Below are 72089 nucleotides of genomic sequence, written 5' to 3' on the forward strand. Positions count from 1 at the left end.
GAGCGGAGAGCTCGCAGCGTGGACCGTGGAGAATCCCTCTGAGGAGTTGTGACCGGCTCCTTGTAATCGCAACCACATTTCAGTGCATGTGAGGCTGGAGTGGTAGAAATGCCCGTAGAAAATGTTCTGGGGTCAGTTGAGCGTCTTCGCCGCTGCTAGCCCTCCCAGGAAACATCAGGTTTTAGTCGCATCACACACAAGAATACGTCTCCCGTCGAACGCTTGTTGACTTTGTGCGAATGCTTGCGACTGGACTGCACATGCAGGCAACGGTTGAAGCTACAGTCGCAAACGTGTTACAGTACCAGTTGTTCATAATTCTGCCAGAGTGTATTTAGGTAATGCTTTTGGATTATATTGTTGGTAGATAGTTTTGGTTTTCACATTCTGATGTTTTTTTTTTTTTTGTTTTTTTTTTTTGGCGAAGTCGTAATCGTTCGACATATAGCGCCTGTTCAGGGCTATATGCGCTTGACAGAACTCTTAAAAGGTTGCGTTTACGCACACGGGCAAAAAAGTGGCAGTTGTGAGAAAATGTGTTGAAAAGCCTGTTAATGTTTTGGTCAAGCGGACATCTGTTTCTCAAAGGACCGTTGTTTCCGTAGGATTTGGTGTAATAATCTTCTACTGTATACCAAAATATTATCTATTGTAATACAATAAAGATTAGCGTTGGAAGACATACTGTATATACACTGATTAGCCACGGCATTAACACTGCCGGCATAATATGGTGTAGGTCCCACTTGAGCCGCCGAAACAACTCTGACCTGCCGAGGCACAAGACCTCTGTAAGTGTACTGTGGTATCTGGCACCAAGAGTCCTTAAGTCCTGTAAGAAGAGCGTTGGGGCCGCCATGGATCAGGCTTGTTGTTCCAGCACATTCCGCAGATGCACGATTGGACTGAGATCTGGGGACTTTTGGAGGCCAAGTCAACACCTTGAACTCTGGTCATGTTCCTCAAACCATTCCTTAACAGTTTTTGTGCAGTGTGGCAGGGCGCTTTATCCCGGTGAAAGAGGCTACCACCACCAGGGAATAACGTTGCCATGAAGGGGTGAACTTAGTCTGCGACAATGTTTAGGTCGGTGCTGTGTGTCAAAGTAACATCCACATGAATGCCAGGACCCAAGTTTTCCCAGAAGAACATTGCCCGGAGCATCACACTGCCTCCACCGGCTTGCCTTCTTCCCATAGCGCATCCTGGTGCCATCTCTTCCGCAGGTAAACAACGCACTTGCACCCGGTCATCCACATGATGTACAAGGAAACGTGATTCATCAGACCAGGCCACCTTCTTCCATTGCTGCACAGTCCAGTCAAAGTCGCTCGGATCCTGACGTTTTTCCTGCTGCCAACACATCAACTTCAGGAGCTGACTGTTCACTTGCTGCCTCATCTATCCCACCCCTTGAGAGGCGCCATTGGAACCAGATGATTAATGTTATTCACTTCACCTGTTAGTGGTTTTAATGTTGTGGCTGATCGGCGTATGTTCTCTGGCAATGAGTGCAACAAGTTTAAATTTGGTCAGGAATTCAGTGGGATTACATTCCACTCTATTCTGAGATTGGGCATACCCGACGTTACACAGTGAGGTCACTATCGGTCCCTTGCGGCCAAGTGTGCGTGTGTCGCAGTGCACCGCGATTCGCCGGGCTGCTCTTGACATGTATGAGAGTATTGCGCTGATCAATACTAATACACCTTCCCACTAAGCTCTGGCTCTGGAGCCAAACCATCAATCGACTGTCCTCCAGCATGCCTCTCTCTGCCTCCCAATAACGTTCGGGGTCAGTGCTGCCGAGGTCTTATCTTGTTCTAAAATCGCATTAGGATGCTGTTTGGTGCCTCTGATCAATAATCCACCCAGCGTCCGGCCATTGTCAAGCAGATCATCGGCAAGAGTGAGAGTACCCATTTGTTCACAGATCAACTTCAGGTTGTCAGATAAACTATCCCTTTTCTGCGCTGTTGCACAGCTTAAGGAATCACATGTTTTTGGTGTCATCCGCATATGCAACCAACGACTGGAATGTGTATGTTTAATTACATATCTCATACTCATACGGGGTATTCAGATTTAAAAAAAAAAATAATAATAATAAGTTCCACCTATGAATCTTAAACAAAGGCAGATGTCCAGATCAATTCCAGCTAAATGCAATGATGCTAAAGTCCATAACAGTGCAGTGTGATGGAGACATAGTACTGTTTGGCACATAAAACCAATGCTTTGAACCTATGGACAAAACCAACTGGAGGGGGGGGACAACAACCCAAAAACAACATTAAATTATTATGTAATTTGACATGGGTCCAACTGATTTGCTTTTCAGCCACCTGACACTGGTCAGTCCCTTGTTAGAATGCCACGGCCCTTTCTTAATGTGAATGTAACAGAGGAAGCTTCTAGGTCTAGTGTGGTGAGTGTCTGCCGATTTGCTATGCTGTTGTGCAGGGATGGGGAAATCAGCTTTGAATTGAGCACCAAGAAGTCGTAGGTCGTCATTTCAACCAATCTCTGCATCTGTCTGAGTTTCCGTTATAACAGATTGGTGCCGGTCGGCATGTCCTGGAAGATTTCAGTGTCCCAGATTGGGAGTGATTCCGGTCAAATATTATCTGGGTTTATTGAGCTTCAAAACAATTGATAAGCAGGCTTTATAAAGAATGAATTCATGAAGGCATGTAGATGAATATATATATTTTTTATTTGATGTTTAAAATAAATCCCGTCAGTTAACGCAATTTTGAAAATAAATAAATAAATATTACGCATATTACTACTCAATACTAAAGGGCAGATGCTTTAATTAACATTTCACTCTAATACAATTTTATTAAAATGGAAAAACAACACAATGGATATTTACCGTCTGCTTTGGGTCGGAACTTACATATCCCAAGAAACGGCGAACTATTGATGTACGTATGTGTCCCCGTTGTCACATTACATCATCTTTCTGCTTCTCCTCCGTGTGAGTGTGTGTCTACTGTGTTTACAAGCGCAACCTGTCCACGAGGAAGGGGCGGGGCTTATTTCTATGTCGCCAAACGTGATTGGTTTGAGCTGAAAGGTCGGCTTTGGATCGTTCCAAATTGATTGGCTTTCTGTTGCAACTTGCCGAACGCCGAAACGAACAGATCTGCGGATGTGTTTTGTTTTTCTTAACGAAACGATGGAGTCCATTTTTCCATAATTATGTAGAAAATAGTTTGAATTAAAAGTTGCGTGCTCTTGGTCCTCGGTGGCACAGGATTACCCCATCCCTTCGCTTATTGTGTGAAAATCGGCAGTTTGCAGATGTGTCTCATCCATCCCGTAATAACCTTGGGACAAAGTGCAAATGAGATCACAAAATGTATGTCACGGTTCTATATATAGATGACGAGTCTCCACCGTGCATTTTTCAGCTAGATACAGGAGACGGCAAACGCACGCCCACGCACATGCACACACACACTTAATTGCATTCATTGTTACCATTTACCAGTGCTCTGTATAAGTGTGTATTGGAGTATATGAAAACTCTCCCCGCCTCCCGAATTGGAGCTCCCCTTTCGCAACAATCCTGTCTTTCTTTTCCTTACATCATCGTCACCCCTGCTGGCTCAGTGCCCTGCCCTTCCCACTTCCTCCCCCTTACAGGAAATGAGCTGCCTCACAGGATTGTGGCTAATGGAGGAAGTGTGGGCGGAGAAGGACACACCTGTGTCCCAGGGAGAAGGGCCTACACACGGAGCCTGTGTTTCCTGTGATCTGTTGTCGAGATGGGCAGCGAACGGCAAACTGGGGAATTATTTTGTGAGATGGAAGGCAACTTGGAGGTTGTTGCTCGGAAGGGCCCCGTGGTCAGTTCAAGCCAACTTTACACTGAATCCGACAAACGGCAACAATGCATTGGATGTCTCATTAGTGTCTATGGAGAGTCGGAATCCGTATGCAAAACACTCTGACACTCTGTGGCGCAGACTTTTATGTCTGGGAACGATTTTCAAACCAGAGGCCGCTGTTGCCGCATATGACAGTCTAGAGTTATTGGAACTGGTCTTAAAATGAAGTAAATAAGTTACGTAGGTCAAATGATGACTTGATTAACTTTGGGTCTCACCATGTCCGTTATCAATATCTCTTTTTATATGAATAAATAATGTGTTTCTTAATTTGTGCACACTTTGCCAGCTCTATATAAAGACGTTGTAAAGTCTCATTCACTGAAAATGGTAAATGTCCAGATGAGCAAGCTACTCGCTGTTGCACTATAGAAGACTAGTGGGGGGTGGGTGGGTGGTCCGTCCAACAGACTTATTTGTTTTTCGGAGTCGGTGTAAACGCCGGCTTCGATGGTGTTGTTGCACAATATCCCTTTGTCACACCAAGTCCCTGTTATTTAAAGCGGGGTACGTAGTTTGTTGGCGGGCCTCGTAGGAAAGACGCATCCGCTGTTGTGTTGTAATCGTCGAAGGCTGAAAGACCCCCGACCACCTACTGCTCGAGACTTGTCTTTTGTTTCGTTGACTGTTGTTCTTTGAACAGTAAAATATTCCAAAAATGATAATATATACTGTGTGTGTGTGTGTGTGTGTGTGTGTGTGTGTGTGTGTGTGTGTGTGTGTGTGTGTGTGTGTGTGTGTGTGTGTGTGTGTGTGTGTGTGTGTGTGTGTGTGTGTGTGTGTGTGTGTGTGTGTGGCCGGCCACCTGCCGGCCCCTTGTGTTGTTGTGGCTGTAGCATCGCCGCTTCCTGCAGCTGCGGCGACGCATGTGTCACCACCACACCTGCTCAATGGCCTTGTGTTGACTGAATGATATCACACATTAGCCGTGTGCAAATTACACCGGTTGGGGGGGAAAAGGGGTTTGAAGGTGGTGGGGGGGGCGAGCTGAAAAGGAGCGATTGTGCCCGAAACTTCCACCACGCAATTAAATGTCAACAAGGTGGTCATTCTAACTCGACTCCGCTGTCACAAGACGGCAATTTGTTGTGAAAGCGCACACATGCTTTTCCTCAGGGCGAGGAACACATGATGCGCTGTTGACAACTGCTGGTGTGTAGAAAAAGAAGAAGAAGACTAAGAAGGGGGGAAATATAGAGACAGCTGATGCCAGGAGGAGTAGCTAACAGTCAGCCATAACACCAGCTGCTTCGCCGAGGTCCACACACACACACTCAGACGAAAAGTAAATATACACCGCGTCACCGACTCCCATGGCTGATGTTTACACAGCCACTCAGCAGGTTTCCACCGTGTGATGCACCGCTTTTGCCTTTCGATGACCAGGAGCAGAGTCAACATTCCGACACTTTGGAGGCGGGGGGGATATAATTGGGTTAGCCGGACGTGAGTCAGCGTTAAATTTCGAGGTCATAGACTCATCCTAAAAGGTTGGACGGCGGTAGGCTTTTGGTCGGGCCGGGCGGAGACAGGAGTTCTGAGCTCGCAGCCCTGCCGTGAAATGTGAAGCCGTCCCCATCGAGTGCACGCGTCGGCAAAGAGGACGAAAAATATCACGCTATTAATCTCTTGATGAGAACAAACTTTTCCTCTGCTCTGTGACGCCGCCACTTGATTGCCTCCGCAGCTCGGCGATAATTGTCGCTCGCTGTGCGCGCGCGTCATCTCAACGCTGCTCCGCGGCGGCGCTGATCCTCCGCACTCCTGTGACGGTGAATGACATCTGTCTGCTCTCCTCTCTGCAAGCTGCTCCCGGACGTCTTCCCTCTGCTGTAGCGCTCGTGGCGAACGAGCGCCATCGACAGGAGTTTCCGCGGTTCCTTAAAAAGTCGATTAAAACGTCTTCAATATGATTTGGACAGGTCTTAAAATTGATTGGATTATGGAGTTCAGGGGGGAGCAAACAGCTGGCTTTTCGGTTAATTTTTTCACGTCAGATTTGAGTGACTTGTGCGGCGTCCCATTTATTATTATTTTTTTTTAATCCATCAGAACTAGTGGGCTCGTTCTCCGGTATTACGTTGAAAGACGGGGACAGGGCTCTCTGGTTGAAAGCGCTTCAAGGCGGGAAGTGATGCTGCCTTCACGGGAACTCGGAAAATTGTAATTTGCGTCGGTAGTGATGCTGCGTTCACAGGAACTCGGGAAAACTGTAATTTGCGTCGGTAGTGATGCTGCATTCACAGGAACTCGGAAAACTCTAAGTCGTGTCGGTAGTGATGCTGCGTTCACAGGAACCCGGAAAACTGTAATTCGTGTCGGTTTTCTTTTATTTATTTATTTTTTCGAGAATGTTCATCTGTATTGACAGTTTACTGACCACACCTAGCAACACTTGTTTAACTTATTGCGCATGCACGATCAGTGCGTTCTTACCAGGAAAGACTAGCCTGACGTCGCCAGACCAATTCGCAAATGTGTATTAGTCTTGAAGCTTTCCGTTCATTTTGGATGGACTACAATTGAATTGGATGGACCTACAACCAATCAGAGCAACGAAACGTCTGACGTAGTGCTGAGCAAGTGAGTTGGTAAATTAAACGTTTACCAAATCCTGTCGGAAGTACGGCAAACATTTCTTATGAACAAATGCTTTTTAGAGGAAAATATACCGCCCTGTTCCTTTAATACTATTCGGATAGCAGATTCAGCAGACATTCCACGTCAGCGGCTGCCATCTTGGTAAGGTGTGTCAACGGCTTTGCTCTGCATCGTCATCGTATCAAACCCGCCCCGTATTAGATAAACTGTTGTGATTGGCCCGACCCTGGCAAGGTCGAGTGGAAATCTGCTTGAATGGGAGGCTGGCCAGACGTATTCTGCAGAGCAAATGAAACATGAGCTGCAGATTCAGGCTGGTGAAAGGCACCACCAACACTGGAAACGGCACATAGACAAATTTGGGTTTCTCAAAGAGTGTCGGCTAAAAAAAAGTATCAAATGTGATTTATTTAATTTTTTTGGTAATGTTATGTGTTTAAATGTGGGGAAATTCTAAAATTATATCTGATTTTGGTAAGTAAACATCTCTCTTTACTTACCTTTTTTTTTTTTTTTTTCTTTCCCAGGGGTCGAAAAGCGCAGTCTGCTGAGCGGCACGGCGGCTTAATTTGACCTTTAACCTAGGAACGAGGGATCGGCAAAGAGCCACTTAGGAGGTAAGACAGCTTGTTGACATATTAAGCAAATGACTCCAAAGCTGCTTTGTGCGGGGGATGAACAGCCATAAGAGTAAAGGGAAAACAACACTCACACCCGTGAACCTTGCTTTCAGTGAGCTTTACAAATCCTTCAGGCCTCAATTTATCAAAGGCGTTCATGCGTCACAGATAGCCATGCGTTCACGCAATCTGTAAGCTTTATCAACTAAAGTTTTTAAGTGTCTTTTTTTATGTTTAGTTACAGTGGAAAACACAAATGTTCATTCTATATATACTGTGTATATATCTTGCATATTCATATCCACTGTTCATACTGTTTTTGCTGTTTGTACTGTTCTTACTACACAAATCTAGCATACCCTCTCTGTTATCTATTTATTCTATTTATTCTATTCTCTCTGTTATCTATTTATACTACTTATTATATTCATCACTTTGCACCTTACTGCTCTTGCAATCTGGTTAGATGCAAAACTGGATTTCGTTATCTCAGTACTTGTGCCGAGACAACGTCATGCGGTGTTGTTGAATCTAATCTAAAACTCCCTGTGGGTGTACTGTGAGACGCACATGAGCGGTGGTTCACAGTCTTCTGGCAGCTGACACACCCCTGCCACTCTCCGATAGTGGATCTCCTGATCGACTGGGGTGGCATTACCGCTTTTGTTGCTCGGCATTATGAGAAGGCATCGAATCCAGAGGCTTCTGTTGGTAGAGCGAATTGTTGATCCTGACCAGGGGTTGAATTGGTGGTGGATGTCGACCCACCTTGAGTTAAATTAATAACTAAGGCTACGTTCACAAGGCGAGCCTTAGCGCTCGATTTATTGCTCCGTTTGTTTGGCTCTTCACATTCTTTTTTAAAATCTGGCCGATATAAGATTCCAGTGTCACCCGCATGCGCAGAAGCAACAAAGACTTCACAGACAAAACGCTGTCGTAGGCTAATGCACCCGGTGGTTGTAGGGCGGCGTGGGACCATGTACCTTGGCTCAAGGTCGCAGATTAAATCTTTAAATCCAGACAGAGGCACGGTGCTTTTTTCTTTGTTTTGTTTTGTTCAATAAGGACATTTTGTAAAATAAATAAGATTTAAGATAAAAACACAATATGCGCTATTTTTAGATCCGGTGCTATTCATAAAACACGGCGAGCGTGGGTGCCCCTTTGACGCGTCGGCGTATTTATCTTTTTTTATTGTCTATTATGCGCGTGCGGGTGGCCGGTGCAGGTGCCTCGGTGGGTTGCTGCCGCGGTGCACCTCTCTCTGCCCGCTGGTCCCCAAGTCGGGGGCAGAATTCAGAGTTTATTCTGAAAACACAGGGGTACTTATTTTATGTATTTATTTATTTATTTAGTTATTTGTCCAATTCCGAATCGAAAAGATCAGATTCCATGTAATTTGTACTGTTTAAAATGTCATAGAAAGAAAATCAGATCTGAGTCACATAAGAGCAAAATAATCTGATTTGTGCCACTTTAGCTGGCAGTGCAAACGTAGCCTAAGGAAGTCTAGAAACAATTAAGAAGGTGATTGAAGGGACATCTATCTATACAGGCCTTCCGGAGGGAATCACACTCGCTGGTTGACTTTAAAGACTCCCACCAAATTTCCATTGTCCATTTCTGTACTGTGGTCATAGTTTGAGTGACCTAAACTCCACCAGTCCCCTTTTTAATTTCTGATGGGAGTGAGTCCTCCTCTCCGAGGGAGATGTTTCCTGTGTAAAGTGGAACTATGAGGAGCCGAGCAGCAACTGTGGTCAGCCCCCCTCGCCCTCCACTTTGTTGTGACTGCTCATGTTCCCCCCTCTTACTCCTTGAGCTGGGCCATGACTCACGTTTTGAGGCAGTTTGTGCATTTGTTTCTACTTGAATAGTGGAGGAGTTAGGGGGGAGTAAAATTGACAATAGTAAGGCACATGTTTCAATGTGGGCGCCGCTATTATGCGGCCGTTCGATCTGTTGATAAAGACGCAGTTGGTTTTGTTTGTCACGTTACCTAGGAGCTTCCAGTCCAGCTGATCAGTGTGTGTGGGACCAGAAAGAAATAATGTAAAATTATCTAAGTTAATAATGCAACTCTGTAAATAGTATATACACATAATGCTACTGCTGCCATCACTGGATTGACACTTCCTGTAATACCGGTGTGATGCCATGCACATTATTGCTGCCATTACCTGTACTTACTTTAGCCTAGCTGCCATTTGCCCACATTGAGCTCAATACTACTATGTATTCTTCTCGTGCTTCTCCATGTTAACTCTGTGGATAGATGTGTACACATGTTACTTTTAGTTTTATTTTATATACATTTTTTTTTATCTCCATCTGTTTCTTACTTCTTATCCCTTTCTTGACTTGCGCTGTTTTTGTTTTTTTTTCATGCTGTGACATCTGCATTTCCGCTCAGGGATTAATACAGTTTAAAGGAGTCATGAGCATAAAAAATGGTTTGTTACAGACTAATGTTCGAAGTTGCAGAACGTTCATGCACCACCCATATAACAATGTTTTATGACTTCCATTTGGGTGGTTGAGCGAGGTGAACATGTGTTGCGGGGCCCTTTGTGATATCATCATCCAATTGTATCCAGTTATATATGTACAATGGACGTAGCATGCGATATGCCTATGAAATAAATCATGAAATAAATAAACAAGGCTATAAATATATAAATTTGTAAATCTGCGCATGACAGACTGGGCAGAGGTGCGGGTGGTGCAACAACCAAACCCAACCCAATGTATTAAATCAGTGTGATTTTTCCACCTGTCCTACTGTCTCTGCCTCCGGCCAAGGAACGTTCTCCACCTGTTCTACCTCTCCCTGTCCGCTCGCTTTATGCAGAATGAGGTCATCAGACCTTCCCGGGCGTAAAAGACACGTCTAGTGTCCGAGTTGCATTGTGATTTCGAAAAAACGAAAATTTAAGTAAATACAATTTAAGAATATAAAACCCTGTCTCCATAGATTCTACTGTATGTGTTTCATTCACTCATCTTTGCAGCCAAGCTCCAGTGTTCGGATTGGACTCGCCGTTTTTCAGTTTTTTTTTTTTTTCTTCTTGAAAATAATTTTATTTTTTTCAATATTTGTAGGACATAAATATTTGTAAAATCCCACTATTTGTGTTTTGCCGATACAATATTCAGATTTAGCTCTACCCCTACTTCACGTGCAACACAACTGTACAGCTATTTTTCTGGAAATGATACTAGGTCTTGAGGTGGAAAATTGCCGGAATGAATTTCCCGGAATATACATCCCTACTCCCATTCACACATGACCCCATGCAGGAACGATCTTGGAACATTGCTGGAAAAGACTGCATGTGTGAAAGGTGCTTTATTCTCCTCTGCATTTTTCTGGCTAAAGTGTCTGGAACATGACAACCGCCGCACCCACAGACATGGTTCAGGTCTCGTTAGAACCAGGGCATTTCAGACATCCCGTGGTGCAAGTTTTATCCCCATCGATCTACATTCGTAGCAGGAATTAGTGAAAATCTGTTGCAAATCTACGGGAAGTTGAAAAATGATGGCGTACCTTGATTAGTTTGTGGAGCGGGGCGCTTTGTGACAGTGAACCGATCTTGTTGAAGTCCGGTTTCAGTCTCTGGGTGGTCATTCGCATTCCGAGAATTGCGCTATGTAGACTGCATAGTGGTTGCTCCGCGAGACGAGCAACCAGAAAACATACTTGAGGAGCCGATGCGGCATTGAAAGTAAACTCTGAAAATTGTTACTCGTGCTGCGTTTTAGAGAACCCAGACAACTGTAATACGTGCCGAACATGACTAAACTGGACCCCATGAATTGATGCCTTCAGGTATATTCATTATTTATTATTATTATTTTTATTTTTTTATTCCTTACAAGTTAATGACACTCGCATGAACCACAAAAAAGACATTACAACACGGTGAGAGCCGGTGCCACCCAGAGAGCGGTTAGAGAGCAATTAGTTATACAGAGCTCATCCCAGAATCTAGCGAACGCACGCAGACACATGTAGCCGCATGTTTGACATGTGCACGCTGTCCGTGCCAACTCGCGGTATTGACTGCTTCAGACAGTCAGCTGTCAATCTCACGAACACAGGTTTCGTACTACGGTTACTGCCTGATATGGATACCATCAAAGCAGAAGCTTCGATCAGGCGTCCCATACTAAGTCATGTCCTTGAAACACTACCCCTATAGTTGACAACCGTGTGTGTGTGTGTGTGTGTGTGTGTGTGTGTGTGTGTGTGTGTGTGTGTGTGTGTGTGTGTGTGTGTGTGTGTGTGTGTGTGTGTGTGTGTGTGTGTGTGTGTGTGTGTGTGTGTGTGTGTGTGCTCGCAAAAGGGATGGAAGAGATGGCTGAGATGATGTCTTTCACCTGTGATGCTGTTGATCTCTTCTTCAGGTGAAGCAGCAAACTCACCAAGGGAAGGACGCCATCATCGAGCACTAAGCTATTGGCCTTGTTAGAGTTGACGCAATTATTACATAATCATCTGATTGTGATCATTTTGTAAATGCATTAGTCTATAATCATATGTTGGTCTCAAATTTCAGGGAAATTTTAAAAGAAAAAAATAAATGCAAATTAGATGTGTTTATCTGTCAAGTTGAGACACTGTCTACTCAAGGGTTTTTTGGAAAGTAACTACCCAATGTTGAATGTTAATAAATGGCTCTTCTTCATAAGGTGGAAGTGTGTCATACCATTACAGGCCTGTGCTATGATGGTGGCAAATGAACAGTTTTCCAAAGACAATTTTGTTTTCATTTGAACCAAGTCAAAGAACCAATCCTTAGGTGTTATATTATCGTATAGATTCAGGTATTAAATGATCCTAAAATGTTGATTCAGCCACAGCAGTTGTATGAGAGTTTTTACAAAGGATATCAGAGGAATTATTAGAGCAAACCTCAAAGGAGTTTTGAATGACTTCCTGTTTCTGCTAGGACATGAGATTTGTTTTTGTTATCCTATGATGTAGATACAAACATAGACCGTCCGTCTAAGTGGATCATTCAAAGACTGTTGCTGGGCTGTAAGCTCGGTATGTACAGTAAGCTTTGGCCGGTCTCGCTCAGGATACAACCGCCCTGTTTAACTACAGTACAACAACGTTTGCAGGTGGTTGTGTCAGTGCCACCTCCTGTTGAGTGGGGAATGTGCCACTTGTATCGTGAGGGCTTTCAGTAGACATTTACATTTTTTTTAACAGTATATGCAACAGCAGTAGATGTTACACGCACGACCGTCCAGTTTCCACAATGGAGGATGAAACTGCCAGTTAAAGTAATACACCGGGGAAAGACCCTCTTTGTGATTCAGCCGCAGTGCCTCGAAGCCCCACCCCACTGCTTCAGAGCTGAGCGCTCGCCCGCTGTTTATTAATATTACACGTGTTGCGTGTCCAAAAGAACCAAATTTGACGCTGCGCGTCCTTGGGTCCCCAGCGATACACCCGCCAAGTGTGAAGTAGATCGGATGAATGGTTGTGGAGATAATCAAAGGACTTGAGTAGTAGCCCCAGTACGCACATGTCGTAAGATGTGATGGAGGACACAAACACTGAGAATTGGCCAGAGGTTCATTGAAAGTTGCTGCATCATAACTTGTTGGTGGCTTAATTTGGAATTGCTCTCATTGCAATACAGGTACTCCTCACTTAAGGACCTACCTGTTTAACGACAGTTTGGACTTACGACCAGCTCTCTGACCAGTGTGTATTGTACGCTGCGTATAATACCACGGTGTCTCAGTGTCAAGCATCTCATCACGCATCACCCTTTATATACTATATATACTGTATATACACTGTATACACTATACTATATATATATAGACTAGTGGCACGGTGGCGCAGTGCATTGCATTGCTGCCTCACAGCAAGAAGCTCCTGGGTTCGATTCCCGCCTGGGGCGCTGTTGGCACCGTGCTCCGGTGGGTTATTTCCCAAATAGGAGCCTTTCTGTGTGGAGTTTGCATGTTCTCCCCGTGCTCACATGGGGTTTCCTCCACCTCACGTCAGTAAGGAACCCCACCAAAAACATGCACCCATCATGGTCTGACCAGCAATGGACATTTATCACCTGGTCCCCGGGTGCGTCCACGTACGCTGCCCACTGCTCCTGGCTGTGCCCCCGGAGGAAGGACAAGCCAGGATGGGTCAAAAGCAGAGAATCCATTTCACCGGCCACCATCAAAAGCATGTGCGTGTGTGTGTGTGTGTGTGTGCGTGCAAGCATGTGTTGTAGTGTGGTGTGTTGCGTGATGAATAAAGACGGTTTCTTCTTCTTCTTCTTTCTATATATATATATATATATATATATATATATATATATATATATATATATATATATATATATATATATACACTGTATACATTTCATCACCAGTGTTAGTCTCGTTCCCGCAGTCTGCTAGCATTCACTACACTAGCGCTGTCAATGGCCACGCCCCCTTACCGTGAAATAACACGGGTCCTCGCTTATCGACCAATTCGCTTAACAACCTGGTCCTAGGAACGGAACTCTGTCATTAAGTGAGGAGTACCTGTATTTCTGAAGAATTTTAGAAAATTCAGCGGTAAATTTCCCCACTTCTTTTTGCTTTTAAGTGATCATATCTAGCTTAAAAAGTGTGTGTGTGTGTGTGTGTGTGTGTGTGTGTGTGTGTGTGTGTGTTTCGCGTGTTCGCTCCCTCCCTCCCAAGGCCAGGGGACAAGACTATTGATTTCACATTTGGACTGCTGCTCTGGAGGAACACTGGGAAACTGACACTTCCTGCTTGCATGCATGTGTGTTTTCTCATGTAAGATGCAGGCGGGCACGCGAAGGGGGGAGGGGGCAGAAACAAAGAAAAGGACACAAAATAAACAGTGTTGACAGATAGAAACAGACAGACAGAAAGAAAGACAGACATGCTCTCATCCCCTAGTCTGAACCCTAATCCAGGCAAGGGAAAAACTCCCAGAAAACCCTTCGGGGAAGGGGGGGGGCCACAGAAGGAGGAATCCCCATTTCAGGGTGCCTAGGTTGCAATGGATGCAGAGTGCGCAACAATAATAACATATGTGACAAATCATGTGATTATGTACCTCTATTCTATACAATGTCAAAGCTAGACAATATGAGAGTGTATTTGCTAGTGCAGAGTACCCCAGGTAAACACCCTCCAGGGAAGTTGTCCTCATCAGGCGTGATCCAGGTAGCTCGCAGCAGCCTGACTTCCCCCCCCTTCTGGTTAATATCCAGGCGTCCTGGACCAGTGCTAAGGGGTGGAGGCAGGGTGAGAGGCAAGCTAACAGGACGGGTGTGGTTAACCAAAATGCAAGCCTGTAAAAATGGTCTTGATTCAAACATTTCTACAGAAGTAGCAGCTCTCATTTCCGCAGGTAGGGCGTTCCAGAGTACTGGGGCCCGGGGTGAGAGTGTTCTGGAGAACTCTCTGAATCGCTAAAAAACAGCAGGGTGTGAGCGTAAGGCTTGAGATGGTACATAAGGTGCCGCTAAGTCACTAAGATAGGAAGGTGCTCGGCCGTGTAGTATTCTATAGGTAAGTAGCAAAACCTTAAGGTATAGGGCTAATATGGCCAAACTTTCTAGTCCTATTCAAGATTTTTAGCCGCTGTGTTTTGTACAAACTGGAGGCTTTCAATAGTAAACATCGGAAAGCCAGAAATCAACACATTTTAATGATCTAAGTGGGATGTTACAAATGCATGGACTACGGTCTCTGCATCACTCGTGGTTAGAGGGGGTGGTATCTTAGCAATATCGCAAAGAAGGAAAAAATGCAATTCTGCAATGACGTTATGTTCTTAATATGCAGTTCAAAAGAGAGAGTGGGGTCGAATATAACTCCTAATTCTTTTGCTGAGTTGCTTTGCGTAATAGAACAGCTTTCAAAGTTCAGAGTGGTGTCCTTGACCAGGTGCCTGAGGTCTGGCAGGACCAATAACCAGCGTCTTCGTTTTCTCAGAGTTGAGGAGCAAGAAACTCTGAAACAAGACATGCACGGTTTAATTTCAGCGAGACCCATCTCTAGAGTACGACAATTTAGCGCGGGTTAGTTCTAAGGGCATGTATCGTTGGGTATCATCAGAATAACAATGATCATTAACCACTTTCGTGAGCGCCGTCTCAGCGGAGTGGAGCGCTCTGAATCCGGACCGAAATAATTCAACCAGATCGCTAGAGGACGTCTGATCAGTAATCTGTTGTGCTATCATTCTTTTCAAGAATTTTAGAGATGAAGTGGAGGTTTAAGACTGGCCTATAATTGCGAAGACTCTCAGGGTCGTCGAGGTTGGATTACATTTTTTTTTTTTTTTTTTTTAAGTAAGGGTCTAATCATGGCTGTCTTAAAAGCCGTGCAGTGCAGTGCCAGAGGAGAGCGCGTGAGATAATAATGTTAAGAAGAGATGGTCCCAGAATTGGAAACGACTCTTTAACGAGCTTTCTAGGCAGTTGGTCGGGTAAATATGTTTTTATGTTTTGCTGCACTTACCAACTGTGATCGTTTCAATAGATACTGCATCAAGGTGTGAGAGGTTATCTATACCACCTGCCTTAGTGCCTGTTTCTCTCTCACTAATGGAAGGATTCGATTGGCGTTAAGGCCGAGTGCCATTAGTCTGTTCTCTTCTCAGTTAAATTTTCTGAGTAAAGAATTGCATTAAGTCATTCGCTGTAAAGGCGGAGCTGTTGGGGATAGGCTGTTGTTGGGTAAATACGTTTTTAGGGTTTTTGGCGGAACACTTGAAGCTAAGTTGCACGACATTTACGCCCAAGTTTCCCACAGGATTGCTTAAGTGCTCGGGTCTCATCTGTAAATCAAGGCGTTGGTTTCCTGACCCGCGATTTTATTCTTAGGTTTGCCACTGTCTCTCAAGCGTTACAGAGGGACGCATCACATTTGATTGTGAGGTTATCAATGGGACCTTCGCAAAATGGAGAAGAAGCAACAGCTGTGGGCAGTTGGTCACAAAGCGCAGTAGCGGTGAAGGCACTAATGTTATCACCTCACACCTACCAACATCCACCTTCATCTATGCGCGCTCTCTCCTGCTCTTCATTCCGTTTGCCACTCAATTCCTGTCTGTTTTTCCATCTCCCTCCCTTCTGTGTATCCCCGTCTCTGTCTGTCTTTCCCTCTCCCCTTCCTCTCCTTACCAAATTGGCCGTGTATGCCAATGCGTCGGAGTGTCTCGTGTGTTGTTCTGCGACTGATTGCGCTCTCGCCAGTCTGTGGCTTGCGCAAGCGGAGTCCTTTTGTCCGTGTGTATCTGTGTGTGTCTGCCTGGCCATGACGTTTCCTCCTCCACTCGCAGGCTGCCGCTTCTGCTTCGCTAATGACACCGGAGCCGTGGTTTTTGGCGATCGGTGCCCATCCTCCTTTATTCTTTCCGTAATAGTTTGCCCCTTTCCTCCGTTTAAGCGCCTGCCCATCACCGCCGCTCCCCTCTCATTGGCCTTTTAACCACTCACCCACTTATCTTTTTATCCATGGCTTTACATTTTGACTCCTCGTGCACCGTTCTCAATGGGAATCATTTTGGATCTGTTTGAGAACTATATCTTATGCCTGTCACGTGTTTTAAACCTCTAGCGATGAATGCAAGTTTTTCTGACCGTTGGCTGCCTCTGTTTTACACTGCCCAGCGTTGAATATATGTCGCAAAGTCTTAAGGACAACCTAGTTGATGCAGGAAATCCCAGGACACAGTATGAGCCTTCCCGTTTCATTGATGGGGCAACCCATTCACACAAAAGCGCTACTGGACTCCAGAAGTCACCGTTCCTTTAGGAAGTATATGTCTTTCGTCGACTCGTCTTCTCCGTCAACGCGCTGCAGAGAACCGGGCCGGAACAGTCCGCCGTCCCGTCCGTGTCAGCACCGAGTAGCCGATCCTAGCGGCTCGTGGTGGACTCCTCCTCCCCTGGCGGCTCGCGGGGAACTTGTGCTCGAGTTCCAATCGGCCTCTCTTATTTACTGTCCCTTTACGGAGTAACCAATCGGTTGTCGTCCGCTGTCCTCGCCCATTGGCAACAGCTGTGTTTCGTTGTCATCAGCTGGGTCTTGCTGATTAGCGCCTAACCATACGGAAAACTACCCACCAGCAAAAACATTGATCCCACTGTCCCAAATACTCCATGATACACACCCCCATATTACAGGTCAACATGCATAAATGAGCATACTAATATTAACAGTCACCCAATAAAACACACAGGGCCCACACGACATATACACACACATTACACACATCCACAACTGTCAGCTACGTAAACACAACCTCAGTCTACCGCTATCGCGGCCGCCGAGCAACTCCAATCTGAATGTGTTTGGGATCAAAACGCCTTGCGTAAAGATTTGGGGAGGAAAGGGGTGTCGCTACGTCAACACAGGGCAGTACAACACCCCTATTGTTTATTATTTCTGTATTTCGTGTTCAGGCCAATTTGAAAAGGCAGAAGCACCAATGCCTTGTCATCCACTTAACATATACAATATACAACAAAAATAAGTAACTTTGACAATTTTTTTTTTTTTACCATAGCAGTAAGTGGGACCAGGAAATAATTTCAAGGAAGCCTTCTCACAATCATTTCAGTTTTCCAAAACATGAAGATAGACAATATTAACAAGTGTGAGCTATCATCAGGAAAACGCCTGTCACACACTTGTATGTAAGTGTCCGTGTCGCTTGGAGTGTACATCCTTGTGTTTGACTCAGTAAATCACTGCATATCACCCCAGTTTCTGGTGTGCTGTGCACGTGTCTGTCTGCCATGGGAGCCAATGAGAAAATATAATGGACACGAGGGGAGGAAAAAAAGAGGTCGAGATGTGGAAATAGGAACGGATTGGAGCAGAAATGAGCCAGCAGCCATAGAGGCCTGGAAATTACAAGGTACGGACACGACGAGATGTGATAGTGTGTTATGTCTCATAGGCAATTAAACCCTTGAGAGCAGCAATATAGTCCTTACCATTTCACGGACGTTGTCAGTTTTGAGTGCCTGGAGAATTAACGTGTGCATAAAAATGTACGGTATGTGTGCACACAGGGGCGTCATAATGACATATTAATACTTGCGTGCGTGTTCGCCTTTAACTACGTGTGTTTATGGGCCACCACGGCTACGATGGCTATCAGTCGGGGGTGGCGGTGCAGGGTAAGGGGCTGTGTTGATGAGAGGTTGAGGAAAAATGCAGTCATCCTCCAGTATTTACACCACTCCCTTGTGCATCTTTGACAAATAAGCCATTTTAGAACCAAAAGTCCAACATCTTGTTTATAATGGTAATTGGCAATAAGTGAGTCACGACTGTGCAAGCTGGCACACCCACTCAGCATGAAATAAAACCTCACAGTCATCATAGCTCCTTAGAACTTTCACTTTGCATTTCAGTGACTTGTGAGTCGTGACTTGTGAGAATATCTATCATGGCGTTGCTAATTTGTCGTTGTTTTACATTGAAGGGTATTGGCTAATTCCTGGGGCGAAGGTGTGCGAATGTGTCTCGATGTTTAAAACATCAAGAAAGTATTTGTCTTTATTTGATGTTGTGCGCTTTTCACTTCATCTATACACTCTTTTTCCACTCTCATTCAGTTTTCAAATATCTGTTTCCCTCTTTCGCTGTCTCCAGTCAGCAGCTGTGGGAGTTAAGTGGTCACACATTGTAGCGGGGCCGGCCTATAACAATTCCCATGCCTCCTGAATGACTCCAGTCAAAGCTATTTCCAGCCACTGACATACTAAATGTTTTACTTCTAGTCCGTCTTGGAGCTTGGTCTCCATCTGGCCCTCGTGTGTGTGTGTGTGTGTGTGTGTGTGTGTGTGTGTGTGTGTGTGTGTGTGTGTGTGTGTGTGTGTGTGTGTGTGTGTGTGTGTGTGTGTGTGTGTGTGTGTGTGTGTGTGTGTGTGTGTGTGTGTGTGTGTGGGCATGCACATGCATGTACGTGCCCCACAAAGCTCACAAGAATGCCCACGCTGTGCTTGCAGCCATGCCTTCTATGAGAGAACTGGTAGTTTTGCGTAATCACCTGTCTGCTCCTTTCTTTTTTTCCTTTTTATCCGTTGACTTCTTGGCGCAGTGCTAGGCCACATCTTTAGACTCAAAATTTAGGATTTATTTTGATGAAAATGTATTATTGTGATAATTTGTGGTTTGACGGGTGGAATAAATGGACTTGGATGCTCGAAAGGGGTGTGGGTGGGTGTGTTTGTGTGTGTGTGTGTTTGTGTGTGTGTTGCTATTATTGTAGAAGTATGAAATGAAAGCGCACTCGAGACTTTGTTCTTTTCTCGCCATCTTAGTCACAACTTTTCCAACCTTCTCCCGAAACACACTCCTCCTTCTGCCGAAACACACAGGCAAACCGTGGATGGGTGGAGTGCGGGGTCCAAAAATAGCCCCATTTAGGATTGTTTGATGGAAACGTCTACTCAGCCGCCTTGGCCCAAATATCAGGCCACAATAGTGTTTACAGAGCTAAGGTCATGCCCCCCACCCACGCCCCCGTGTTTCCTGCAGGATTTGAAATGTGAAGGATTCATTTGTGCTGCAAATGTTGACGCAAAATAATTTGAATGTCAGGTGGCAGCGCGGGGGGGCTGGTAGGTAAATGAAGGCTAGACCGGGGAGCGACGCCCTGATCCGATCCGCGGCACCACGTCCCATCCCCCAGTCATCGCCGTTTGTCAGAGAAGAATATTTTCCCCCTTTCCGCCGATTTCCACCCCCCCCCCCCCCCTCTCTCTTTTTCGTCATTTTGTCATCTGTTTGTTGAACCTTGAGGGACTGACCAAAAAAAAAAAAAACCTCCAAGACGGGTGTAAGTCCTCCTCGGTCTCGGTGCGCTTGTTTTTGAGCGTCCGCAGAGGTATTTTTGTCACAGATTGACATGTGATCAAAACCCTCAAAGCGCTCTCGTGGTCACCATGTCCACGCGAACGAAATCGCCATCGTTACGGACGCAAATTATTTTGACAGGCGTTGAGCGCGTGATCGACCGACGCCCCGTGGTATTTTAATGCAGCATGTTACTTCATGGCGAGAGGACTGAGTCTGTCCATCAATAAGGCCCAGTGAGAAACCTGTAGTACGAGACCAGGACGAACCATACGGAACGATTCCTCCTGGCGTGTGATTAATTGTCCGAAATTTCTCCGTTTGTTCCCTGTTGAACGTTGCTTTTGTGTTCCTTGTTTCTCAAGGCCAAACGGGGTGCTGAGTTTCACCGCTCGATACAAACACATGTCGGGTTAGACATCTGTTTTGCAATAAACATTCTGGGATGAGTGATTTGCTCTAAAGATAGACAGCTGCCCCCCCTTCTCCTCTCCTTCTCTTTCTTCTCCTCTGCGTCGGGCGCTTTTTCTTCTGTCGAAGATTTAGAGCGGCGCGCTTTCCCGTAATGTGCCCCTCCAATCTCTCAATCTCCTCTCAGTTGATCCTCTTCACGTATCTCTCTCTCTCTCTCTCTCTCTCCCCCCCCGTTTGATGTTCTTTTGGCCACCAAGGCCTCCACTTCTGCGGTGAGGTTGCTTGGCCACAAGCTTTTACAAGTGTGACACATGGGGGAAATGAAATGGCTGCGTTTGGCCCCGTGTGCCGCGCCGAGGCTGCCGAGACGACAGGCTTGGCCCCGTCCCCTTGAGTTTAACACTCACCCGGTAGACAAAGTGGCGACGGATGAGGGCCTATCATGGACGGACAAGACAGCAGGAAGGAGGGGGTTGCGAGGGAGGGTCCCGGCGGTATTAGGAGAGGAGCGGGTCATCTTTGTTTGGTATGCCAAGAGGGCCGTGGGAGGGCACTTATGCTCTCGCAAACGCAATGTGTGTTTTGAGTCAAGCCCGATAAGCTTAAAAGCAGTGCCCCAGGTGGTAATTCACTTAAATCTGCAGCAGCATCTGCTGCCGAGGCCGTGATTCCATTACAACTCGGCCGGCGCAGGCTTTCTGTGTTCCGAGTCCGTTTCTACACTTCTATTTAAATTGTCTGTCTGTTATGGGTATGACAATATATTGTGGCGCAATATGATATGACCATGTCCATCATGGAGCTGAAAAATGGACTAATCAAAAGAAATAAGAAAAGAAATAGCTGAGAAAAACGATTTGTTTTTGCGTAATAAGTATAGAAGAAATAGTCTGCCGTCGTCATTTATTTCCATTCTGATTTTGTTGAAAATATTGCGACACATAAATACATGTCTGCCCTGTGTGTGTAAATGACTGCTATTATCATGAATGGCAGGCTTATCGCTGATTCGACGCAGCAGTTTCAAGTGGCCGACGGTGCAACTCTCATGTTTTATGGCTTTACTGCATTTGCCTATGAATTAACTGCCTGCGCCACTCGAGTAGAATCGCCGAGAGCGCTCCGGCCAGTTCCTCTCACAGGCAACTAATCATCCCTTCATATAGCTGGTCTTTCAGACAGATTCCGGGCGCCCTAAAGAGAGTGCTCTACATGTGGCTAGGGAGCTTCAAATACAGATGTCTCATAGAGGACATCCAAACAGACAAAAGGTTACTGTCATAGATTGGGGAGGGGGCGTTCCTTTGGCTTTGGGTGACTGTATTCACTTTTCCGGTATGCTGACATTACACTACCCACAAAAAGTTAGGGATATTTGGCTTTCATGTGACATTTATGGAAAATGTAAAAAGTTCACGCTACAGTGATATTATATCATGAAAGTAGGGCATTTAAGTAGAAGCATGCAGTGGTGATTTCCTCATCTCAAACAATTTATTGAAACAAAAGCCAACAACAGTGGTGGGTTTACCACAACAAAAAATGTCAATGTCTCAATAACTTGTCATGTGCCCTTGAGCATCAATTACAGCTTGACAACGACGTCTCATGCTGTTCACAAGTCGACCTATTGTCTGCTGAGGCATGGCCCCCCACTCTTATTGAAGGGCGGCCCTCAGGTCATTGAGGTTCTGGGGAACAGAGTTACGAGTCTCTACACGGCGACTCAGCTGATCCCATAGGTTTTCTATGGGATTCAGGTCTGGAGAAAGTGCAGGCCACTCCATTTGAGGTGCCCCAGTCTCCTGCAGCCGTTCCCTAATGATGCGACCTTGATGAGCTGGAGCATTGTCGTCCATAAGGATGAAATGAGGCCTGTGTTGTTCATGCAGGGGCACAATGACTGGATTAATGATGTTATTCAGGTAGTATGGGCTTGTCACTGTACCATTCACAAAGTGTAGGGCAGTTCTGAATTGACTAGACACACCTGCCCACACTGTAACACCACCACCACCACCAAAGGCTCGTCTTGTGACAACAGTGGCTGATGCATAGCGCTCTCCTTGACGTCTCCAACATCGTTGGCGGCCATCATTTCTGCTCAACGTGAATGGACTTTCATCGGAGAACAGCACTGAGGCCACTGGTCCCTCTTCCAGCGTAAATGCTCCCTGGCCCATGCAAGAAGATGATGCCTATGCCTGGTGGTGTGTGGTCAGGTACCCTTGCAGGTCGTCTGGCTCGCAGTCCACGCTGATGTAAACGGTTTCGGTCTGACGTCACACTTGGGTGCCTCTCACCTCCCTTAAATGTGCCTGGAGTTGAGTGGCATCATCATCCGGTTCCGCAGGGCACTGTTCACAATGAAGCGCTCATCAATGTGGGATGTGGCCAAAGGACGTCCACTTCTATGCCTTTCTGTGACTCCTCCAGTCTCTGTATCTCTGTTGCAACCTGCTGATGACACTCTGTGACACTCTAAGCTCAGTGGCCACTTCCTTTTGAGAACATCCTGTTTGAAGCCTCGCAAGCGAGCTACTGTTGATCAATTGTTAGGTGTCGTCTTGGTCTCATGATGTCAATATGTGAACAGCATGATGAAGAGGACTGTTTTAATACCAATTCTAATTGAACCAGGACATTTATTGGTCGATTCATGGATCAAACACCTGTTGTGAATTTTGCCGTTCAGCTCCTTGTTAGAGAACAGCAAGTTGTGCAAAAAGTACTGAAACATTGAACAGTTGGACATGCGCATTCAAAAGTTTAGAGAAGGTCAAATTAAGTTCACCTGTAAAGGTTATAGTGCATTTTAGGTTCATCCTGAAATTTCACCCGAAAGCCGAATATTCCTAACTTTTTGTGAGTAGTGTATGTGTGATACATATCTATTGCCATCTGTCGTATATGTTGCCACCAGTCTAAACCCATGAAGGGATAACTGGCGAACAGAACCACAATGTGAGCTGAGGTTACTGCACATTTTCACACAATGTCAAAAGAGCAAGCTCACTTTAGTTAAATATTTGAGTCGTTGAATGTTAAAAAAAAATAATGGAAAAAATGAAGAAAAAGCCAAACCAATGCAACAAAATCTCCAGGTTGTTCACACTTGATCACCCTGAATGAAGTAAACTTTTTTATGGTTGTGTGGTGGAAAATAAATGATTTAAGATAAAATGTTTGTCAAAACAACAGTTATACGATAAAAAAATATATATATTAAAAAAAATTGCATAAAGTAGGCTTTTCAACATTAGCTTCTTTGGTTTTACTCCTCTTCTGGTTCCTTGTGACCGTCTCCTAAAGAATCCATGGTATAAATCAGATGGATCTAAAACAGAATGATGTCATCTGAAATTCTTTCCCGTTCTGGCTTCCCTTCTCTCAGTCGCTCATCCAATCAATCCACCGTTTCACCCGCTCCTACAGAGCCCGGCGGCGAGCGATGTCTCATTGACGACCGAGTGCGGCTGCTATAAGGAGCGCGCCGCGATGGGGGGGGGGGGGGGGGTGAGGAATTCGGCGGCGGCGCATCCAGGCCATTTCCTGTGTGGACTTCCGCACACGTGTTCGCCAGTGTCCCACGCTCGCACATAAATCAGGGAAATTTTGTTTGTACAAATACCGCTTCATATCTTTTAATAAGTGGGGAAGCTGTTTATCATCATGAAATGGGACACACACACACACACACACACACACACACACACACACACAAGCGCATGTATCACAGTCACAACTTTAGCTGGCGTAACAGCCGTAGCGACACACTTGCACAAATGGAGACACGGTCGCCGGCTGTGCTATCTGGAATGTGAATTATTTTAGGTCCCAAACAGGCTCCCCCTCAGCTGCTGTTTGTGTGCGTTTTTAGTTTTTTTTTTTTTTTACTTAATTGGAATTGCAGGCACCGTTGTGTTTCCATGTTATTTGCAAATCACTACATTCCGTTTTAATGATAAAGAACTGAAGTGGTTTTTTTTGTTTTTCCCTCAATTATCAAATGCATCCTTAAAAAGTAATGTGGCCTTAAATACTAACACACACAGACATGAGCAATGCAGAGGTTTTAAGTGGATCAAAGGGTGGTCGGAAGAGTTAATCCTGGCCTTGTGCGGATCCCGGTAATGACTGCCACCACACAGCAGGCCCAACAGAGGGGAACAACACCCCCACAGAACATCAATGGAGGAGGATTACCCGCGGCATGACCAAGCTCTACTAGGACGTGGTGGTAGTGGACCGTACCAAGATGAAGGCAATACTTTTGATTTGCGTGATGGCGGTTTTTTTTTCTTTTTTATTATTATTTCAACGTTTCAGTGAATGGATTTTCATTGTCGCCGTCCATTTTCACTCATATATGATGAGGGTGTGATTTTGACTCCTTAAATGTCAGAAAAAACTAGCGGAGTTTTCTTTAGCGGTCGGTTGAGCGGTGATTGTGTAACCGAGAAGGCGGCTCTCGGACATACTGTACGTGTGCGTCACCGAAAGCGTCCCGCCTAATCTGGGGCATCTGGCCGGGGCGTCCCTTCCTCTTCCTGTGATCCCACGTCTTCCTCCCGGGCCACGCTCGTCTCGGCCGGCCGAGTTAACATATCTCCGCTCGGGCTGGCACGCAAACGTGTTAATGATTCCCTGCGTCACGTCGACACGGCTGCTCCCCCGGGCGGCCCGGCGTGGCTCCCTGACTGACCCAGCAGGGGGCGCCGCAAGGGAGCTGGGTGGTGGCGCGGTGCACTCCGCAATGAGATCAGGGGCCTCTTGAGTTTTACGATTCTGCCCCTTGAACCTAGCTTTACAAAAGGCGCTTTGAGTGTGTATGCTGTACCTCTTTCCCACTGTGGAGTATTTAACAGTGCCTCCACAAACGGACAATTTACAAGTAAAGGCAATTTATTATGCTCTATTAATATTCTGATTTTCCAAGGGCCAAAATCACCTGCTGATGCCTCCGCTCTGCTGGCAGGATGGCAGGCAGGAAGTGTTGGGTCTGTGTGCCTGGCTTTGAAAATTGAAGAACCACAGATTATCAGTTATCTATGCAACTTTCAGTTCAGGGGGGCATACATGTTCACCTTTATCTGTAATGGTTTTCTGCCTGAATGCCATAACAATCCAACACAAATTTACACACCTATGTTATTGATTGGCGACTGATTCGGCCGACTACAGCACAAGAGGGCGGACACATTAGTATTCTGAAGGCACAGTTTGCCTCATATCCACTAGAAGGTGCTGCTCCACTGCTTTTGAACACGAAGCGCAACTGGGCTCTCAGTTTTGGCTCACTGTGTTCTCTCTCTCTCTCTTGAGCCCAACATGACCAGTAACGCTCTGCTCGTCACTAGTTTAAATTCTGCCACGGGTGCAGAACGCCTGCACGTGCATTCGGACCCAGTGCGCCTTGGTGGGCCGCGTAATCAGTCTTTCCGTAATGTTCAGGTCAGTTATATTTGCCAGTGAGCTGAGCCACGCCCGCTCAGATACCCTGTGGGTGTCGCCCGCATCTCAGAGCAGCGGTTACAGGCGGTCGTGTTGGGTGTGTCAGCGGTCGATGGTATAGTCGAGACCGACAGGGGCGTTCCCCTCCACTCCCGCACTGCAAAGCATGTCCGCCAGGGGGTCTGTGGGGTTGCCATGGCAACTGGCCATGACGGTGGCACGATCCGTCCTGCTGCTTTAGTGTGTGTGTGTGTGTGTGTGTGTGTGTGTGTGTGTCTGCATATACATAACAGGTCAAGTAAATATTCCCATGTTTTGTTTTGGTTTTTTTTGTCACCAGATGGACCAGGTATCAGATGATGAGTTGGACCATGGCGCAGAAGAGGACAGTGATAAGGAGGACCAGGATCTGGACAAGATGTTTGGAGCCTGGCTGGGAGAGCTGGACAAACTCACACAGGTCAAAACACACCTACACGCACACACACACACACACACACACACACACACCACACACACACACACACACACACACACACACACACACACACACACACACACACACACACACACACGGTGGTGGGTTATGGGCATGCAGACATCAGCACAACGGGGTGGGGGTAAAAAAGAGACTGTCGCCATGGTAACCGTTACACTGGTAATCCCGTCTCCCTTTACTGTATCCTAGCAACTCTCCTCCCACCTCCTTGAAGTCTGTGTGTGACACACATAGTCATATGAGTGAAACTGTGTGTGTGTGTGTGTGTGTGTGTGTGTGTGTGTGTGTGTGTGTGTGTGTGTGTGTGTGTGTGTGTGTGTGTGTGTGTGTGTGTGTGTGTGTGTGTGTGTGTGTGTGTGTGTGTGTGGAACTGCATATACATAACAGGTCAAGTAAATACACCCATATATTTTTTCCAAGCTAATTATTTCGAGATCTCGACACAGAGAAATCTGTCTCCTAGAAGGGGATAGACCTCACCTAAAATACAATAATTGCATTTGAATGGAAATAACATATCACTGACGAAAAATGGCGGCACACCTGCTCAGAGCTCTGTAAATGAAAGGAGGGACCCTCAACGTGTTCTTCCCTCTTTAGAGTCTGGACGATGGCAGGCCGCAGAAGCCCCTGCAGAAGCCCCCTCTCAGACAGGAGACCAACATGGCCAACTTCTCCTACCGCTTCTCCATGTACAACATCAATGGTAAGCACGGGTCCTGCACTGCGGGGCCTCTGTCAGGTCCTCTGCGTCCTTGACTGGAAAGTCGCAAATTTCTTTGACAAAATTGTCTAACTTTAACTTCTAATGCATTGTTATGTATATGTTTGTTTGGACCTATTTTTTATTTTTTTTTTAAAGAAGGCAGACGTATGAAGTAAGAAGTTATGTTACCTTTTTACTTACTTACTTTTTAATGATGGACAAACAAAGAAGACAAAAAAAAAATCGAACAAGTGTGAGGTCATGGGATGATCAGTAAATCAAGGCAAATTTGCCAAATTCCAAATTATTTCACAATAGATATGAAAGATCCGTCTCATTGGCTAAATAAATACACTATTTTTCCCATAGCTTTCCTCACAATTCTTTTTGGATTTGTTTTCGAATAGGTCGTCTGTTCTGGTAAATGTTTCTTCTTTACTTTAGAACTTCAGGAGGTAGGTATCGTGTTTACTTCGCCCGTCAGGGAGATGTCCGAGAGAGGGAGGGATGTGAATGTTGTACTGATGCTCAAACCCAGGTTTTTCCCGGATGATCGTCGCTGCCTCCTTCCAGAAAGTCTGAACAGAGGGGCGGGACCAGAAAAACATGAGCGTTATCAACCGTGATTTATCCACTCTCCCTCCGGCAGCATAGCTGAGTTCCAGTTTGTTTAGACTTCTGTTTGGGAGTAATAAAAAAAAAAAAAAAAAAGCAGATCAGGTTTTTCCGAAATAAGTCTCTCCATTTGCGGTCGGTGGAGGATGTCTGTGTTTCCCAGGCGTTCAGCCACATCTTCAGTTATTTCAATGTCCAGTTCATTTTCACACCGTCTGTCGTGTCCTTATTCAGTGATGCCATGGTTTAACTTGATTATAAGACCTTTATTGTTTCCTGAGTTATAAGCCCCAATAAATACATAGATAACAATTGCCAGCTCTCTTGGATTAGAACCTTTTTACCTTTTTGCAAAAATAATCACGAAGCTATAAATACCTTGTAAAAGTCCTGCCCCACCCAACCCATATGTCTGACATAGATTATCAAATCTGTCAGGGTCCCTTTTTTTTTTTTTGCATATGGAAGTGATCCCAGAATTCCATTCTCTATATCTATGATCCTGCGATGATGGCGTAAAGTCAGGGTCGTACGACGGCCGTCTCAGCACTTGGGGGGGGGGGGGGGGGGTTAGTAGAAGTGATGAAGTAGAAATCCGAAGAATCTGGGAAGAACTTTCATTTTAACTGGTCTGATTCTGCTGCCAGAGTTGAAAGGGAGCAAGCCCTGCCCATTGAGGTCATCATATTTGTTTTTGTTCGTGCAATTGTAGTTGAAATCAAATAACTGTGACAGACCTCTGTGTAAATGTACTTCCAGGTACCTGATGTGGGATGAGTACCAGTTGAAATCATACTTTGTAGTAAATTCTTTCATGGGAATGTAATTAAATATCATAACCTGGGTTTTTTTTTGTTCATTAAGGACATACCCTGAATATTCCCCATACGTTTCCAGTATTTTATTAGTAGAGGAAGGCCTGAACCTGGGTCCATGATTCTGACCGGTACGTCATCTGCGTACAAACTTACTTTATACTCAACTCCTCTTATATATATACCCTTTAATTCTGCCTCCTGTCGTATTGCCTGGGCCATTGATGAATAAATTGAAGAGCCTAGCGCTAGCGGGGCGGGGCAGCCCAGTCTGCAGCTGCGTGGCAGAGTCATGGAGTTAGAGAGGCTGCCGTTCACCTTCATTCTTGCAGTAGAAGAGGAGTAAAGTGCCTGTTTACAGCGTAAACACATTTTACTAAAGCAGAATCTGTTCATAATTCCCACCCAACCGAGTCAAAAGCTTGATAATCCGAGATATAGAGAGAAAGAGAGAGAGAGAGAGGGAGAGGGGGGGGCACACTTGACTCCAACATCCCATCGTTCCATGTTTTCCTTCCGTCTGACTTGCCGAACCGGTTAATTTCTGTGACAAATTTGTCCTTTTGTTGTTTAATATCTTCCCGGAAACACGTGGCGGAAATCCGAGGGATCTCTTTTCAGTTCAGCCTGCAGTGCCGTCGTGCAGTCGTGGTCACGACTTCGCTCGCCACCACCGCGGATTGAGCCCAGAGTTTTGTGTTCTCCACGGCCTCTCATCTCGTCCCGTTGGGATCCTTTAACACACATCTGAAAAGTGTATACTTAGGCTTTTCTCAGTAGTTAGAGGAGGATTGCCTCCCACCCCAATGCCCAATAACACCCGATTGCCGTTCTTCCCTTTGCTCCTGCTCTCTCACCGTCCTTCTCGCCTCCCTCTTTCCCTCTCCCTGCAGAGGCCTTGAACCAGGGCGACACCGTGGACCTGGATGCCCTCATGGCTGACCTGTGCTCCATCGAGCAGGAGCTCAACACCATCGGCAAGCCCAACTCGGTGTCGAGGGGCCAGGCGAAGGCTCACCAGAGGGGCCCCGGGGGCCGCAGCGCCAGCGCCAAGCAGAGCGGCGGAGGGAGCAGCGGAGGTAGATTTGCAAGATAATCCGTGGGGGGTCAGCTGTGCGTTTTTTGTTTTTTTTTGAGCGGTGTTTCGCATTTTTTCAAAATGTACTGCAGTCCCTGCGCCGACCTGGCACTCTGTGAGCCTTTGTTTGCACTTAAATGACACAACTGAAAACCCCCACACTTATGAACAGCTAACTCAGAACTCACAATGACTTCCACATACCTGTGCATTAATTCACCTGTGCATGTAAATGTGCAATAATCAAATACCATTACTATTTATCCCGACTGTTATTATGCATACTTACTTTACCTAATTTGGAAATTGCTTCATGCGCTTGTTACACTGATTGTACACGCTGTATATTATATTATTATGACATTGTTATGTTTATTTTACTTTTTATTGTATTACTCTGTGTATATTTGTTAACTCTGCCTTACCCTCCTTTTTTCTCTATTAATATTTACCGTACGTTAATATTTGTGCAAAAAGTTTGAATCACTGAAAACGGGTGTGATCAACCAAATTCCTTGTAGGTGTAAATAATAATTAACAAATTTCACTTCCTCTCTTTACCTCCCCCCACCAAAACTGAGGAAAATAAGTTGACGAAAAGGTCAAAGGGCGCTTGCGTCTTTGCTTCCGTCACGTCTGAAAACATTTGTCTCACCTAACACATTTGAAATCCCCCTTTACGTTGTGAAATTCCCCCTCAGGGAGTGCCAGCAGCAGCACCAGAGCGTCGCCCGCCAACACGGTGCGGGGCGGCAGTGCAAACAGCCGGCCCGCCGCCTCCAACTTCTCTCTGGACGACATCACGGCGCAGCTGGAGAAGGCCTCCCTCAGCATGGACGAGGCGGCCCGCCAGACCTCCTCCTCCTCCTCCCCCTCCTCGTCCGCCTCCTCCTACTCCTCCGCCACGCTGCGGCGGCCCTCGTCGGGGTCGTCCGGCGGCAGCGGGGGCGGCGGGGGTGGCGGTGGCGGCGGGGGCGGGGCCGGGGCCGGGCAGCACCGGAGGACGGGCTCGGTGGGCGCGGTCAGCGAGCAGGAGGCCCCGTCCCAGCGCTCCAGCGTCACCTCGGCCTGCGCCTCCGTGTCCAGCATGGACTCCCTGGACATTGACAAGGTGCTGAGGGGGGCGGAGCACGAGGGGAAGGGCCCGAACGCGCCCGCCGCCCAGGGACCGGGCCAGATCAGCACGGAGGTAGAGGACTGATGCTGAAACGCGCACACACACACACACACACACACACACACACACACACACACACACACACACACACACACACACACACACACACACACACACACACACACACACACAAGTAACAAAGAGGTGTGCGGGCAGAAGCTTTGCGTAATATGACTGTAAGTGATTGAATCGAGCCTGAAGCATCTTTGGGGTCGATTTGGTTTTGAATATAGTAATGATCATACGTGGAGAATAATATCCCAAATCAGTTTGGTTATTATGTAGTCTTTCACAACTGTTTCACAACGTATTAAATGTTTGTTTTATTTTATTTTAAATCAGGAATGTTGAATTGTTCGAACCTTTCGTGAATTTACCTCGAACCTTGCTCCGGCGTTGGCTCATTGTTTTCCTGTTTCTAACGGCACTGCATGACGTTTGAAACTGACACTTCACTCCCCTCATAAGTACACCGCTCCAATCCCACCCTGTGTGTGTTGTGCATTGGAAGCCTGACCGCCCGTGTGTGTGTGTGTGTGTGTGTGTGTGTGTGTGTGTGTGTGTGTGTGTGTGTGTGTGTGTGTGTGTGTGTGTGTGTGTGTGTGTGTGTGTGTGTGTGTGTGTGTGTGTGTGTGTGTGTGTGTCGGCTGCACTGTGATCTCCAAGGCATGACTCGGATTACAATGCCGACACCTGCTTTTCTCCGCGTGCCTTTGTTCACTGACCAAGCGTATTGTTTCTCTCTCATGTTTTTATTTTCTGCTGACAGTACACCCTATCACAAGTCCTCTTAAGAGGTTTATGGAAAACTGGTATTTTTAACCTCCATCCTTAAGTTTTCCATTGTTGGGAGTGTGTGTGTGTGTGTATGTGTGTGACACATACATATTATGTGTGTGTATTTTCAGTATATGTATGTACAGTATACATGTATGTACATATGTGTGTGTGATACACATACATATTATGTATGTGTGTATTTAAAGTATATGTATGTACAGTATATATGTGTGTCTATATATATGTACATATGTATGTGTGTGCATGTGTGTATTAATATTATTATACACACAGAGAGAAACAAGAGTAAAGTCAAGGAAATCCCATTGAGTTTGCATAGGAAGTAGCAAGTAAAGTTAGAATCTCGATTCTGACCTTACAGCAGTAGTTTGTGGGTGAAATGGGGATACACGTTGCTTTGATATTGTGCATGTCCCTTTGCATGTGTTCATGCTGTTTGTGTGTTTGCAACGTCTCCTGCATCCTGTCTACACCCCCTGGCTTCCTAGCATGTCACTATGCGAAAGGCCGTGGCTCGGCTAGCCAGACGGCAGCTTGACTTTCCCTCACGTGATGGCGAAACGGATCTGGCCACTGTAAGTGTGTGCATGTCCGTGTGTGTTTGCGTGTGTGTCAACATGGAGCGTGTGTACATGATCGGTTATTGTATACAGTGTTTAACGCTGCTAAAATTTGAACTTAAAGCCACCACGATATAACTACCGCTGTAGTTATATTGAAGTAAATCGTTTGAGGCGCAGTATCTCTCGAAATTTTGGCCGCTATAATGCTCAGCGTGTTGCACCAGCCCCCTGCGATAAGCTCGCACATTGTGTGTGTGTGTGTGTGTGTGTGTGTGTGTGTGTGTGTGTGTGTGTGTGTGTGTGTGTGTGTGTGTGTGTGTGTGTGTGTGTGTGTGTGTGTGTGTGTGTGTGTGTGTGTGTGTGTGTGTGAGAGACATTGGCCTCTTTAGATAGCCACCAGAGCTATGAAACACATGCGTCCATTTTCTGGGTACCCTCTCTTCACAACCATTGCTTCGCAGCAGCCGACTCCCATCTATGAAACCTTCTCTCGCTTTCACGCTTCCTCATATTAATGATGAAAAAAAAAAAAAAGACGTTACCTGCAATTAATGAACCACCGACAATCACCAGGCACTGACTTGTCTTTTCTTTTTTCTTTTTTTATTTTTTCCTTCCCTCTACTCTTCTTTTCTCCACCGCTTCCCGGCCTCACCCAAGCACTCCTATCTGGACCGAGAAACTTCGCTCATTCTGAAAAGCATAGCTGGAAAGCCCTCTCACCTCCTGACCAAGGTGACTCCTTGCTCACTCGAGCGATTTATTTTTTCTCCCCCCCCCCCTTTTCTTTTCTGTTCTCACGTTTGCATGAATGTTCTTTGTTTGCCTTTTTTTAAATTTTTATTATTTTTTTTTTTTTTTTTTTTTATTTTATTTCAATTCGTGATGCACTCATCCCGATGGATTCGGGATCTCTGCTGCTTCAAATGCTCGTTCCTCACACTTTGTGTATTTCACACTGCTGGGCGCCTTTTTCGTGTGTTCGTCTATATTTTCATTTGTTATATTGTTTTGGGGTTTTTTTTGTTGTTTTTTGAAATAGTTGACAATGTGGATTTAACTTTGGGCAGGGGAATGGAAAGCCTAGGGTTGGGATGATTTGCATTAGAACTGCTTTAAGTGTGTGTACATGGAAAGCCGTTTTAACATTTAATCCATAGGACGAACTAGTCACTTTTTACTCGTTGCTATTCCAACTGTTAATAGTAACTATTTTAGTTTTACTAGTCAAAATGTATTAGGTACTAGTACTTATTTTATAGATACTAGTAACTATTCCAATTGTTAATAGTAACTATTTGCAGTGCAATTTTGTCATTGAATCCTATGGGGTTCTGTGTTTAAAATATCAAATATTTACCAGTATCTATTTCAATTTGAATAGTTACTATTAATTGAGTACAACTATAGTACTTATTCATTAATGACCAGTGCCTTTTCTTGCAGTTCCTCGTAACATTTTTTGTTTTACCAGTAACAATGTATTTTTTTATCAGTCAATTAGAAATGACGAGTCAAAACAGCTTGTTCATAGTTTGATTTAAAATGTTACTGGTGAAAATAAAAATGTTACGAGTAACAACGGGGGAAATACACTTATGAAGTACTAGTTCTTAATAAATAGTGGCGAGTAAAATCAGAATAGATACAAGTCAGAGCCAAATATTTGATATCTCAAACACAGAGCCCCAAGGGATTCAATGCCAAAATTGTCCAAATCGCGATAGTTACTAATAACAATTGGAATAGTTACTAGTATCCAATAAGTAAGTACTACTACCTAATACATTTTGACTAGTTAAACTAAAATAGTTACCATAACTGTTGGAATAGCAATTAGTAACCAAAATATAAGTACTAATAACTTTAAAAAAGGGGCTAGTTTGTCCTATGGATTGAATGTTAAAACGGCTTTCCCTCCCTGTAATGTGTGCATGCAGGGCTCAAACCTGTGTTGGGGAAAATGGAATGTGTTTGGTGGATGCGTGTGCCTGTATGCGCAGGTCTGTTTTATTTTTTTTAATGTCTCTGTTGTGATTGACTGCACCGTCATGATGCGGCGCTGAACTGACAGGCGGACCTCAGCACTCACTGTTTAGTGTGACGATGAGCCAAAATGTTTTTTAGGTTTTTTTTTTTAAGTGTTTATACACAGGTCAATTACAAATATATTTATTTTTTATTATAAAATATTATAGATATTATTGTAATATATACAGTATATGTATGTATGCATTATTATTTTTTATATTATTAATATTGTAGTCTCACAAAAAACCCCAGAACAGATCAGATTTACATTTCCGAATAGAAAACCTGCTGAACAGCCTTTCTGTCTATCTGGTGAGCGACTTGATGTCATTGATATATCATTTATAATTGAATCGGAGGGCTACTCTCCAATATGGGTATTGGGGTATTGGTTTCCGTGTTTGGTGTTAGGCTCCTCGGCCTGTCCCTATATGCATGAGGCGTTTAAATGCGGGAGCGTTCCGTTTTTTCACACGGAGGGCAGAGAACGGGAGTCTATTCTCCTCCTCGTCTAGCTCGCGAGTCGGAATATAGAACGAGTGCAGGATGTTTGGTGAGAAGCCAGGAGAGAAGAGAGAAGGAGGGGGGGGGGGGGCGGAGTGAGAGACTTCAAAGGGAGAGATTGCCGGGAATGTTTTTTTTTTTTTTTTATATATATATATATTTTTTTATTTTTTTATTTTTTTTCTAGGCCAGGCAGAAAAGACTTTTTTAAATTGACTCGTAGAAGGGGAAAACGCCTGCGGAACAGACGTCTAATGTCTTGTGAAAAGCCAGAGAGAGATTAGATAGTAATGGGGCTAAACCTGCAGTGTGACTCAGATTGACTCTGTGTTGTAGCGTGTACAACCCCCATGACCTCCTCTGACGCACACACACACGCGCACGCAAGTGCCTGCGCGCACGCGCCGTCTGACACACTGGTGTGACTAAATGTCTGCCGCTATGTTTTGGCCAAAAAGAGTGCTTTCCTGTGCGTTGGTGAGTGCATGTGCCCTGGAGCTGCTCGTGCGTGAAGGTAGTCCAATTCGGGGAGTGTGCAAAGATTAGAAGCTTGAGGGCTTGGTTGTAAATACCGGTCACCCTCTTTTATTTTTTTATTTTTTTATTTTTTTATTTTTAACGCACACATACACTCTGGTTTCTCTTTAACTCAGGTTCTCCTTCCCCACTTAATGCCGTTGCGCGTCCCGTCCCCGTCAGTGTAGCTGAGATCAGAAGGCCCGGGATTTGTCACCCCCTTCCCCCCTTTTACTCCGAACCCCGCCGCTAGCTGCCCAAACACGGGGTAACTCGGTCGATTTGGCACGCTCCCACCCCTCTGCCTCTGATGTGCAGCGTGTGAAGGGGCACACAACGGGTGGGAAGAAGGGCGTCAGCGGGGGCGGTGTGGGGTTGCAGAGGGTGGGGGCGGTGGGGAGGGGACTCCCTGACTCGGTGCCCGTCTCCGCTCGTGGTTTGTAGTGAAGTTGGTGCTCGTCTTGTGCGCACATGTACGCGTGTCCGATGGACCAGTAGCCGTGTTCAGGGTCCTTGGCTGCCTTGGCTTGGGGGCTGGTACAGATGAGGGAGAACACTGGATGGAAATCCTATTTTTATTTTTATTTTTCTGCACGTGGGCCAGAGCCGTGGGACAACTTAATCTTAATACACAGATGATTGTTCGTATTTGTGGATTTTTATTTCACCTTTTTTTTTTTTTTTTTTTTTTTATTTATCTTCTTGGGGGGGTCGCTATTCAAACCCAAGCGAGGGAAGGTGGAATTTATTTATTTATTTATTTATTTTTCTCATTTGCATTGGAATATTTTCACGCATTTGGTAGCCCTCACCCCTTGCAAAGGATCAATTAGATGAGCATTATTATGTTATTGAGTCTGGGGTACAGAGGCTTGCACAGCTGTTTTAATGCTCATCTGCAGCTACTCGCCCTCTGGGAATAATCCACTATTGTTTAGCTTTCTCCGCGCGGAGAGATCAAAGGAAACCGCTGGTGCGCAGTATGAGAGCGATAGGCTATAAGTGGAGCGCCATTTTTTGCGTTTCCTCTCTTGTTGGACGAGTGTCATGGAAGCGGCGGTTTAGAATTGTCATGCCGGGCGCGTTTTAGTCCAGACACCTGTGATCTATCGCAGAGCATTCACGCACAAGCTGCAGAATGGAGGTTATGGCATCTTGTTGGAGGGGGCAGGTAAGAGCTTTCTCCATCGGTAGCATTGATTCTAGCTTTGCACACCGTTCTGTTGACTGTGCCTTTTGAGTATGTGCTTTTTAATCGACTGGGGAGAGTTGTTCGTTTGAGCATGGTGGCGTGAAATGTTCTTATTCTGGAAAGACATGAGTGGAGGAGATGAGGCAAGAGTATGAAATCGGAAGGGGTGTGTGTGTGTGTGTGTGTGTGTGTGTGTGTGTGTGTGTGCGTGTGCGTGCGTTTCGCGTGCGGAGACCTGTGTTAACTAACTCTCTGTGTGTCACTCAAGGAGGAGCAGGCTGCCAAATTGAAGGCAGAGAAGATCCGGGTCGCCCTGGAGAAAATCAAGGAGGCGCAAGTCAAGAAGGTTGGTCCCACACTAAAACCCCGGTGGGGTTCGCACGGGCGGTCCCTTAACTCATTTGTGCGGAAAACAAACCAAAAAAAATAGATCTTGAAAAAAAAAAAAAAAAACACAGGCACGGGAGCCGGCACGCACATAAAATAAATGGAGATCTTTCTCTATGCAAATATATCATATATTGCTGTATTATAATCACAAGATTTGCATATTGAGCTGCAGGTACCTGCAGTGGGCGGCGGGGGGTGCCCCACCTGCCCCATGGACCGCATGGTGACCTTTTATCAGGCGGGGGGGGGGTTTTTTGTTTTTTTGAGCGTGAATGGGCATGGAGGTAGCAGATTGTCTGGGCAAGATGTATTCATGAGGAACTCCTCATGAACCTCGCACCTTAGCACACCTGCGATGTGCGCACAAGGGCTCCGCTGTGCTGTTTCCTTTGCCCGGAGCGGCAAAACGCCTGGAACTGGAGCTGGGGGTGCATTTGCCTTTTCATTTTTGAGTATCTGACCGTCAAAGTCTCCGCATTGGACTGTAGAACGGGGAAGTGAAATCCGATCACCAGTGGTTACTCTACGGCTCTGCGCGAAGAGGCTCTGATTTTTCCTGGCTGATAAAGAAACATTAAAAAAAAAAACGTCTGTCATCAATGTCGATCGCCGACAGATGGAGTCGATCCGCTCCATCCATCTTGTCGTATTCGCTGCGTTGGTGCTGTTCTCTGCGAAACTTTATTCACAGCGAGTCGGCAAAGCACAGGCAAAAATGGGTCATTGCAGTGTTTGATTATGTATGTCTGCTGGAGAGGGGGTTGGAAATGAAGTCAGTGGGGGGCTCTCACAGAGGATATAGGCTCTGTGCTCAAAGACAATCCAGGCATACTCTGCATGTAAAGATGACTCATTCTCTCAATGAAATCAAACAGTTGTATATATATTTTTTTTTCTTGGGACAACTGGGGCACATTGCTCCTTTTGGGGGGGGGGGGGTGTCAGCCATTTGGCCAGCCATTTGGCCAGCGATTGTCCAACTCAACAGAACAGCTAATACCACAGGTGTCTCTGTCAGTGAATGGAGCACAGCAGCGTATTGCAGATCCAACCCCTTCTATCTGCGCTGAATGGGCTGGAGCCAGTGGTGATTCACTGGATGCCACATAGAGTGATTATCCATCCAACACAGCTGAAAACCATAATGTGGTTAACCATAAGTGATAATTACATTTTTGACAGCTGAGGTTTATACAATGTTAAAGGGGACCTATAATGCTCCTTTTTACACACGTTAATTTAAGTCTCTGAGGTCCCCAAAACGTGTTAAAACATTTTTTTGCTGAAAATACCACTCAGATTATGCATTCTAGCCATTGTGACATGCTTATACCAAAGTGTTCCAAGGCGGCCCTTTTCAGTGTGTGTAGCTTTAATTATAAATAAGCAGCCCAGCCCCTAGTTTCAAGCCAATGGTGTTTGAGCACAAATTCCGGCTTCTGTGAGCCAGTGGGGTTTGAGCTTTACTCCAGGCTCTGTTTTATTTACTCTGTAAACTTTCACCTATTTCACCTTATCACTACACTAAAATCTGAAGCCTGAGCAAATTTGAGGTGAGAAATAAGAAATCCAGTTGCTGAATCTTCACTTATAATAGATCTATGAGGCCTTATTCAAAAGTTAGTTCCGGTTGTCGTTGCCGCGCTCCAGGCTTCTTGGAGACGCCGACACCGCACCGTGACGGACAGTGACTCTGACGCAAAGAGTTTTTGTTTCATGTCAATGTAAAAAGTAGAAAACCGTTGAAAACCAAGCGCTCAGAGCAGTCGGAAGCCTGAGCGTTTTTTTCACAGCGATTACTCTGGCATTAGTTTACCTCATTATTTGACGCTTTAGCCACGTCTAATATGAACATCAGACATTGTGACATAATATGACAGAAAATAAGGAATAGCATGGGTCCCCTTTAAGGCAGAGGATTTTGGATTGAGGGTACTAGCAGTAGGATTTCAGATTTCAGTTTGTTGAGCAAAGGGATTTTTTTTTTGGGGTGTGGGGGGGGGGGGGGGGTGTTCTCTCTTGAGTGAAATCTAGGTCATGAAATCCATGTCTGGGATTTGTAGGTCCCTGTATTCTCATTGGTCAATGTCCGTATTCTGCCAACCACATTGACGGGTGCGGTTGATTTGAGGGCTTTACTTTGGCTCCCCACCGGGAGAGATCCTGGGATTCAAGAGGTTTATTTGTCACATACATACACATACGTTCATACGTAGATGCAGTGAAATGTCTTTGCAGCGCACCAGGAGATTATGCACAATAGTTGCTAAACTGAACATAATAGCTAATCTAATTCCTACCTAGCAACTAACTAAAACTAACTGATTCCCAAAACGTAATGCAGTCAGTGAGTAGAATAATATAAATAAAATAAAAATAAAATAAAACAAGACTCAAAAAGGTAATTCAGAGTGGGGGTACAAAATAGAAGTGAAGGGAATAGAGTTATGTATATGGGATAGGCTTTTTGTATATACAGATATGTGCAGTAAAGTGCATGTGAATAAAGTGAGGTAGTGTTTGTGTAAATGTACAGTACAGTATACAACAGTATGACACAGAAATACAGTAACACAGAACAGCAATACAGCGCAGTATGCAGGAACCCAGTACAGTGATACAGTATGCAGTACAGCATGCTACATACAGTACAGTAAGGCAGTGGGGCCTGTCTAAGTGTCTTAGTGCTTTTTGTTAGGACCCCTGGTAAGTTCAGCGTTGACAGTCCTTATGACTTGCAGGAAGAAACTCTGTCTCAGTCTTTCTCTTCTCACTGTGTGACTGTGGAGGCGCTTGCCCGACCGCGGTAGCTGGAACAGTCCGTTGTTGGGGTGGTGAGGATCCTTCATGATCCTGCGGGCTCTGCTGCTACACCTTCTGGTGTATAAGTCCTGCAGGGAGGGGAGGGTAGTTAAGACACTGGGTTAGGGTTAGGGTTAAGACACTTAACCCCTAGTTGCTCCTGATGGCTGCGTCCGTCGGTGTTTGAATAATTGTAAGTCGCTTTGGATAAAAGTGTCTGCTCGATGTAATGTTAACACACATTGTATTTGTTTACTAGTGGACCTTGACTGCCCCAATATGGCCGACGCGCAGACGCATAGTGCCGACGTACAGCAGCTCATTCCCAACGCGTCTGAGCGTAGCAGCAACATAACGTGACGTACCGTGAACCAATCGTTGCGCTTGAGAGTAAAACACAGCAGCATCAATCTTGCCTGTCTTCTATTCACTGCAGCTCTGCATCGAGACGTACGTAATTATTTCTTTAAAAAGTAACAGCGGCGGTAATTTTGTGTTTCACTATGATGGTTAACTTTTGCAATCAGTCCACGGTTCCACGGGCACTCCGAAGGGATCGACTACGTTCCGTGACACCACTGCTTCCCATGCTGACTGTTACCCGTCGTGAACGTGGGAAGTCGTGACGTTAATCCACTGTCGCTCCATCTGTCTCTCTCTTTCTCTCTCTCTCTCTCTCTCTATCTCTACTTTTCTCATCTCCTTCTTTCTCCCAACGCCCTCCACCCTTCCTCCGCCTCAGCTGGTGATCAGGGTCCACATGTCGGACGAGAGCTCCAAGACCATGATGGTGGACGAGCGGCAGACGGTCAGGCAGGTGCTGGACAGCCTGCTGGACAAGTCCCACTGTGGCTACAGCCCCGACTGGTCGCTGGTGGAGACCATCAATGAGCTGCAGATGGGTTGGTATCTATAAAGACTTCTTGTATGTATTCTTAACACTCTGGTTTCAAACTATGGCACGCAGGGGCGCGTGCTGGGTACCCTCTGCAGTCATGGCCCCCCGCTCGTTTCTAACTTTCGGTACGTCATCGTGAGCGTTTGTTTAGTAGCCTCTATATCCATGGGCCGCTGGTTGTAAAGACAAAACGGACAACGGGGGAAACTCTCTCGTTCTGATCAGAATGCAGAAATTGGAGGTTTGGGCTTGTTTATTTAGCCGATTTCTTTTTCTCTCCTGAACCCTCGAACTGAACCTGCCGCTATCGGGCATCTCCGTGAAGTATTTCATGTGTGGGATTCAAAAGTCAGTCCTCCCTTCACAATTTAACACCTCTGGCCGTGTTGCTTTGCTCTGGATAACGGACTGTACTCCTCACATGTCGAATCTAAGGAAGGGTGCTGTAAAAGTGAAGACGCTCCCCCCTTTTAAACCTGATCTCAAGGCGCCATGGGCCTAACTTACGGCTCACCCCTCCCAATAAAGTTTTTATGTCTTACCCTACGTGCGGAGCAATGGTGGATTGTCTGAACGTGCACTCTCTTTATTTCTCCTAAACAATCCAACAAAATCTGTTTCTGCCAAAAAAATAATAATAATAGGAAGGCAAGGAATAGGCGGCCCAGAAGCAGAATATTGATTTGTTTCTCATGTACAACGGCTAGTTTAATATTAATAATATTAATAACAAAATTCGCCTGTGGGTATTTCAGCCCGACCACACCCGTGCATATTCGCTTACGTGCAGACGGAGAAGCCCAATCCAGCCTTTATTCACATCACTAATTAAGCTTTTACTGTGATGCCTAACTTGGTCTTGTGATTTGAATTTGAACAGGTTATCGGACGTGCACGTCATTGAGAAATTATGTATTTATAATTTGATATTATTGTATATATTTCACCACCAGTTGTGCCAACAATCTTGCCTCTGTGCATGACGCCCTCCTGTGTTTTTTTTTATTTTTTTATTTGTATTTTTTTTCTTCGCAGAACGTAACTTTGAGGACCACGAGAACTTGGTGGAAAACCTGGTGAACTGGACCAGGGACAGTCACAACAAGCTCATGTTCATCGAACGCATCGAGAAGTACGCCCTGTTCAAGAACCCCCAGGTTGGTTGCCATTGTGCGCGTGTAGACACACACACACACACACACGCACGCACGGTGTTTTATCGGTTTACCTTTGTGTGTGGTTGGATGGAAGGATATGGTGGAAGTAGGTCAATTCCACTGAGTGAGTAAAGGCGAATAATTTATTTAACATGACATGTTGAGATGAACCAGCTGGATGAAACCCCCATCCCTCTCACTCCCTCGTCAACTTTGCCGTGCCCCTCCCTCCGTTTTCTGTTGTGACACTCGTTCATCCTTTTCTTCCCTCCTGGTCAGAACTATTTGCTGGGGCGTAAGGAGACATCAGAGATGGCCGACAGAAATAAAGAGGCTTTATTGGAGGTGAGTGTAGGCCTCGCCTCTGTTAACGCACATCCTTCCCCGTTACCATGGTGTTTTTCTTCTTCCCAGAAGTTGATGTGATGACACATGTCTTTCCGTCGTTGTCAGGAGTGTTTCTGTGGCAGCTCGGTGTCGGTGCCGGAGATCGAGGGCGTGCTGTGGCTGAAGGAGGATGGGAAGAAGTCCTGGAAGAAGCGCTACTTCCTCCTCCGAGCCTCTGGGATTTACTACGTCCCCAAGGGCAAAGCCAAGGTCATTTGAGCTCTAGATTGACATTTCTTAAAGGGGTGTGTGTATGTGTGTGTGTGTGTGTGTGTGTGTGTGTGTGTGTGTGTGTGTGTGTGTGTGTGTGTGTGTGTGTGTGTGTGTGTGTGTGTGTGTGTGTGTGTGTGTGTGTGTGTGTGTGTGTGTGTGTGTGTGTGTCACATCAGTTGGTATATTGATGGATTGGTAGCAATTCTCATTATATGTAAAATGACAGTATATCGATATAGAACGGAATCGTGAGATCCTGCTCAATACCCAGCTCTAGTACTTTTTGACAAATTGACTTGTGACTAGTTTTGTCAGGTGTCACAGACAATACATGAGCTCTGAATAGGTCCCTTGCTGTAACCCCCCCACATTTGTCAATTCACCTTCTTCTCTTTCTGTCTTTCACTGTGAAGGCCTCCAGAGACCTGGTGTGCTTCCTGCAGCTGGACCATGTTAATGTGTACTACGGCCAGGACTACCGCAGCAAGTACAAGGCTCCCACCGACTACTGCCTGGCACTCAAGGTGTTGTACCAGGCCCTAGTGTTGAATCTCACACTAAATCTGAAGCAATTCGTTGAGTCGCCACCTACAAATACTTTTAGAAACTTGAATCTTTTCCATATTCATATCTTAATATGCCGCTAACTCACACTTGTAAATCTGAATTTCTGTTATAAATTTATGACCGCCACCAAATCCCCCTCTTCGGAGAAGGATCTTACCATGTTTTGGTCCGATAACAACTAATCATCACCACTCTTCAAAGAAGGGTTAGAATCAGCATCAGAGAGACAAATAAACACAGAAACAACCAACATGTATTTGACAAAACATAATCAAGTCAACGAAAATTGGGGCAGAAATGATGGCTTGTGGCCGTACCAGACCACCAGGCCCGACCTTAATATTATGTTAAAAAAAAACAACATATATTCCTGTACATGTGATTGCAAACAGCTGCTTTTTTTTTTCTGCTGTCGCAGCACCCTCAGATCCAGAAGAAGTCCCAGTACATCAAGTACCTCTGCTGCGATGACGTCAGGACCCTGCACCAGTGGGTGAACGGGATCCGCATTGCCAAGGTTGACCTGCACCTCACTCCTTCCTCTCCCAATCCTCTTGGTCAATTACAATTTAACAATTCCAACAGGGAAAGGGTAAAACAACTATTTAATAGTAGATTTGAAATAATGTCTGTCTGTCTGTCTGTCTGTCTGTGTGTGTAGTACGGAAAGCAGCTTTACGTCAATTACCAGGAAGCCATGAAGAGGACGGAGGCGGCTTACGACTGGTCCTCTTTGTCCACATCCTCCACCCGATCAGGCTCTAGTTCCATCAGCATACCCGGTCAGTCCAGTTGAACCCAGACTGAATACGCACTTCAGCCATACGCCCTGATTCACACCCACGCTGTTAAGAGGTCCTGGAACATAAACTCAAAGCCATCTTAGCCCTCAAGCTCAGACTACCTGTGGCTGTTTCGTCAACAGAAGTTTAATCAAATTATAATGTAATGTAATTGTTATTATAATTGTTGTTATTAGGCAAGTGTTGTAAGGCTTGTTATCTTGAAATGGAAATACTAAAACTCTAACAAACACATAACCTCACAATTGCTTATGAGAAGGTTTGGTTTCAGAATGGCACCGTTGAGCTGGGAGAGAGTCGTTTTGGCGCTAAATGCAGGCCAGGATAAATGCTTCCCAGCTCGCGTCTGTTGTAATTATTTGTTGCGCATGTGCTGTCGCTGTTCGAACACAAGTTTTACTTGACGTCACGTTTACTTGATGCAGAGTCCCACTCAAACCACTTGGGCCATTCAGACAGCGGGGTGGACATGGGCTCCTCTCACGGCCGCTCCCAGAGTGTGGTCAGCTCCATCTTCTCCGAGGCCTGGAAGAGGGGCACGCAGATGGAGGAAAACACAAAGGTGCGTCGCCCTTTTACAAATGGTGGTTTCAAAAAGGAAATGGCCGTAGATAATCCTCCGAACAAAATGTTCTATTTATTTATATTTTTTCCCCAAATCATATTTCAATTATTTTTTATAGTCTTTCAACAGCAAAAACAGTACTAAACAAAAACAGAGCGTTTCCATAATATCTCCAAACCTTCGTCCCTGCCACCCCCAACCTCACCCAACTCAGGTCATGGGACACATAAAGGAAAAATAAAATTGTTGTTGTTCAATCGTCTTCCGTGTCTGGTGAAATGTCAAGCAGGTTCCAGGTTTCCTAAAAAAAATTTTGTTTTTTTTATCGAGCCCACGAGAGAGAATCTAAGTTTCTCCAGTTTATTATTATGTAGAACCTCCTTAATCCATCGATCGTGTGGTGGGGAAGAAGTGTGCTTCCACTTTAGTATAATCTAATGTGTGGCCAGTAATGTGGTGAAGGCCGGGGCTCGCTACGTAGCAACGGAGAGGCCGCTGTCAGGTGGAGTGGCGAAGATGACGGAGAAGGAAGTTGGTGCAGCGACCACATCACAAGCCCGGCTTATAGGTTCACATGTTCAACCAGAAGTTTATTGACTTGTGACAGGACCAGAACATGCAAATTAGATTATTAATCATTTATTCAGCAGGGATTGTTTGCACCGATCGCAGATATCAGTGACATTACGATATATTTTGGCCAGACTGAAGAAACTGTTTTTTGACAAAATCCCTAATTTGGGGGAAAAAAAAAAAAAAAAGGAAGTGAGAGTTAGGTTAGTGATGTTTTGATGAAGGCTCAGTAAAGGATGAGGGAATTCTGTATTCCTACAAAACCTTAATAGTTCCTAATGCCTAGTTATTATTGGACCAAATTTGAGAATGCGGAATCTGTACTTGAAGGCTTGGAAAGGTGATTGAGTATTGGAGCGAGATTAGAAGGTCTGTGCAGGCCAAGGTGTTTTCTAAATATTTTGAGAGAGGGGGAGGGCATTTTGAGGGGGAGCTGGGAGCATGGTATAGAATGTGAAGAAATTGACGTGAAAGAAATGAGGCTGCCTTTTCCAAATAAACCCAAGCAGGTAGACTATCAGTGTTGCCGCCCATCCACTATGGATGTTTTTGAACGTTAGCTGCCTAGTAGTACTGCATACATTTAGGGAGGACTGGCCCACCCCTACATTTGGGGAGTTGCAGGACTGACTTTCGGATACAGGTTTTTCTGTAAAGGAATTTGAACACTGTTTTATCGACTTGATCAAAAAATGCCTTTGTAGTGAGTATAATCAGATGCTGGAAAAGATAGAGGAACCTGGGCAGAACAATCATTTTAATCAAGCTTATTCGGCCTGTCAATGACAGAGGCAGGGCAGACCAAAGGATGGGATGATCTTCTACCTTTTTAGCCAAAGGAGTAAAGTTTTGACCAAAATTTTCGCACATAGACATTGTCATGAAGATTCCTAAATATTAAAACCCACCGTCCATCCATTTAAACAGGACCAGGGAGTGTGGAAGCTGTCCTGCGAATGAATTAACCGGTAGCAGCTCCCTCTTTTGGTAGTGAAGTATATGTCCCGAATATTCACTAGACTGCTCTAAGATACGGAGAACAACAGGAGTTGATCAGGCAGGGTTTGAGATGTACAGTGGCGGATTATCAGCCTCAAGTGATCATTTGTGTGTAGTGTCGAATCGCTCGCATCTGCGTGTAGCCGGGTGGCGACAGCGGACGGCCCTTCCTTGTGCCTTGTTGAAGGGATAAAAAAACAAAAAACAAAGGGAGTGAATGTTGTTTGTTTGTACTGATGCCGCTGGGGCAGAGTACCGTAGCTTAAACCGTGACATGAAGTTCTCACCGAGGCCAAATCTCTCCATTGCTTCAAGGAGGTACCTCTGTTCCACCCTTGCGACACCACCAACTTTGGAGTATTTGAGCTCAGCATATCAAGAATTTTAAGGAGCCTCCTGGTATTGACTCCTCAGCATGAAGCCTGTCTGATCTAGTGAGATAAGAGGCATGAAATCGGTCTGTAATTATTGCAAAGTAGGGGGGGGCGGGATTACAGTGATTGTGGCCTTCGACACGGAGGGGTCATACGTACTCTGCGAAGCTGGAGAAAGGAAGGTAGAGAATGTTTTGTAAAATTTGCGGTGATTGAATTGCCTCCTGCACCTGTATCTCTGTAATACAGTTGATTCAGATTCACCTGGCTCCCTGGCATGGTTGCTGTCAGCCTTGGGAAAATTGATCCTGTCTAATGTATTGTCTTGTATGTCTTGGGGGGAATCTGAAGTACATAGATCATAGCAGAACCTGGCAAATGTTACATGAATACTCTCCGGGTCTCTTTCCGGCGATGGCTGGATGGAGACGGCCCCAATTCCTCCTGAAGCCTCCTCTGCTCTGGCTTGGTGAGTCAGGGGTTTTTCCGGCCTCGTCTCCAGATTCAAAGCAGCGTTGCCCAAACCTGAGTAGCTGTATCCAAGCTTTGTTTGTGGATGCGAGTTCGACTTCAGTCTACATTTCACTGCATATATGTATGAAAGTATGTATATGTATGTGACAAATAAAAAATCTTGAATCTTGAATCTTGAATCTTGAGTTGGAGGCGGCGTTTATGAAGGTCAGGGTTCGATCAGTTGCATATTTATTGGTTTCATTCATTTTCTGTAGTAGTTCAGTCATATGGGATGTTTGTTTTCTTCAAATGGAATACATAGGATATAAGTTGGCCTCGTAGGTAAGCTTTTAAGGCAATATGTTCTTCTCGATATGTCAGGTGTGTGATTTATCTAAAAAAAAAAAAAAGCAATTTGTGAGTGTGAACATTGTTTGTACGAGTCCTCTGCCGGTAGTATGGAATTAAGTCACTGGTGTTTAAGGGAGCTGCGCTGTCTGGAGGAGCTGACGTCTAAAGAATTTGGCGCATGGTTGGATATTACCACGCTGTGTTAGTTAGTTACAAGACTTAACTTTTGAGATGAGTCTGTCGTCAAGGAGGAAAAATAATCTACGAGTATGATGTACACGAGAAAAGAAAGAAAATGTACTTCCTGTGAGGGGATGTGTGCCTCCGTGGGTCAGACCAAGGTCAGACTCAGATCCAAGCTGGTCAGTAAAGATGTCCAATGTCTTTGGATGAAGATCAAGTTCATTGTTTTGGCCTTGATAATGTGGTGATTTGCAATATCCAGAAAAAATGTAAAAAGTCAAGCAACTAGTCATTGACCCAGTTTGGGCCATAAATTCTTGTTAATACGACAGGTGTATCGTGCGATCTACCTGATACAATGATAAAGCAACCGTTGGGATCCCCTACAGTTTTGAGTGGTTCAAGTGAAACGTTTTTGTGAATTAGAATAGCACCCCCTCTGGCTCTTTCATTACATTTGGAATGAAAAAAGTGACTGATCCAGCTTTTTTTAAATTCTTGCCAATTCTCTGTTGCTAAGGTGGGTTTCCTGGATGAAAAATATATCTCCTTTCAACTGTTGCGAGTGGGGCCTAATCCTGTTTATTTTGGGAGCACCCCCCTAACATACCACAATATACATCTAACATTGTAAAATTATAAAATCGTGGGGCTGGCCGCGGTACGATGAGTCATCCCCTCTCTTCTCTATCCCTTTCTACAGATGAGGATGGAGGCCTCCAGGGGGGCCACGCTGCCCCACGCCCACAGCCACCGGCATCACAGCCAACATTCAGCCGAGCACCCTGCACCAAGCCCCCCTCCCCAGCCTCAGCCGCCGCCCCACAATCAGCCCCCACCCCCCCAGCCCCACTATCAGCCTCCCCAGACCCCGCTCCAGCCACCCCACGCGTCCCAGCCGCCATCTCAGCAGCAGCAGCAGCAGCAGCAGCAGCAGCAGCAGCAGCAGCAGCAGCAGCAGCAGCAGCAGCAGCAGCAGCAGCAGCAGTTGCAGCAACAACTGCAACAGCAGCAGTTACAGCAGCAACTGCAACAGCAGCAGTTGCAGCAGCAACTGCAACAGCAGCAGCAGCAACTGCAACAGCAGCAGTTGCAGCAACAATTGCAGCAGCAGCAGTTGCAGCAACAATTGCAGTTGCAGCAACAATTGCAGCAGCAGCAGTTGCAGCAACATTTGCAGCAGCAGCAGTTGCAGCAGCAAACGGCCCCGCCACCCCCTCCCCCTCCCCCGCCCCCACCCCCACCACCTCCCCCGCTACCCCCAGTTCAAAGTCTTTCACACCACTCGCCGGCCCCCATCATGTATAAGTACAGCACCATCACCAGGCTCCAGAACCGCAACGCTGCCGCCAACCACAAGGTGACCAATCACTTGATGGCCCAGCAGGTCCTACCGCCAGACCCGGCGCCACCGCAGTCAGCTCACATGGCTGTTAAATCCCCAGCCTATTATGTCCCAGTGTCGGCAAACAACCCACCTCCACCCCCCCCTCCTCCACCGCCACCTCCTTCCATGCCCGCCCCTGGGTCGGCAATGGCGGTCCTAAAACTGGGCTCCTCGAGCCCTGCTTCCCACAATGCTTTCACCCCTCCTCCCCCGCCTCCACCTCCTCCACAGAGCAATGGAGTTGAATTTCCTCCACCTCCCCCGTCCCCACCTCCTCCCCCGCCCCAGCCCGCTAAGGTGCTAGGTCACTGCCAGCCGGTTTGCCCCAATGGCCTGGAGCAGGTGCTGAAGGAGAGGTTTCCCAGTCCGCCACTGGACCTCCTGTTGCCTGGCGGCGGGCTGGAAGAGTCTCCGCCTCCGGCCCCTGCCCCACCACCCCCTCCACCTCCCCCGCCGCCGCCCCCTCCACCTCCCCCTCCCCCGCAGCAGCTGCAGTTCCCGGTGCCGCTGGGCCATTTCCCACCACCTCCCGCGCCTCCTAAAACCTATAGCCCGGGCTTCCTCCCTCAGACCGCTCCCAAGCCGATGTCCCCCGTCTCCCCGTTCCCACCTGCTCCTCCTTCAGCTGCTCTGGGTGGGCCAGCCCCTGCCCCACCTCCACCTCCGCCACCACCTCCACCCGGTCCTGTGAAGAAGCAGTTCAGCCTTCAGACCAGCCACTTGCCCAACCAGCCCCCCCCAACTTTGCCCAAGCAGCACAGCCTGTCCAAGCCGTCGCCCATCTGCACCGGAGCCTCTCCTGCCACTTCCTTAGTCAAACAAATAGCCAGTCAGTTCCCTGGGTCCTCATCCCTGACGGCCAATCACACGGAGGTCCTCAAAGCCCCCCTTTCTCCACCTGCGGTGAAGGCCAAGCCAAAATGGCAGCCGTTGGTTGGCCAGCCTCAGCAGCCTCTAGACTTCCCCCCTCCTCCGCCTCCAGAGAGTGGTAGTACAAAGTTCCCCGCTCCTCCACCTCCTCCTCCGCCGCCCCCCGCCCCAGTCACCGGCCCGACTCCACCTCCACCGCCTCTGCCACCTGGAAGCATCGGCTCCTCCCCGCAGATGTCGCCCCCTGGCTTCTCCAGTATGGCAGGCAAGAAGCCCCCTCCCGCCCCGCAGAGGAACTCCAGCATCAGGTGCGACTCCTCGGCCGCCTACCAAGAGTCCAGGAGGAACCTGCTCAGCAAGTTTGCTCCGCAGGCCAGCTCCCTGCCTACCTCATCTTGTCCCACCTCCTGCTCCTCCACCGGATCTCCCTCCAAGGAGCCTCCGGCGGGGCCCCCTGCTCCCCCCAAACCGGGCAAGCTCAACCTGGCCAACCTGCCCATGGCGCTCCAGGCTAAAGTGGGCCAGGCGAGGCAGTGCGGCGGGGATTTCCCCTCCCCGCCCCCCGAGTGCACCTACTTTCCCCCTCCCCCTCCGGCCTCTGAGCTGTTCCCCCCGCCGCCTCCTTCTGGCGGCGACCACAACGGAGTACCCAAGGTGGCAGTGGTCAACCCTCAGCCCCAGGCTCCCCCTCCGCCCCCACCCGCCTCCCTTATCAACAGCTCCTCATGGGGGAAGGGCTCGCTGAAGAAGACTCCGCCCCCGACCCTCGGCCGGCGCAGCAACCCCACTTCGGAGCCCCCCAGTCTGTCGCCAACGCCGCCCCAGCTGCCCCCGCCCACCTCCCCCAAGGGCAGCTCGGGCCAGCCCAACTTCCTGGACGACCTCCACCGGACTCTGAAGCGCAAGTCGGTGGGCCGCCAGGGTTCCCTCACGTCGTCCCGCCTCTCGGGCAAGCTGGACCCCACGGCCACCATGGACGACATGGCGCTGCCGCCGCCGCCCCCCGAGGTCCTCCTGGACCAGGGGAAGCAGGGCAACGGGGGCTACATGTCCGGGAACATCTCAGGCTATGCAACGCTACGGAGAGGACCCCCGCCTGCACCGCCCAAGCGTGGGGACACCACCAAACTGACGGGAGAGTGTTAAAATTGAGGGAGCTGACTTGTGACTGGATAGATACTGGATAGAAAAGGGTGGAGAGCTCACCAGACAGCCAGCCACATTCCTACCGTCTTGTGGGGATCACAGTTCATATGGGTGTGTGTGTGTGTGTGTATATATATATATATATATATATATATATATATATATACACATACACCAAAAGCCAAACCAGATGTAGGTTCTAAATAATTGTTTGTGAATCTTTTTTTTTATTATTATTATTTTTTTTTTTTTTATTGGAGTCACCGAAGGGTGGGGTTCATACCGACGGAGTCATTCGCATGAAGTTCAGGTAAAACCGTGAAAGTATGCACAGCTGACGTACAGAGGCTCCTCTGCGTGCGCCTCAGCTATCTGGACGGCTGCCGTTATCGTCCTTTGTGGCCAAAACCTGGGATTTGTTTGCAAGTGGTATGTTGTGGTCCCGGTCTGAGACGCAAACCACGTACGTACGACAGAAGAAGGAAAAAAAAAAAACAAACGAGAAAAAAAACCAACCAACCGCTCAACAGACTCATCGGGGTCCTTCTGCTCGGGTGCCTGCATGTACCTCCTGATTAAAAACAAGCCACACAACACGAAGCTCTTCTGTTTGTGTGACCGTCTGGAGAGAGAGACGGCGAGTATGCTCATACCTGCTTTTTTTGTTGTTGTTTTGTTTATTTTATTTTTTTGAGTGTGCACGTTATGTACATTTTAATTTGTGAGTCCGCAAATCCCTCGGAAGGTCTTTACGGGATTGGGATTGTTTTTAGTTTTGCTTTTCTATGAATTTATTTAATGATTGATAAATGAAACGATTTTCTTTATAATTGTGTTGTTTTTTTTAAGAAGAGCGTTGATGGAGGATGAGGAGGGGAGGAAAAAAAAAAAGGCATTTGGGCAAAACGGAATGTACTGGGAGAGTCGGACAATAAAAATGTTGAATTATTGCACATGCAGGCAAATTAAAGAAAGGTTGAAAGCGGTTTTAAAAAAAACAAACATTTTAATACTTTTTTTTTTCCTCTCTCTCTTGACGCATGGGAAGCGGTCGCATGCTGCTGATGTGTGGCGATGCAAGTTGAAGGAAAGCCTTATTCACAAACAATTGCACAGATGTCTGCAAATTTCAAAGCAAAAACAAGATTATTCCGAGAGCCCGAACGCGCAACTGGAAGGGGGGGGGGGGGGGGGGGGGAATATTTGGTTTTGTTTTAATGCAAAATAAATGTGGCTTATAAGAGACTTTTTAAAGCCCTGCGGGGGGCCTGTTTAAGTGTGTGTGTGTGTGTGTGTGTGTGTGTGTGTGTGTGTGTGTGTGTGTGTGTGTGCGTGTGCGTGCGTGTGCCTGCGTGTGTGTGCGCGCGCGTGACGTGTATTAGAGTTTATCGCTGGACCTGATCTTTTTTCGTCCGCACCTGTAAAGTTCCAGTTGCTGCTCGGTTCACGTCGGGCCCCCACCGCCTTCAGCCGTCGCGTGGCGTCGCAGTCCAGGAAGAAGACTGTTACAAATGTGATGCGACCCATGTCTGGACGCCCTCGTTCGCAAAACCCAAACTCTGTGTGAAGAAGCATTTTGTCGTCTCCCCCCCACCCCCCCGCCCGCCCGCTCCGTGTACAGAGCGTCAACGGACACGCACAAAGGCGGAAAGCTGCAAGAACTGACGATGAGAGCCCCCGGGAAGGAAACAAAACAAAAAAACACTATCAACTGACTTTAAAAGATTGCTGTATACTTTGTCTCTCTCTATCATATCCCGTTTGATACTTCACGGCGCTGTCGTGTCCTCGACCGTCGGCCGCGGAGGCCCCGGGGGTTTCGGGTGCTCTGCCCGTCGCGTGCAACGTGGATCGTGGTGTTTTTTTTTTTGTTTTTTTTTGTTTTTTTTTCAATGTTTCTTATTCAAGGCCTTAATTTTCATTTAGGGCGCTTGTGCCGTCTGAGGAGCCGTGATCTATCTATCTCATGTTTTTAACCCCGGTCCCGCGTCCTCGGTGTGGAACCCTTAATCATGGACTGTTAAGACAAAACGTGGCCTACGTACGGATCTACCCCCTTCTGAGTCATACCGCTTGTTCTGAGGGAAGCAGCTGACTTCCTAGCACGCCCGGAAGGGGGGGGGGGACGCGTAAAAATGGACGTTGACGCGTCGTTTGACGAGGGAAAAGCTCACGCCAAATGGACCGTTGTGTACTGGGACTCATTTGACTCATACTATCTTGTTATCCCGCTTACCCACAGTGCATTGTTTGCCGCCTAACAGCCATATTATCTTTTCATTTAACCAAGTGTCATTGTCCAGGTTGTACTGGTTTGTTGGCGACAGTATAGTATGTAAGTTATTGATGTGTGCCGATGCTGGCTTTTGAGGGCCAAAAATGAAATGAAGAAAACAACGCGGAGACGCAAGACTCAATGTGTTCTCTTGCATATAACCTGCAAAATCACAATATAAATGTTCAATCAAGACCTTGACACGTCTCTCGAGTGTTTTTGTGCTTGTGTTGATTGGATGCTCCCCTGACATGGAAAGTAACGTCGTATTCATGATCATGTCCGTGCCTCTGGGTGTAAACAAAAATGCATTATCTAGTGTGGTGCTTGTTAAGTGAATAATGTCTGAGAGCGTGTTCAGGGACAAGCTGCTTCCAAAGGTACTCTGTTATTCAAATACTCTTTTTGTACATTACCGTGAACGGGGAATAAAAATCTATCCAGTGACGAGGTGTTAAATGAAGGGGTTTTTTTTTTGTTATTTTGTTTGAACTCGGCGACAATCGTTGAGAATCTATTATGTACATCAGCATAACAACCTTTGTCCCTCAGTCACATTTTGGGAATATAGAGCCCTGGGAATATGGATATGCTCCTGTTTTTCTTTTTGTTTTGTTTTTTCTCCAAGGATCATTAAAATGGTGCAGACAGCCGCTGTATGTCTCCCTCTTGTGGATAATTATAGAACTGCTATTATCCTGTCAAACATACATTGATTGGTCTCAGTGGTGAGTTTTGTGTTAACCCTATAACCCTTTTAAAGCCGTATTGACCTGTTTTTAAAAATAATAATTATTGTAGAAAAATATATATCATACCCAAATCCTCCACGTCGGAAGGAAGAAAGACAACAATTACGAACTGACCGAATGCCTTCTTTTATTTAAGAATTTCCTTTTATTTAAGAGCCCCTGTTCCCTTTATGCATCCTGGTGCCTTACTCCAGAAAGTTGCTGAAGCGGTCTCCCCGGGGCTGGACCTCCCCGGTCTCCCCCTGGAAGAAATGACGCTGTCGGGGCGGCGCTGGAGGGGAAGGAACCACGACATTAGCAGTGGGAGCAAAGTCTGTGGGATGGATGTGACAGGGTTTCTGCTCAGTGGTGAATGACGATGTTTGTTTATGTGATGGAGTGTACAGTATGTTCAGCGATAACTGTTTTGGGTTGTTTGTTTGGTCTTTTGCCAACTATTCATGCATGCCTACGACTATTCATTTGCGCTTGGACTAACATGGGCTTACCTATGGTGAAGGTGGGCAAAGTGAACTGTCGCAGCCTTTGAGAAAAAACCTGCAAGTGTTGAGATGAACATTTGTTGTAAAAATATGCAGATGTGTGCCACATTACAGTGGGTTTGTATTTGGCTCCAACTCTCTTTTCTTAAGTATCCAACTTAAGACGAGGGAAAAAAAGAGGCCGAATATTGTCACCTACAACAACACCACAAACAAATTTAAAAGCACATTACTGGTTATTTTTATTCTTTTTTTTTACCTTATTGAGGTACACGCATTGTTTTATACTGGCTTCATGCCAAGACAAGTGTACGGACCAATCTGCTGATTTTGAAAGCCAGATATCGCTGCTCTGATCCTAATAAATAATGCGCTCTCTCTCTCACTCTCACCTCCTCGCTGGACTCGGAGCTGCTGCTGCTGCTGCTGCTGTCCTGTTTGCACTTCAGAGACACCACCTGGATGGATGTAGGGGCCATTCGCACACGGCTGGAGCAGGACACAGACGTCTGGTCCACGGGGTAAGACAAGAAAGGGAATGATGCAAAAAAAAAAAAAAGACATTAGTAAAAAAAAAAAAGCAAAGAAGAAAATAATGGACGGGTCTGAAAGCTTCATGTTCAACTCCATCCCTATGTGCCGTCGCCCGGTCCTTCCCCCTCCACTGCATCCGCTGGGCGGGTGTTTGTTCGTTATACGTTTGTAACAACTACAACGTCACATTTTATTCAAAACTACATTTGGGATTTCCCGCGGTCGATCCAGAGTGTGACGTCGCCTGCAGCCGGTTGCCGGTAGGAAGCGGCACAACTTCCTGTTTCTAGTCAGTCACATCGGGGCGGATGTAGCCAAAAGAGCTAAATAGCTCAATAGCTCAATATTGGAAAAAAGTGATAAAACAGACAGTTATCTGCATCCCCCCCCAGTTAATTCAGCAAGGTTGTGCTACGGGCAGCTATAAATGATGTTACTCAACATATCACTGAGTAGCAAACCTGTCCTTGCACGACCAACCACATTATGTCTGGGTGTGACCCTGGAACCCAGCAGCTCGACACCCCCCCCCCCCCCCCCCCCCCCCCCACCCCCGCCCGCCCGACAATCGAGTGGTTTTTCGGTGACGGATGTGATCGCTGGACTTTTTTGTTTGTTGCAAAAGTCCAGTGATACCAACTGAGCGTGTTTGACATCATTCACTGTCGCAACTGCAGAAACCCTGCCAAGGTAAACGGGTGGCGGGAGTCAGTCAACATCTGACCTCACAAGAGCAAAAGTTTCCTACCTCCTGCCTGGATACAGCACTGAGTGCGTGCAGGGGCTGAGGCTTAGTATTGTTATGCTGGTTACGGCTGGATAACCACATACAATACTATCTCACTATGTAAAGATTTCAATAATTGTGAATAATGATAATAATAATAATCCTGTTCTGTGTGATGGCAAGAACACATCTTCATCAAACATCTTTCACATTCAACATTCCATTGGGGATAACAAAAAGTAGCTCACTGATCTATGGATCGTTATGGTTGTCAAGTTAGAGTCGAGAGAAAGACTTTTGACTTTTAAGGAGAGAGACAGAGAGAGAGAGAGAGCGAGTCCATGCTTTTCTCACTGCAAATAACTTTCTTCTGAAGGCACATGTTTGGGGATCTTCTTGGGAACCCTTCAGGCAGTCAGTCTCCTGAACGTTAAACTTCAACAACAGGTCATTGGTGTTCAGACTGACAGGGATGACCTGAGAGACACAAACAAAAATGGGTGGGGGAAAAAAAAATGTAAACCCTATTTTACAACACAGGTCATTTGAAAAATAAGCACATTTCAATACTACTTCAAATCATCTAGGAAAATCAAAATTATATTATAAAGTAAATAAAAAATAATAAAATATAAACATAAAGGAATTATTATTTTATTAGTGTATACACACACACACACACACACACACACACACACACACACACACACACACACACACACACACTGGGAAAACCAGAATGGCAATTGGCAATTTTAATCAGGATGACAGCAATAAACATATCGGACAAGGTAAGTAAGGCAGTAGCCTAGAGTCAACCACTTGATGGTACTTACATGTACAAAACTTTTTTATTTTTATTTTTTTAACATCTCGGCCGGTGACATAAGGGGCAGTCTTCTAGGTGTTGTCTCTTAGTAGCAGTTCTATTTCAGCCCCGCCCTCTAACCTTAGTGGGTTTATCCCTCTTCTCACGCGCAGCACTGAAATCTTTTAGTCCACGCCCACCTACTGTGGGCCCCACTTAAATTGGCGGAGCACGCCGGTGGAGCGCCACCCCTCAAGCGGTGTGCTCCTTTTGCAAGCTCCTTCCTCTGGCGGAGAAACAATGCAAGGCGGACGCTTTTGTGGCCGTGGCGGATTCGGAGGAAGATGTTCCTGCACAGGACCACTACTCCCTGAATGAAGCGCTCGACTTCTTCAAAGCCGGGCCGGAGCCGGACGACTCCGCCCCCTCCATGGTATCCCCACACGGGTTGCCTCCTGCTCTCCCCCTCCCATCAGAGGGGCTGGAGCCGGATGACAAGCAGCCGGGTGCACGCTCAGCTTTCGCTGAGGCCCCCGTTTCGGCCCTTCTGCCTGTTGGCGTTGCAGAGGCATCTGCCTCCTTCTGCGCCTTGTTGGACTGTTACAGTGCGTAACCCTCGTCCCCAATCATCACAGCAGGAGGATTATTTGTTCCCAGCCCGCATGCCACCATAGAGAATTTATTATTCTGCTATGCTGCGCCATTCAGGATCATATGGGTCCTGTGGTGCGTCATTACGCATGACGCAGTGACTGGGAATGGAGCGTTAGTGATTCGTTACTGAAGTACGTATGGTTGTGCTTATGGTACCGGACCAGTGAGGCATAGACTATATCCTGCTCCACCTTTAACCCACTGGCGATAGCCTTAAAGGGCCGAGCTTATACAAAATAGAACGTTAGTTCCCTATTGTAACTCCAGATTCTATGAGTCTACTGTAAGCGCAGCCCTTTAAGCTATGGGCCTCACTGGCCCCGTAAAATGGCTGAAGAAAAAGCTATTTTATGGGAGCCGATTGATGGTCGCCCCTGCTGTTTATACACAAAGTGCGTATAATGCTGGCTATGATGAAAACGTTTGGGGGACACAGCGCATTGCAGCTAGCTGCGTCGCCACAGACCAGTCAGAGTGGCCATGCTGACCCCTGTCCACCGCCGAAAGCGCCTACAATGAGCACGTTAGTGTCAGAACTGGGCCATGGAAGAAGGTGGCCTGGTCTGATGAATCATTTTCTTTCACCATGTGGATGACCGGGTGCGTATGCGTTGTTCAACTAGGGACGAGATGACACCAGGACGCACTGGTGCACAGGATGCAGGCAAGAAGGCAAGCCGGCAGAGACAGTGTGATCCTCTGGGCAATGTTCTGCTGGGAAATCTTGGGTCCTGGCATTCATGTGGACCTTACCTTGACAAATACCACCTACCTAAACATTGTTGCAGATCAAATTCACCCCTTCAGAAAAACAGTATTCCTCTTTCAGCAGGATAATGCTCCCTGCCACACTGCAAAAAAATGGTCCAGGAATGGTTTAAGGAACATGACAATAAGTACAAGGTGTTGACTTGGCCTCCAAATTCCCCGGATTTGAATCCGTTCGAGCATCCGTGGGATGTGCTGGAACAACAAGCCCGATCCATGGGGGCCCCACCTCGCAACTTCCAGGACTTAAAGGATCTGCAGCTAAGGCCGTGTTTCTCCTCTACCTCGCCGGTTCCCGGAAGCCTGGCAGGCTCAAAATGATAAGGCAGCCCATCGTAGGAGGAGGACTTTCCACCCCACTGGGCTCGGCGCTCTTGACATAGAGCTCCACAGGGATGATGTATTTTTTCAGGCCAACCCGGAAATTAGCATCGCCCTGGTTCCCTCGACAAAAAGCCAATGGGATTTTCCATTGGATTTTGGATTATTGCAGAAAATAAGCTCTGTGGCAACCCAAAGTGTATGGTAGCTACATGTTTCGTTCAGCATGATAATCTTCACAAATTAACTCCACTTTTATGGTTCTTGAAGCGTAAATGCAATCGCCAAACGTAAAAAGCTGACGTTACGGTCACATGACTTCAGCGTCGCCACCACTGGGATTCCAACTTGATTCATTTGATTTTCGCGCGACTTCTTCTAAAAAAGCCTGGAAAGTTTGAGTTAGAATAGTTTGCAAGAGTACGAGTATAAACACAAGAGGCTGTGAAGGCAGAGTAGTGAGTACATGACTTTCCGTGTTCGGCGTGATGACGTTTAATGTCCCCGACAGCTTCTGTCGCCTCGTTCAGCCACTTGTTAGCAACCGCCTTTTTTAAGACGCCTAAAAGCTTCAGGATTCATGAGTGGGTTATTTCCTGATGTATTTTATGTCTTGGAAAAGAAAAAAACATCCTCTCATAAGCTTGTGTTAAGCGCAGACCTTATTTCAGGCGTCTAACCAAAAACCCAAATGCGAACTCATTTCTGGGTTTTAGGGCTCCTTCCTGCAGTACTCTATTGGGATTCTTTTTATTTTTATTTTAAACTTGCCATTCACTCACTCCGGCGCTTCCTCTGTCCTGTCTCCTCCCCTGTGATGTCACGTTCAAATTCGCGGGCAATGTCCGACTTTTAGGTTGCCGTGGCTAATTGCATTACAAATATTAGTCCATTAAGTCCTGTAACTTGAAAGAAAATGAAAATAATTTCTTCAATCGAATTCCTACATCATTTCCCCACACATGAATTAACTGGGTATGCCAACCCGAAAGTTTCCCTTCATGGGTGGGTTGCACCAACAAAGTTTGTTTTTTAAACTGGATTAAATCCGGGTTAATCGAGTGATCCTGTTGCACTAAACCTAGTGTAGAGTTGAATTTAAATTTTAAACTGACGAGGACAATAAATTATGACGAAAAGCGGCACAACAGTGCTGTGAGTGGAAATAGCCTACTTGTCTGTAATTTTCACTTGTGATGCATGAGTTAACACTCAAGGTTATTTTAATGCTGACAATACTACTTAATCAGACAGTACAATACACTTTTTAATGTTTTAATATTGGTACCGGGCCTGGAGAGGGTCCCTATCCAAACCTTGCACTCTAAGCACCGGAGTGTTTAGAGTGCTTGGAACGGACATCTCTCAAAGTATACCCCCTTACCCGTTTCACTGAGCTTCGGGTCACCCGGTAAAGATGGCCGACGGCGTACACGGAGTTGACCTCTGAGAGAGCCAAGCTCAGACCCTTGTTCGCAATGGTCGCCAATTCTGAGTTCAGTGCTGGGAAGGCTGGAAGACAAATGCCAAAGTTAAAATATTTGTGTTTTCGTGACGTCAAAATCTTCTGACTGAATTCACCTGCCCTGCACCTGTCGCCCTTTCTCTAGCCTTTGGAGTGCATCTCAACCCCAAACCGGTAGCAATAGGAAATGCCCCCAGACACGTCAATCTCCGCTCAATCCCCCCTGAACTACGCCGCCTATATCCCCAAACTGGCTTGGACGAGCATTCAGCGCCAAACGACCTGGAAGACCCCTCTGCTGCGGAGTTCTAAGAAGCCTCACGGTGGAGGAGCATTAGGCTTCCTCTTAAGGGTGCTATTTGTTGATAATTGTCTAATGTTACTAGTTGTGCCTTTCAAAGTATCTGTTGAAAACTCCTCGTGTATCGGGGGGGGGGGGGGGGGATTTACTCTTATCCCTAGCTAATGCAAATCTCAGTTAAGGGCATGTACATTTTTGGATTCTAAACTTTCTAATGAAATTTAAAACCTAATAAATTTAAAAAATGTTTGCATTGCTCTTTCACGGAGCATACTTCAAAGGGTTCAAATGTTTCTTTGGCCGTGTTCACAACACAACCTCACTGAACGCTTGAAAATGGAAAACCGACATGACACTGAGGGTCCGAGTCCTCGTTTTAAATAACATTATTACATTCAATTTAAAACTAGTTTTTGCAATCGCCGTGGAGCTCAACAATAGCTACAGTAGGTTGCCAGTAGGAAGCGACGCAATTGCCTGTTTCTAGTCTCTTAATGAGCTTAAATAGCTGATTTCTGGAAGCGCAAAACAGTCAATAAAACCTTATAAGATGTATGTTTTTTGCAGTATAGCATAAAAGGCTGCATGATTGCATTATGGATCTCTTGTTTTTGAAAAGGAGATTGAACAGTTTATTTTTTTTCTGAGTTAAATGTTTGGTCTGCATTTAAGCCCAGTGAGATGCAGCAGTGGTACATTTCTCAACGTACCTATCCATCCTCTTGTCTTTTGCTGCTGTCATCATGACGACATCACACAACTCCATGTCAGACCATTCTCAATTCCAAAGGAGGATATGGATTTTTTTTTTTACCATTACTACTTAACATTGCGACCTAATGGGATGTTAAAAAACTAAAACAATATTGCATGATGCCTTCTAAATCAGTGGGCCTCAGATTCTGAGAGTCCTGTAGGATTAACAATTTCTGATTTCTCTCGTAGTGGGAAGAACTAGTCTCCCCAGACAGGACACGTTAACCCCTCACATTGCCACAGTTTTTGTAGAAATATTTGCGAAATGTTTTAGATTCTTAACTTAACAGTATTTTGCTGGATAAATTAGTAATCCAAAATTAATATGATAGTATTTATATTTTCAAAAATGAGATCATTAATTCTGCGGAAAGACTTGTCATGGACCCATTGGGGTTACTCGGACCCTAGTTTGAGAAACGCTGCCTGATCTTTACCTGGTTATGTGACACAGATATTTTGATCCTCTCGTTAACATTTACTCACCAGAGCATCCCAGAGCCTGCAGCAGGGCCAGGAGGCCTACGCTCCACTTCATCTTGATGAGGATTAAAGTTTGGCACCGGGTTTCGCCAAATATACTACATATAATACTGCCCGCCCCTCCTCTCTCTGCCTTCTATCTTCGCTCTAACTCCTGATCTTTGTGCTGTGGTGTCATTGGGTTTATGTCCTTGCCAAGGCTATTGATTCTCTCAGGCTCCGTGCCAATTTGTTATCTGCAGAACAGAACACTTTTCATATGGCTCAGTTAGTTACCTGTGTCTAGTTTGTCTTGTTGTATGGACTGAAATATTTTTTTTAAATGTGGGATTTTACATTCTTGTATGTCATCACTGGAAAATCATTTGCCCAAATCGTTGAAGGTCACGATTTCGAGGAACTTCAGTCTCTTCTGTTATTAGACTGTTCATAAAGCAGTGACATTCCCCTGTCAAATGTTGCTAAATAAAATAGATACAACCCCACCTGCTTTTCTGTTTTGGGCCTTAAGCAGGCTGCAATCCCCGTTGTCTTGCCAATCTGGGGACAAACCTGCCCACCGCCTAATTGGTTCCCCAGATACCGTACCTCCCCTCCGTCCAACCACACACTTCTATGGGTTGGCTGTCAGCCCGGCCTGTCTTAAGGACGCCAGAGCGGTCCCTACCCGCCGTATGTGTCGACGCTGTGCATGATAACGTCATCCAGGTAAGCAGCAGCATATGCTGCATGTGGGCACAGCAACTCTTCAATGACCCAGGGCACTGGATAGGCATCAAACTTTGACATGTCATTCACCCCTTGACAGTCCACATAGAACAATATAGACCAGGGGTCGGGAACCTCTTTGGCTGGGAGATCTCTGAACTCACTCTGCACTGAGTGCTTTGTCAGAGTGGCCAAATATTTCGAAATGTATTTTCTTGGGAGCCATATAATCTATAATAAAACTGAATGCAACTTAATGTGTGCATTTTTTAAGTAAGGCATACATTGTTAACGTATAACATATCTCTGAATACTTAAAAAAGCGCAATATATAATACATTTCTCTTTATTCTTCTTAATAATAATATTGTTATACTGTTAGAATGAAATGAAATACTTTTTACCATTAATGCGACTTGTGGTGCTGCCTGGTTTTGCTGGTGGCCCTGTAGTCTGCTTCATACGTAGTGAGGTTAAGCTTCATGCTGCGTTGAGGCTTCCATCAGTTCAACATGCGCGTAGGTTGCTCTTAAAGTTTCTCGGATGCGAGAAAGACTGCTCACATGCGTATGTAGAGCCAAACAATACCGCAATACTCACGCTGCATTGTGCGGTTTGTGACGGGAAGCTCCTTCCTTCAGGTTGAACTTTTCCTAATTTCTGTCCACTTGTGTTCACTTGCCAGCTCTGCTCGCTGTCACGCAAGTCTTTCCAACTCTCCATTCAGTGACTTGAACTTACTCACCCACATGTCTGAAGCCTTCAGGTCAGCAACTTCCAGCTCAAAGTCTCTGATGCAGAACCCCGGGGGATGCACGTCTGGTCGGCTTTGTCCACTGCACACTCGTGTGGATGAGTGATGAATTCAAAAAGAATAGAGCGCTCACGAAATTCTCTAAAACGCGCTTTGAATGACTGCAGGAGATTAGACATAAAGCCAGCTAGCTGCTGGAGATCAAAAATGTTGAGTGGGTCACTTGCTAAGTGCGCATCTCAAAATTTTCGCAGTCTTTCAAAGTGCAGAAGACGGCCTGTCTCAATGTCCCTGATAGAGTTCCAGCTTGCTTTCAAATGCAAAGACTGCCTGTTGAAGGGATAAGACTGTATTTCCAATGCCTTTAATTTTCACATTGAGCTGGTTCAGATGTCCAGTTATGTCCACGAGATAGTGAAACTGCATGAGCCACTCTGTGTAAGCTAGCTCAGGATGCTGGACGCCTTTCACTTAGAGAAAAGTCCGGATTTCCCTCGGGCAAGCGCGCAAAGCGGCTGAGCACCTTCCCCCTTGATGACCAACGCAGATTGCTGTGTAAATGCGGACCGGGGTAATTATTCCAAACTTTTTCCAACAGAGCTTTAAACTGGCGATCATTTAAAGCTCGGGCAACAATACACTGCGTTCCAAATTATTATGCAAATTGGATTTAAGTGTCCTAAACATTTAATCTTTTGTTTTTCAATTCAACTCATGGATGGTGTTGTGTCTCAGGGCTCTTTGGATCACTGAAATCAATCTGACACCTGTGATAATTAGTTTGCCAGTTGAGACCAATTAAAGGAAAACTACTTGAGAAGGACGTTCCACATGATTAATTAGCCACAGGTTTCAAGCAACATGGGAAAGAAAAAGGATCTCTGCTGCGAAAAGCCTCAAATAGTTCAACGCCTTGGACAAGGTATGAAAACATTAGATATTTCACGAAACCTTAAGCATGATCATCGTACCGTGAAGAGATTTGTGGCTGATTCAGAGCACAGACGGGTTGGTGCAGATAAAGGCAGAATGAGGAAGCTTTCTGCCAGACAAATTCATGGGATGAAGAGAGCAGCTGCTAAAATGCCGTTACAAAGCAGCAAACAGATATTTGAAGCTGCTGGTGCCTCTGGAGTCCCGCCAACCTCAAGGTGCAGGATCCTCCAGAGGCTTGCAGTTGTGCATAAACCTACTATTGGGCCCCCCCCTAACCAACGCTCACAAGCAGAAACTGTTGCAGTGGGCCCCGAAATACATGACTCATTTTCAAACAGTCTTGTTTACCGATGAGTGCCGTGCAACCCTGGATGGTGCAGATTGGTTGGTGCATGGCCAACATGTCCCAACAAGGCTGCCACGTCAGCAAGGAGGTGGGCGGAGTCATGTTTTGGGCCGGAATCACGGGGAGAGCTGCTCGGCCCCTTTAGGATCCCTAAAGGTGTGAAAATGACCTCGGCAAAGCCAAGCCTTTCGTAGCAAAACCATCTTCATGCCTGACAACGCACCATCTCATGCTGCAAAGAATACCTCTGTGTCATTAGCTGCTATGGGCATAAAAGGAGAGAAACGCATGGTTTGGCCCCCATCCTCCCCTGACCTCCACCCTATTGAGAACCTTTGGAGCATCCTCCAGCAAAAGATCTATGAGGGTGGAGGCAGTTGGCGTCAAAACAGCAGCTCTGGGAGGCTGTTCTGACATCCTGCAAAGAAATTCAAGCAGAAACTCCAAAAACTCACAAGTTCAATGGAGGCAAGAACTGTGAAGGTGATATCACAGAAGGCTCCTATGTTCACATGTAACTTGACCTGTTGAGATGTTTTTGATTGAAATAGCTTTTGATTTCAGTAAATATGACTCCTAATGCTGCACATTCAACAAATGACCATTTTCAGTTCTTTACAACCTATAAAATGTTTTGAAACTCTGTTGTGCATAATAATTTGGAACAGTACATTTTGAGTTTTTTATTTTGGGGAAAAAAATACTGTTATCATTGTGAGGTTTTTTCAATAACATTTGAATTATACCCAAACGTTGATGACTTGAAAATTGTATTGACTGTCATTTGCATCGACTATTTAGGAAAATCTATAATCTATAGAAAAATATAATTTGCATAATAATTTGGAACGCGGTGTAAAGTTAACCACTCGAATGACCAGCGACATCACCTTACCAAGCTGCTCGCCACACGTTTGAGCACAAAGCGCCTCCTGGTGCAGAATGCAATGATAACTTAGGATGGGCCTATTTTCATGTTCACGAAGAAGCGCTACAAAGCCTTTGTTTTTCCCCAACATACAGGGAGCACCATCAGTACACAAAGAAATACGTTTATCCATCGCTAGATTTTTTTCTTTAGGGAACTCCATGAAAGACTTGAATAAGTCCTTCCCTCGTGTTGACCCTTTCATTGGCAAAACAACGAAACTTTCCTCACGCAGTGTGTCACCTGCCGCACACCTCGCAATTATACTGAACTGAGCTAAATGGCTAACGTCTGTTGACTCATCTAAAGCGAGAGAAAGGAATGTCCCTGCGTTAATATCCTTATTTTGTGTTTCCTCAACTTGATTTGCCATCATGATGGTACGATCGTGAACCATTTTTGCTGACAGGGGCGTGTCTTTCATTAGTTTGATTATCCTGTCTTTATTTGGGATGTCATCAAACAGTTCATTGGCCACATCAAGCATGAATGTTTTGGCGTACTCGCCATCTGTGAATGGCTTCCCATTCCTCACTATTGCCAAAGCACCACCAAAGTTAGCCAAATTCCGGTCACCTTGCTTGGTCCATACACGGAGTTGCTGCTGACTGGCTTATACTCTCCGCTGTAGCTCTTGGCATGCCTTTTTCCTGCTGTCCCAGGCTGGATATTTCGATGCAAATGAAGCATGGTGTGTATCAAAGTGACCTTGACCTTACAATGACCCATGACGTACCGCATTATCCAATGAAAATTGAGTTTTCGTGTCGACAAATTAAGGTAGATCAGAATATTTTATTGTGACGGACAAAGGAGCGTGGTCAGGCACCAGCTGCGGACGACAGCACGGTTCCCTTTCCCGCGGCCACCAAGCTGCCTCAATTCGGCCCAATCGGTGTCTGGCAGCGCTGATTGGGCCGACTAGAGGCAGGGAGTTTTCTTAATGATTGTCTGTCCTACAGAGGGGATCCGCGCACGGGCTCGTCAGCAGCCCAGCAGCAGAACGGCATTTCTCCTGCGCCCGAGAGGACAATTATTATGATCCACAATTATTAAGGATGCTGAGGATGGAGCTGCCAGGCAAGAGGAGAAGAGGAAGGCCAAAGAGAAGGTTTACAGATGTGGTGAGGGAGGACACGCAGGCGGTTGGTGTAAGGGAGGAAGATGCGCAGAACAGAAGGTGTTGGAGGCAGATGAGCGGCTGTGGCGACACCTATTGGGAGCGGCTGAAAGGAGAGGATTATAGATTAAAGATGAAATCAGAGATTATAACAATCCTCAGTGATACATATAATTGTGGCCAGTGTGCCGCATATTGAAATTAAGAATAAAACTCTCGCCATGTTGGCGCACCAAGACCAGAAAGACTCTGCATCCCTCCCTAAACACTACCTGTGGGAAGAAACCCCCACAAGTGGCGCCTGAGCAGAGACCCGGGAGGGGCAGGGCGCAGAGTAAAAGGCGCCACAGAGTCTTTCTGGTCATGGTGCGCCAACATGGCGAGTTTTATTGTTCAATTCAATATGTGGCACGCAGGCCACAATTGTATCGATCACTCATTAGGATTATTATAATAATTGTGGATAATAATGCTCATCTCGGGCGCAGGAGGAATGGCGTTCCGCTGCTGGGCTGCTGACGAGCCTATGTGCCGATCCCCTCTGTAAAACAGAGAAACATTAAGAAAGCTCCCTGCCTCCAGTCAGCTTGGCGGCCGCATGTAAGGGAACCGTGCTGTCGCAGCCGGTGCTTGACACACCCCTTTGTCCGCCACATTTATATTTTGAATTTTATTTTCGAAATTTTAAAATTTTAATTCTCGTACTTGTTTTACTTTAAAATGATACAGAATAGTTATTTATTACTTGTTAATCGTGAAGAAATGTTTTAGCTCAAAATTGTCTGCTTCGATCCGCTTCGATACAAGCACAATTGGGCTACACCAGTCTCCTCAATCACCCCCGTCTAACATAGCCTTGATCTCGGCCTGCACCACCTTTCTTTTGTGCTCAGGCAAGCAATAGAGGCGTAAACATCACCCCTGGGGATGTTTTCGATGTGCCTCCAGTGTCATCCGTGGCACAGGAATCGGTGGCATGCGGCCCGGACTCTGCAGCAGCCCCCACATTAGAGCCTGGTCTTCCTTCTGTTGGCCCATCAGCTCATTTAGGGCCTGGCTCTGCTGCTACATGCCAGCAACTGTTGTTGCTGGAGGGCAGCCTGGCCTGTCTCCTGTATCCCTGCTATGCGGTGAAGGGCCTGCCCCAGCAGAAATTGACCCTGTTCTCCTGTTGATCCATCTGTATTAATTTTGTATTATATGGGGTGCCACTGTAACTAGACTCTTGCCGTGCGGGGTAGAGAGATGAACCAGGAGGCAGGTACGAATTAAACAAGACTGTGCTGGGTGTTTGTTTAACAGAGATAAAAATGTCTTTTTCAGACATCACACAGCTCTGCAATGGGAGCCCAGCCTCACTGTCAAGATAGAAACATTATGACCACAGCTTTTAAAGACTGATTACCTCAATCTCCTGCAGCTGCGTCCTCCCCTCGGTTGCCAATGCTGGCTCTCCCCACCTGCAGATGGCGCCAAAACCACTCCCCACTACCACAACCGCCCTCTCAGATTGCCAAGAACCATGGGGTAATTCTGGACAACCAGCGCTCCTGCTCTGCCCAAATTGCTGCTACAACTTGCTTTTGCAGGATTTCTCTCTTCTCTCCCTTCCTAACATCCGAAGAATACACACATCTCACGAGGGTCACAACACAAGTTCTGGTTCAGGCGTCGGTCATCTCCCGTCTAGACTATTGCAATGCTCTTCTGGCTGGACGCTGGCTGGAGTTGAACGCTGCATCCACAATGCAGCGTTCAACTCTCCAAAATTTGTCCATGTCACTCCCCTCCTTAGATCCCTCCACTGGCTTTACATCTCTGCTCAGATCAAATTTAAGATGCTGGTACTCTCCTCCAAGGCCGTCCATCAAACTGCTCCTCCATATCTCTAATCACTGGTCAAATTCCAGACTCCGATTCGTTCACTGTGCTCCTCCACCATTGCAGGCCAGCCTTGCTCCTCCATCGCTACGTGGGCTTAAGGGTCATTCATCCCAGCAATGACTCTTGTCATACCTGGTGCCACAATGGTGGAAAAGCTTCCCCCATGTCAGAACGGCTGAATCGCTTCCCATCTTGTGTCACGGACTGAAGACCCATCTATTCAGACTATACCTTGACCCTACTTGTACTGACCTGTCTACCCCATGAGCATCTCTTTTCCATTTAGCTGACTGTGACTGTGATATACAGTGGTTTGATACTGTGACTCTGTGTTCTTGCAGTCCTTGACAAATTACAAGCAGGACCAAAACATTACTCAGATAGTGGACAACATGGATATCTATGTCCTCCCTGATCTCAATGCTGATGGAAAAAAACACACATGGAACACCACTGTAAGGGATCTATTTCTATGACAAATGTAACAGAGCACAGCGCATAGATTTTGAATACTGAATTGTACTATAATCAGACCCGATTTAGGCAGACGGTATTATTGGCACAGGAGGGAGGGGAGGGGCGGGGCATAAAAAAACCCCACCAACTTTAATTATCTTCAAATATTTTATTATTATTTCAGATAAACATCAAAGCATTAAAGCCAGACCTGAATTCCTGCACCACACAGTCGGCGAGCTACAAAAAAACAACACGGATCTGAAAACTAAAAAATAAATAATGAAAGAGACTGTCCTGGATATCCATTCCAGAAGCATGCGGGACAACCTCGTCTTTTCCAGGATCCCCGAGAGCACACCGAGACCCCATAAAACATGGTGAAAGACTTCCTCCACACCGCCTTGAAACTCCCGACGGACACCATAAAGCAGATCACCTTTCAGGATGAACCCCAGTTTCTGTCTACTGCAAGAAACTCACCTCACTGCATCTGAGCACCTCAAACTCAAAGCTAAATGGATTATCAGATGTTTTCTGCATCATATAATTCTATAAAAAGGTGTTTCTACATTGATCAATGAAAGTATCCCATATCAGGATAAAACCAGAAATTTCGCCACTAAAGGGCGATACACAATGATTAAAGGGATTATAGGAAACGTCAAATTAACCATAGCTAATATTTATGGCCCCAATGAGGACGACCCAGTTTTCTTTCAAAACATATTTTCAAGACTCTTAGAATTCTCTGACTGTTTTTATTGTGTATTGTGACTGTAATTATTGTACTTTGAGGGGACTTCAGCACAGTATTTAATCCAAGTTTAGACGGTTCACAAACCAAAGATGATTACAAGACCTGGCTAACACTATAAAACAATGAGTGAGTGATCTTGCTCTTGCCGATTGTTGGCGATCAAATAATCCACATAATAGAGGATACACATTACTCACCACCCAATAAAAATCTTCTCGAGAATTGACTACTACTTGTAGTCTACTTTCTGTAATATCCAAAATCACTAATCCTGAAATCCACCCTATTGTAATCTCCGACCTTGGAGCAATTAGTTTCAGCCTTAGTAATGAAACTAACCCAAACCCTCCTGGAAGGTGGCAGTTTCACACCTCACTTCTGAAAGATAAAGGATTTAACCACTGATTTTCCAGAGAATGGACGTCCTTCATTGAACTGAATGACTCCACAGAAATCTCACCATCCATACTCTGGGAAACGACAAAGGCAGTTCTAAGAGGTAGTATTATTTCATTCTCCACTCACAAGAAAAAGAAAATACAAGAATGCCAAAATAAACTAGAACAATTAAAAGACTTGCACTTCCAACAAGCCCACTCACCCACTAAGCAAATTATAAATGAGATCCACAGGTAAATCTCAACTTCATAATATCATCCATCAAAAGACACAATTCCTCATGCAATGAACAAGAGTGAATTATTTTGAATTCAATGACAAATCAGGTAAATTTCTTTCTAATCAATTGAAACGCGATAGAGAAGGAGGTGGCTACCCAGTGGAATTCTTTGAACACTTCAGGCCACTCCTATCCCCGCTCTTTATCTGAATGTTTACGGGGATTAAGTCAACCTCCACCATGCCTCCACACATGAATGCTGCTCTCATTTTGGTTTTGCTCAAACCCAATAAGGACCCTACCCTCACCTCCACTGATAGACCCATAAGTCTAATTAAGTGTGATTTAAAGATCATTTGTAAAACACTAACCAACAGAATTGAAAAAGTAATTTAATTCATAATTCACCCAGATCAAACAAGCTTCATTCATCAAGGCCAGACACTTATCCAGCATTAATATTATTATACATACATTATTAATCAAGTAATTTCCACCTGGGATTATTAAAGTATTTATTTATACTTATTATTACTTATTTATAGTATTTAGTATATATTTATCTCAAAGGAACAACTTAAGAACTGTTATTGCTTCTTTAGATACTGAAAAAGCATTTGACAGAGTTAATTGGACATCTTTTCCACCCTCAACAAATTTGGCTTTGGAGAGTTACTCATTCAAAGGATCAAAATTATGTGCAACTCACCATCTGCGTCCGTCATGACCAATGGCTACACTACACAGCGTTTCACTCTACAACATGGCACAAGACAAGGAGGTCCACCCTTCCTTTTCTATTCGCCATATTAATTGAACCCCTTGTGGTGGCCATCCGCCAAAACAATAGTATCATTGCATACAAACGGGAAACCGTTCACAAAATCAGTTTATATGCAGACGACATTTTGTTATATCTAGGGAACCCAATATCATCCCTACCGGAAATGTTCAATGTTATATCTAAATTTTCAGCCATCTGACTATTCAATAAACTGGCCTAATACCACGGTCTTACCATTTGGTGGAGAAAACTGGAATGCTGTAACCCAGAAACTTTCCTTAACCATCACAACTGGCAACATTTGATACCTTGGTATTGATATCTCCACCAATCTGCAGGATTTGTTTACCCTTAACTTTACTCCATTGCTCAAATCCAGTGAAGAAGAAGACCTCACTCGACTGAACAACCTACCCATCCAACTAATTGGTAGGATAGCAACAGTGAAAAAGAACATAAAACCAAAAATAAACTATACATTTTCAATGACCCCAGTCCAACCGTCCAACAGTAAATTGGTTTAATACTCTAGACTCTATAATCAATAAATTCTATTGGAAACACAAGACCTCGAGAATTAAACTAGCAGCACTACAAAAAACAAAGACTGTAGAGGCCTAGCAGCCCCCAAACTTCAGATACTACTATTAAGTGAACCATCTTCAAATTATAATTAAATAGTTGCAACCAGGGCAAAAATTGGGCCGTGGATGGTGAGACATTGAACAAACGGGATGTCAGGATTTACCAATATCTGATCTCCCATTCCTTGCTGAATCTATAAAGAAAGATAATAGCTTTAATAATAATTATTTTTAAAGCTAATAAAGGGGGCCCAGGGGATGGCGTCTCCTCTTGTCTCTGGGTTGAGCTGGCCAGTCTCCGCAGCAATCTTGGCGGGTGCCTGCGGCTGGCATCCATGTGTTGGTTTGGGGCGAAGTTGCGGGTTTGGGGCTCGGTGCGAGTTACGGGGTCAGGTCTATAACTCCCATAGTTTTAGACCCGTAGTCCCTCCAGTTCTTGATGATTAAAGAATGCATAAAGTGTGGCATTGCAGGTTGAGAAGTTGAATTCCACTTGCAGACTGACTGTCCTAGATGCAATGGCATATACAGTAAATACTCTGTGTTATGCCAAGCATGCTGACAGCACAGATTCCTTTCCCATTTTTCAAATCATACAGTTGTATGTAAGGTGTGAAAATTGTGTGCAATTGTAGGGAGAGGTTGCCCAAATAAAATCTTAACCTAGTGCAATCTATCCATTCCGTCCATCCAATCCACTTCTACTCCGATGCGACTCTTTCCAAACTCCTATCTGCCGGACAATAAAAATAAAGTCGTCTTGTTTATGTGGGACTGTGTTGCGATGTGTTTTGGGAGGAATATAATTATTCCCTTTTAATCTGGTAGCCTCAGTTTGTCAGCTTGTCATCCTTTGCTGTGTTACTCGGAACTACAGGGCATCGCGGTTGAGAACCGGTCAGCACAGTTCCCGTACAATAAAGTTTGAAAGTCCAAACAAACACAGGTGGGCAAATAAACAGAGGTGGATAGCAGGCCCAAGTCTAGACTGCTTCGATTGGGGGGACAGTAAGAAATGTTGATTGGTTTGTTCACATGTTGGTGGGCGGGGCTAAGAGTTACTGAGAAAGTCTTCCCGTTGCACACAGGCCATTTTTGTTTCATTCTATTAGGAAATGGAGGAAAATATATACATCTACAATAAAAATAGTTTTTACTTGCTTTGTTTGAAGAAACGAGGAACAGGGACATGCAGCGGAGCTCGCTCCCTCACTCTCCATTACACATTTTGCATCAATATGCCTTGTAGGTATATTGATACAGTACATGTAAGCTGGCCCTACAAATTACTTGAGAACATTTGTAAAGCAGGTAATGTACGTTTTACAATGTAACATTCTTATTACAATAGCTTGTAATCACTTGCTAGACTCGTATTGCACTCATATTACAAAATGTATGTAGTACC

General features: G+C 45.8%; 2 protein-coding genes across 2 annotated transcripts; one reads left to right on the plus strand and one right to left on the minus strand.

Annotated features, from left to right (window-relative positions):
- Positions 1-26198: 26198 nt before the first annotated feature.
- raph1b (Ras association (RalGDS/AF-6) and pleckstrin homology domains 1b) lies at positions 26199-51044 on the plus strand (the record flags this gene model as incomplete). The annotated part of the gene is made up of 17 exons (XM_080023936.1): positions 26199-26318; positions 26958-27063; positions 29387-29572; positions 30273-30760; positions 32038-32124; positions 32773-32847; positions 36624-36701; positions 40290-40449; positions 41481-41602; positions 41882-41947; positions 42056-42199; positions 42616-42726; positions 43188-43286; positions 43431-43551; positions 43998-44134; positions 47777-47962; positions 48083-51044. The coding sequence occupies 17 exons, from the start codon at positions 26199-26201 to the stop codon at positions 50474-50476; spliced, it is 4680 nt and encodes a 1559-aa protein (XP_079880062.1). The 3' UTR covers positions 50477-51044.
- A 2644-nt stretch (positions 51045-53688) lies between these two features.
- On the minus strand, positions 53689-60857 carry spp2 (secreted phosphoprotein 2; the record flags this gene model as incomplete). Its single annotated transcript, XM_080023937.1, has 6 exons — positions 53689-53774; positions 53992-54040; positions 54372-54494; positions 55601-55723; positions 59182-59309; positions 60806-60857. 6 exons carry the CDS (start codon positions 60855-60857, stop codon positions 53689-53691), a joined length of 561 nt encoding a protein of 186 aa, XP_079880063.1.
- Positions 60858-72089: the final 11232 nt, after the last annotated feature.

This window comes from Zeus faber (assembly GCF_960531495.2).
Source record: "Zeus faber genome assembly, chromosome: 2".
In the NCBI taxonomy this organism is placed as follows: Eukaryota; Metazoa; Chordata; class Actinopteri; order Zeiformes; family Zeidae; genus Zeus; species Zeus faber.